This window comes from Canis lupus, chromosome 1 (genome assembly GCF_048164855.1).
Source record: "Canis lupus baileyi chromosome 1, mCanLup2.hap1, whole genome shotgun sequence".
Taxonomy (NCBI): domain Eukaryota; kingdom Metazoa; phylum Chordata; class Mammalia; order Carnivora; family Canidae; genus Canis; species Canis lupus.
This window is the reverse complement of record NC_132838.1, coordinates 3,230,357-3,302,445: the sequence shown is the minus strand read 5'-3', so window position 1 is coordinate 3,302,445 and position 72,089 is coordinate 3,230,357. Positions and strand designations below refer to the sequence as shown.

Here is a 72,089-nt window from a genome sequence, read left to right as displayed (position 1 = left end):
AATGGGGCAAAGTAGGTAGGAAAGGCCCATGATTGATGTCCTGGGTCAGGCTGGGTCCAGAGATTGATTATTATCCTGCAGGGTAAAACTTTGCATTCACTGGAGCCGGGCAATCACAGGCAACGGGGAGTCCAAAGGAGGGTGACCAGATGTACCATAATCACACGGAAGGTTCTGGCCAGGAATCCCGAGTAGGACTGGACATAACACTGCAGGCGGGGTGCTCGGGCCTCCTGGTGGGCCGGCAGGGACACGGTTTTCAGGCCCTGCCCCAGTGTCCCAGGGGCTCTCCATCCTCAGGAGGCTCCCCAGACATGCACGGATGGGTCATGCTCATCTCAGGGCGGAGAAGGAGCCAGATGGGCCTGGTAGGGACACTGAGAGCATCTCAGGAGAGTCCCACGTGTCCTTCCGGGGCTGCTCTTATTCGGGCCTCAGAGCTGGGATGGGGCCTCGCCCTTCCTGCTCCTGCTGCGTCTGTGCCTGGGCCTGGCCAGGGAGTCAGAGACGCAAGCCTGCACACCGTTCCTGCCTTCTGGGGGGCCCACATCAGGGTGCAGGCTGCACACTGGTCCCGGCTTTCGTCTGCTCAGGCCTGGGTGTAATCCTCACTTTCAGGTGACCTTGAATGCAAACAGAGGTCACTTGGCTGAGATCCTCACTGGGCACCTCTTCCTCTGATTTGACTTCCCTGATTTCTGCTGGCAACACCTGACCTCATGAACTGGAGGCAGGAGGTGGACGGTAGCATGAGGGCAGAGCAGGGGCCATGCCTGAATTAATTTTGAAATGTGCTAACTTTATGAACTATTGTCAATTTATTTGACAGGTGCTCACACTTGTAGGCACGTTGTGCAGTTAACCACAGAGCTACGGGGACAGCATAAGTCTTACTCAGGACACACATGCTTTAAGTTTGAGCCCTATAAATGCAGACAAATGAACTTCGTTTCCTGAGTGATGTTAAATTGTATAAAATGCACCAAACTATTGATTCAAAGTGAGGCGAACTATGGTGTCTGTGCATTTTGGGCCTTCATATTCTAGAAAGCCAAGCACTGGCTGATATGGTAGGTGTAGTTAAGTATAAAAACGTCAGGGAGAAAGACCAGGTGGTTTCTCAGTAACCCAGATACAAAAGGTAAATTTTTGGTTGCTTTCTCCTCTGTTGCTGAGGATATTGATAATAGAAGTATCTCTCAGATGCAATCATCACCCATTTCCAAGGGCCCAGCATATTTTGAAAGGACGATAAAGTGGAAGTTTTGGCTGAGACTGAGATAAACACCAGATGCCAGAGAGAGAGAGAGAGTCTACATAAGCACCATGCAGGACTGCAAAGCCTGGTACCTTAGGACCAGCTGGACGACGCCTAACCCCTCCACCTAAGCAAGTGTGATGCTAGGAGTTCCAGAGAGTACTGAGAACACATGTTTTCCATGTAATTATTCACTTACTGTAAATTTTAAAGTGTTGAGAACATAAAACATTTGTAGACTCTGAGTAAGGAATAAAGCATGGGATACATATGCACCACGCACTTAAAGGATATGGTAATTCAAACAAAAGAAAAAAAAAAAAAAGGATATGGTAATTCATTGTGAGGCCTTCTTACACTCCCTGTTCCTATATAACCACAATCCTAAATTGCTTTTCATTCACTTTTCTTTATGGTATATATATATATATTTTTTTTTCAACGAAGCTAATTGTTAATATAACTTAGTTCATTTTCCGCATGGCATCCCATTCCATAGGTAGAGTACAGCTACACGCTACACTTGAGGTAACTTTTGTTCTCACATTTGACTCTTAAGGACATTATCCTGCCTGTCTCTTGGTGCCTTGAGTGAGAGTTTCTGTGATTCATACCTGGAAAGAGAATCTCCACATCACCGGCTGTGAACATCTCCATTTGTACTGCATCAACATGCTAATGTCCATAGTGGTTTACAAATTCGTATACATCAGAAACGAGCTGTTTTTTGTCATATTTCCCCATCTTTTAATTGCTGCCAATCTTCTGGCAAAATGAGTTTTAAAATATTTATTAAATCTTAAAAAATCATAGTATATTGATGACAGATTTTTATGGCTCTTAGGTCAAAATGGCATTCTGGTTTATGAAAAATGATTGTTTTTCTGGAGTTAAATTTAACTAGACATCTTGCACTTTACCTGGCAATGAAGTTGCAGCCTTCATCTTATACTAAATTTCTGAATATGTTTCTGAACATGTCTGATCTACTTCAGGTGTTCGCCTTTGGTCATTGGTCTACTCACTGAGTACTGGAGCCCAGGGTTCTTCTCATTGATGGGGCTTTTTATAATCTATGTCAATGTCCGACAGAGGTAGCCTCAGCTTTAGCACTCCCTCCAGCCCTGTGTTTGCTTGCTGGTTTTCCCGCATAGACTCTGGAATGGAAATGAAAATAATAACCTATAGGTTTTTTGTTTTTGTTGTTAGGATTCTTCAAGGTCCTTTTTTCATTTCCTTCCTTGGTATTTTTGTTGGTAGCATCTTTTCTCCTGTCGCACCTGTAGCTGGCTCTCTCTCAGGTTATGTCCTCACTGGTATGCAGGCTGCTGATTTCTGAAAACTCCTTTTGCCTTGTTGCCTTATCAATTCTGTCATTCTTTGTGGTTGTTTTTCAGTGGATTCTTTTGGATCATTTACGTATCATTGTTGTACACAAATAAGGACAGATTTACCTCTTATTTCCTGATGTTTGTACATCTGCGTGGCTTTTTACCTAAATGCTTTAGTAAATACTTGGAGTAAATGTTAATGGTAGTGGTGGCCATCCTCAGCTTCCCAAGGGAAATGGAAATATTTGATATTATAATAGGTATCTGGCTTTTTTATCTGATTGTATAGATAAAAGTGAAATTCAGTGAAATTTGATATTTAATTTTTTAATCTAGCACTGTGTTTTGTCAAAAGCCTTTTCCACCTCTTCCAAGATTGTCATACCTTTATTTTTTGTTCTTAGATTTAGTATAAATACTACTGCAGGGTCCCCAGAGCTCCCCTGACATCCTAGAATAAACTTTTTGATCATGACACGCTTTTCTTTGGTGCACAGAGCGGATCACAGTTTCACATTCAAGGGTCCTGACCCATCACCTCAAAATTGTGCAGCCCACCTGCTCTGCCCTAGGACTTAACTGACTCCCGGAGGCCCCTGTCCAGGTAATAAAGACAGCAGCTCCTGTGCTGTGGGTTTCTTATATTTCCCATAAAATGTGGACAGGTTCCCAGCTTATAAAGCCAAGAGGGGTGACACAGGTCCTTTTCTTGCTACTTTATTTCAATGACCCAAAGTCATATGAGCTTTACTCTGTACTACCTTTTAAATCTGACTTGGTGAGCAAACAAGTGTCCAGCTTAAAAATGTACATAAATTCTTTTTTCATTCTTTTTGCTGGGTTTCTTTTCAATATTAGGAAATGCTTGCAACAAAACAGAAACGAAAATTGGGGTTCCAAGTGTTGTGCCCAAGATCGCGAATCCAAGAAACCACCAAGGAGCCGACACCGATGCAAGCACACAAAGGTTTATTTACAAGCTTGAGCTTGGGTCCAAGTATACCCAACACAGTGGAGCGGGGACTTGGAACCCGAGGTAGGTTTCAGCTTAGTTTTAAGGACTGGTCTAGGGGACCTCCAGAAGGGCTGGAGCAATTCCTCAAGTTCTGTTTACATTCTGATATGGGGCCTTCAAGGGCATTGAGCTCTGTTCTTATTCTAATAGGTGCTTCCTGCCCTAGGCCTGGGCTCTGTTTTTATTCTAATATGGGGCTTTCTAGGACGTTAAGCTGTAAGCTGTTTTCTTCCTGTAACTGAAGTAAGGTAAAGTTCAGCTCTTATTCACAGGGGCCTGGGGTGGCTGTACTTGTGCTAACGCTGAACTTAAAGTGGAATGGCCTTAATTTTCTTGGCCTCCACACCAAGGACAATCCAAGTCTCTGCTGAGCGTTTTTGAGTATTTCTTAGCTGGGGAGACAGTCTCTCACATCACACATTCTTGCCACAGTGGCTTTGAACACTCCCAGGGCCTCGAGGTCAGAGGGCAAATCTGCCATGAGCTGGTGTGTCAGTCTCTTTGGAAACCTTCAGAAATGATTCCGACGTGCAGCCAGAGTTGGGAACCATGAAAACGGAAATCCAGTTACGTCTGTACCTGGACTCTGAGGATGTAAGTTACCAACGTCTCTGGGTACCACAGTGCCCGGCATTGTCTTTTATAAAAATATTTTATTTATTTATTGATCACACACACACACACACACACACACACACACACAGTGGGGGGGGGGCGGGCAGAGACACAGGCAGAGGGAGAAGCATGCTCCATGCAGAGAGCCCGAAGCAGGACTCGATCCCGGATCTCCAGGATCATGCCCTGGGCTGAAGGTGATGCTAAACCGCTGAGCCACTGGGGCCGCCCATCCCAGCATTGTCTTAAATAGGATTTCTGCCCAAGTTTTTCCTACTCTGATTACAGCATGAAGCTAAGATACATATGTTTTCCCCACACGAATATCTTTTTTTTTTTGTAAGGACTTTTTATTTATTCATTCATGAGAGACAGAGAGAGAGAGAGAGAGAGAGAAAGAGAGGCAGAGACAGAGGGAGAAGCAGGTTCCATGCAGGGGACCCGATGTGGGACCTGATTCCGGGACTCCAGGATCACATCCTGGGCTGAAGGCAGGCTCTAAACTGCTGAGCCACCCAGGCGTCCCCCCACAGAGATATCTTAATTGGGATGTTCTCAAACTGAGGCCACGTTGCCTGTCTTCTGGCCTGTCTTCTGTTCAGAAGCAGAGCATGGGCAGGAGTGTCAGGTGAAGGGCACACAAAAGGTAGGTTACAGGGACAAGAAGGCACATTGGGGGGCGTATTTCCCAGACAGAGGGTCCCAGGATTTGTCTGCCCGGGAGACAGGAAAGGATGACCTTCCATGTTCAGGAGACAACACACAGTGGACCAGGCGCCAGAGGAGGACCAGGATGTGACCGACCAGAGGTGACAGGTGGCACCGCCTCGCTGCTTCAGCTGGGGATAGGGGCTTATTTCTTTTTTCAGTGAACCTTGCCTTATCCTGTAACCCCAAGCCCTCCAGTAATGGCTTCCGTGTGTCCAGGTGAAGGTGGATTTCCCATGCTTCCTGTCACACTGGCGGGCTGAGAGCAGGCCTGTGGGTGCTCAGCGGAGGGCCCTGCGCAGCCCTGCTCTGGAGGCTGATGAGCATGCCTTTCATGGAAAGGATAACTAGCAGTGATGCCCCCAGCTTGGAGGCCAAGACAGAAGTGCTGAGAGACCTATTGGGAGTTTCTCCCCTTGACATGAAGAGGTGAGACCAGAGCATCCAGATGAAGAGAGAAGGCATGCTTTTTCCACTTTCTGGATGCTCAGTTTACAGACCAGCACCACCTGGTTGTTCTAAAGCAGCATCTATATTTGAAACAATGAGAGACACTTGGCTTAGTTCATTCCTGAACAAATCCTCAGTTCTGTCAATGGCTGGAGTGGAACATCTATCATTAACTCAACTGACTTGGGGCTAGTGGTAGAAGGATAAATTCCACAGGGATTTTGGAAGGGCGACAACTAATCACATGACTTTGGCTGTCCTGATAATTATTTCCATCTCCAGGAGGACCGAGGCTCAGTCTCCTCCAGTGGGCAAGCGGGTCCTGCTGCACCTGCCTTCTTCCAGCCTCGCTCGGGACTCAGACACACCAGCTCGAATCCCAAACCTGAGAGTCTGCCTCTGGGCAATCACTTCTTACTTCGTGTTTCAACCTCTACATCAGTAAATGGACAGATAAATCTCAGTGGATAAGGCTGTCCTGAGGATGAAACGGGATTGGGTGAGTTGAGTGATGAGGACTCTGCCCGGCAACGATTCAACAGAAAATGTAGCTTCTGTAGTGCTTCTGTGTGCTAGTCAGACCACATATGGGATCTGGTTTAATCTCGGGATGATCTAATGACATAAGTCATATTGATGAGGGAGCAGGGCTAGCTGAGGACAAAGCACAACAGATATCCTGCAAAGGCCCCCCACCCAGGCTGGGATAGGTGTGACATTCTTAATGTTAATGCCTTGCTAGAAGGAAAAGCAGTCTTTAACTTAACAATGGCAAGGCCTCCAGTATCTTGTTGGCCCTCCTTAGCATATGAAGATCCTTTTGAAATCTCCCTTTTTGTTTGCTTCCCCCAACCCCTGGGTGTATAATCAGTCTCCCCTCAGAGGCCCAGGGCAGCCGCTCTCCCTGCCCATGGGTCCAGTCCCTGTACTTTAATAAAACCACCATTTTGCACCATAGACATGTGAAGAATTCTTTCCTGGTTGTTGGCTCTGGACCTCATCTATATTCCAAAACTTCATCGATATCTTCCTTCAGCAGAGGAAGAGTTTGAAGGTCAGAGATGAAATGATTGGCCCACAGTCTTGTGCTTTTCATTACTTTGTACTTTTTATCCCTTCAGACTTTCTCCTTGAGCATGCAACCTGGCGTTTGCTGTTTGTCTCATTTTACCTTGATTTTAGGTGATTTTAATGCCATGGTAGCACCCGTTGCAGATGGAGTTGGGAGAAATCCCACACGTGGGTCTCTGGCTCCCGGGTCAGCACTGGGCCAGCTGCTTCTGGAACAGCCACGGCCACTGGATCTCTGAGATTTACAAGGATCAAGAGAGCCTGTGCAGTTCAGAAAGATTCACATAAGGGCTCTTTCCTGACAAAATTCTCATTCTGTTACTGCTACTGAAGTACTTTAATAACAGCTACATAACTAGGGTACTTGAGAAAAAGACAATACCTTAATAACGGAAAAACCTAAGGGAGCACTTGCTAATCATCATGGTAATGAATATTTCAGGCAAGAAACACTGAAGCAGGCTCGCCAAAGGGTTGAGCATTTGGAGGATGATGGGATATAAACACAGCCTAAAGCCATCTCCCATGAGATACTTCTAAATCGTAATAGAGAAAAGTAACTGCTGTACGAGAGACACCTGGAAGACCATCTGAGGGAGATGGCCCACGTGAACGTTGCTGCTCCTCCTGCCCCTGCACCTCCTGAGAGGTCACTGAGAAAAACGTGCATCACCTGCACAGCCTCACCACGAGTCAGCAGGCACCTGCAAAATGTTACGGTGAAACAGGAAGGCCAAAGAACAGCTCTGAGGTATAGGACACAGGAGAGACCTGACCACCGCATGCAACTCACGATCTTGGAGTTTATTTTGCCAGAAAGTGTATTTGGGGCCAATTGGGAAATTTTTTTTAAAAAGCCAATACTAAACCCGTTTCACTGTAAATTTTCTAATCTTTATAACTGCGTGTTATGTACAGTTGTTTGTTGGAAGTACACGGTGAGCTCTAAGTATTCACAGAGGAAGAGAAAATAATACAGCTGGTGTGTCAAAATGTTAGCTATGAGGAGTATGTCTGAAGGTCATGGGACATAGTTGTATCGCTCTGGCAACTAACTCTTTACATGTCTGAAATTGTGCCCCCCCCCCAAAAAAATCCCAAACATCTCTGCACAGTAGAGGGCAATGAAGAATCTGAACCTTTAGTAGAACTCACTTCTGCTGTTTGTATTCCCTTTTTCTGAGGATAAATAGTAAACAGTTCATGAACAGTGAATTGAACAACGTTATTAATGAGAAAATTTTAAAGACCTTTTGATTGAATGACTCCAGAATTAAAAATGTTTAAATAAAATTATTTTTAAAAACAAATTAATTGTTGGCAGCAGAAGACTGTAGTTGTTTTAAAATTGTAATGGTTTTGGGGCGCTCGGCTGGCTCAGTTGGAAGAGCATGGGACCCTTGATCTTAGGGCTGTGAGTTCAAGTCCTACCCTGGGTGAAGAGATTGTAAAATAAATCAATAAAATTAAAAACACACACACACACACACACACACAAAGTAATAAAATTGTAGTGGCTTCAAGTAATCCAAACTCTTCAAACATCAAGAATTGAAGAAATACACTACCGAAATTAAGATAATCAGTGTTTTCTAACAGTGGTCTTAAAAAGAGTAAAGAGGTGACTTTTATGACCCACCAGAGACGATGCAAGTTTTAAGATGTAAATTGCAGTGATAACACAAGGTGGCCAAAGCATTTTGCATCCTGGTGGAGAAATGCATGGCACTGCTCCCTACCCAAGTACTGAAGGTCCTCTGTATAACCGCCTCAAGACAGATAACTTGCCTCAGCTTATAGTCACCAACTAATGTTGGTATGCTTTTGCATAGTATTGTCATATTTAAGAACAATATTCATATTTTAATGTTTTGGTCAAGTTTTTCATTTGCTTTCAGGATCCAAGAAAACTAGAGTTGATCCAAGGTTGAAAGCCAATGTCTGCGTTTCCCCAGGAGAGTCAGATAAGGTTAGTGTGTTTATGTTGATTGCAGTTGAACTTATAGATGGTTGGCATTCACGCAGTTCGCTGTGGGCACAAGTTGATGATGACAAAGTGTTTGGTGACTCGTATTTCCTGTGAGTCTTGCTTTCTTCCCCCTTCTGATGCTCTCACGCCCACACTTCAGAGGGCTCAGGGAGGCCCACGGCAAGTCTTACCTCTTCAGGGTTCATTCCTGGCTCATGGGGAAATAGGCTTCATAAGCCAAGCCCTAAAATGTGCATTGCAGACACACGGAGAGGTCTTGGTGGGAGGACACCTTAAACCCCCAGAGAAATTCTCCCAGTGGAATGTGGCCAGCACAGCAGGCTGGCATGGTAGGCAAGATTTCTGGGACATTTAAGTCCCAACAATAAACTAATATAAGATGACTGACATGAATTTATTCCCTCCCTGGTTTTTTAATTGAATCCCTTTCAAGTTAGGATATCAGAGCACAAAACTATACAAGACTCAATTTTCAAACTGTCATCATCTATACTCCTGCTGTGGGGACAAAAGAAAAACTGCTGTTTGCATTCTATATTTCATTACTTTCCACACGTGTCTACATCTTTTTAAACATGAGATCCTGACATGCCTTTGCAGACTTGGTGCTGTGAACACATCATGAAACCAGCAGGTACAGACACAGCTGTGAAAAAGACTGGCTCATCTGCCTGAAAAATGTTGCCTGCTCATAGATTGCCAGCTCCCCAGGCGGTCACTTGTCCTGCCGTATTTGAATAATAGCAAAAGGGTAATATCTCTAATCAGTATGTGAAGAATAAGAACGTGAGCCTGCTTAAAGCACATGTTTATCAGCTGTGCTGACCTCCCCCTCACCCCTGACTCATGTTAGGAAAATAATCTTCAAGCTCAACAGAGGTGTTAAGCATCTCTGAATGTGAATCTTCATAATGGATGCAGGTGACCATGTTTTAGACTGTGCAGATATTCTGGGATCACATGTTTATTGTGACCCCTTTAAATTCTTTAAATTCTCAGCTCAACTCAGATGATCTATAAAATGAAGAAAGTGAAGTTAACTCCTTGAGTGTCCACTGTGTTTGGTATCCTGCGTTTGGGCCTCGTTTTACGGCTCTGTCTTGCAGGCATGGAGAAAGACAGAAGGGTGGGGTCTTTTACTCAAGGTTCTTGTAGTATAATTACTACAAGTAAGGGATAACTCATGACCCTCTGAAATGAAGAACCCCATAAAGGAATATGCAGTGATGAAGACCATGCACTTGAAATCCAAGCTTGGCTGGATTGTGAACATTTTCTTCCGTCATGGGCCAGCACAGGACCGAGGTGTCTTGCAGGATGATGTAGGACTGGCACAGTCAGACAGGTCAAAGGCCAGACAGTTCTGCTTACCTGGCATAGGGCCTATCCCTCGTTGTCTGGGCAAAGGGGGAAATGTCTGAAATCCTTCACAGGTGATTCTCCATCGATATGTCTGTATCTGTTACAAAATGCAATCATGCTTGTAAACGCTTCTGAGAGATGGACCCACTTCATCCGACAGTGTAAGTTCTGTCATCGTCAACTGTTTCTAGCATAATTATAAAATCTGATCTACCACAATGATTCAGCTTCTATGTGGCAGATAGGATGGGAAAAGCTATTCCCTCCAGCTCTGTGTGCAGATGGAGAGTCATGTTCCAACTTCTCGAGGGGGACAATCTGCATAAACCTGGGCATGTAATTCGTCTCTTCTCTCCCATTTATTTATTTATTCAATAATTTGGTTACATTGCTATGGATGCATGGATGTTTGTGTTATTCTTTGGATTACTTTCTGATATGGCTATATTCCAGCACTACTTTACATTTTCCTTGTTCAAATTGTACCTGATTTGGTCATTGGGAGCTCTCAGTTTGCTCCTGTGTTCCTTTGATACATCTTTTTCATGTATGGATCTCTTTGTTTTGTTTTGTTTTTGTGGGTTTTTTCTTTCTTCTTCTTTTTTTAATTTCCAGTTTTGTGTTTTCTCTTGGTTAGCATTTCCCTATGTCCCAGCATTACTAGATAGCTCTGTCTCTTCTGGTCTCTTACTGGCCCCAGTCCTAAAGATTGTTGTTTCCCCCAGAAACCTTGGTTCCATTTATTGGAAAGTGGTGTTAGAAACCAAGGTCTGGGTGCCAGGTGTGCTCACTGTTTCAGAGGTGTTGTTGCTTGTAGTTCTCAGCTGGCGGAGCTGGGAATGCATGTAAGTAAACTAATCAGTATGTGTGCTTATCTATGACTATTTCAATTTGCACACATCTGCATCTGCATCAAGGCAAATGTCTTTAATTCAGAGCCATCACCACTGGAGTCACCTTTATTCACCTGTAACCTCCTCTCCAACAGCAAGGAGCCTGGCTCCTCTCCTGCCACCCACCACCCATTCACAGGACTGTGCAGTTCCAGTATGCATGTGTGCTGGTTTCAGAACTGTTAACCTGCACCCCATGGGAAATCAGCTGTCATTAGAAGCTGTGTCTACGTGTAGAACATTTATCTGTAGTCTTCCAGGTCTTGGCTGTTCTGCTCTGTGTTGTTCATTCTATTTGAGTGTGTGACTCAATCTGAAGTAGCTACTGACCTATCTGCAATCTCACTAATTCGACCTCCACTGTGTTGAGTCTACTCATTAGCCTCCCACCACCGCCCCCCCACCAAAGATTTCTGCATCTCTTTCACTGAGTTTGGTTTCTCAAATTTAATTGTGATTCCTTCTTGGACTTCCACTCTCTGTGCTGACAGCACCCATCTGCTCTCACATATTTTCTCTCTTCCTATTAGAGTCCTTAACATATTAATCACAGTTCTTGTATGGTGATGACTCCAGCATCTGTTCCATATCTGAGTCTGGTTCTGGGGACTGTTCATCCCTTGCCTTTGTCATGCCTTGTATTTTTTGTGTTGAAGCCAGACATGTGGTATTGTGTAATAAGAAGGGACCTCGGGCTTGGTGTGAGGATTTATGTCAGTCTGGCCAGGACATGTGCATGCTTAATGTTTGCTGTTCCCCTGGTGCCCTCGTCTTTGCCTAACCCTTGACCCCAGGCTTCCCTGAACACTCCCCAGAGAGAGAGGGTCTGTGTTGCCACATAGAAGCCCTGCTCGTGTGCAGTGAGGTTGGAGGAAGGCAGGCATGTTTTATTCAAGCTACATCTTGTGTTGGTGCTGACCTGCATCTGGGGCTGTGGCTTTCACATAACTTCCCAGTGCTGCAACCCATTCTGTCCTGGGCCCCACATGCTTGCTCTGAACCCAGGCTCCTTCCTGATCCCCTCATTGTGTTGACTATGATGGTAGGAAACATGTATCTTCTTTGAGTGAGATGGGAAGATGAGGGGACTCTAGAGTGGGAGAAATCTTTCCCCAGCTGCTATGACAGCCTCCTCCCCATGGGATGGGCTTCTGTTGTGGAGAAGGTTCTGAGCATGCTTCAGCATGTTGTTCTTCCCCTCCTATGGCCAGAGCCAGAAAAGATCTTGACTGTGAAAACCTGGTGGAAAAACAAAACAAAACAAAACAAACAAACAAACAAAACAAAACAAAACAAAAAACGGTGGGCTTCTTAGCCTCCTGCAATTCATCAGAACGAATGTGTTCCTACCAGTGGAAGCTTAAGTAGCTGCTATTTGGGGCCAGCTCAACCTGTCTGTCATTCTCCGGATGAACCTCTCTCTGGACTTCTGGGTACGATTTGTCCTAACCCTCCTTCTCCTAGTTTCCAGGAAAAGTCTTCAGCTTGTCATTTGTTCAGTTTGATCTTATTGTAAGGATGGGAGTGATGATTTATAGGTTCCTTACGTGTCAGAGTGCCAGAATTGTGTTGTAAGTGGTGTTGAAGTTTTGCTTTCAGGATACATTAGCTTCTTCAAAGGAGGAGAGAATGTTCTCAATATTTCCAAACCATAAATCCAACTTTGCTTTTGAAGTTAATAAAGTTGAATTTATGAAGTTATGACCTTAGGAATAATAATGAAAGCTTTGGTTATTATTTGTTTTAATAAAACATTCTGATTTGATGATATGACCTCTAAAATCACCCCAGAGTAAATTTAATTAATGTTTTCCAGTCTATCCTGGTTCTTACTTTGTTATTCTAAGTATATTTTTTTCCAATAAACTTTTAAATTTTAAAATATTTTGGTCTAAATTTTAAATTGGATTACCCAACAGACTGTAGGAAAAACTCCAGGGTAATTTTGATAATTGTGCAGAGGAATGAAGTTTAACTTCCTGGAGGAACATGTTTCTGTTCATTCATTTCAATGCAATTCAATTCAAAAAATACACTGATCTCTACCTTTGAATCATTAATTGGTTGAGTCATTTTTTTTTCATGTATCCACTATGTGCTCCCACTGGAGACACAAACATAATTAATATTGTTTCTCTGATCCAAAGGAAGGGTAAGAAGTGAGGGAGAAAGTGATTTGCATTAGAGGAATTTAGTTGAATCTATCATTCAAGGACATGCTCATTTGAAGAGAGGTGAAGACAGATTTTGGGGTAGCCAGCTTAGTACTTAGGGTCAGGAATGGAGTATTTGCCATAATTCACCTGACATGACTGATGAAGGGGTGAGTGAGATTCTCACAATACATAGGATGGGGAAAGAAACAGGAACAGAGGAAATAATTTTTGTGGTCAGGCACGAAATGGTGCAACAAATCCAGGGTCTTTAAGTACAGCAGAAAGGCTGAACTAGGATTCGTGGGAGAAATGACAGGGGATGATGCTGGCAGAGATGGAGAGGGGTGGTACAAACATGGGACTTCTCTGTCCTGCTAAGTAATTTGAGTTTTATCTTGCAGGCAACAGGAAATTGTGAATGTGTTTCAAGCCTGAATAACCTAAGCAGACTTGGATGTTAGAGAATCTTCCTGTAGTGGTGGTCATGAGGGACAGTTCATGGTGGGAGGGGTGCTTAACTCTGTGCTGATGCATAGAAATAATGAACAGAAGATTTTCAAATAGTATGAGGAGTCCTAATAATGTTGACAAATAATTAGACCACTAGACAATCTGCAACAAATGTTAGAGGAATAGAATAGGAGAACATGGACATGAGAAGGTGTCCGTTCAGTTGGATGATAGGGTGTCATGCAGAGATATAGCTCAATGATATAAACAAGTAAAAGGATCCAAATGGGAGAGAAGAGGAAGCCCATTCTTATGGTGGTAGGAATCTAATGAAAGCAGAAGAGATGATTGACCTAAAATATCATCATCTGGCAACCGTCAGTGAAGATTCTTTAGATAAGAAACATCAATGGTTGTCAAAATTATTAATAAAGAAGAAGAAGAAAAATATGATATCTATTTAATCTCAAAGTATCTTCCTCCAGTGATTTGTTAGTTACCAAGGGCAACATAGTAACATTATAGCAGAGAGCGTCTTGATCAAGGGGTCACTTGATCAAATGCACGTCACCTTAAGGGACAAGTTGAGACCAAATGCCTTCATATACTACACATGGGCAAGACTCCAACTTGATGTCTGTGATATCTCCTCCAAAAATGCACAACCGGAATCTAACCAGGAGGAAAGATCCCATAAACCAAAATGGGAGGGTTCTTCACAGTAACTGGCCTGTGTTCTGTAAAATGTCTTGGTCATGAAACGGTTGCAGACTGTGGGGAACAAAAAAGACACGATTCAATGTGAAGAGGACCTTAGGTTGAATCTTGCATCAGATAAGAAGCATTATGGGATAATTGCCCAAATGAATAAAGTCTGTAGGTTAGACCACAGGGTTAGATCAATATTAACTTCTTGATTTTGATAGTCACACTGTGGTTAGGAAATAGAAAGTCATTATTGTTTTAGAGATTACATGCTGACATTTGAACAAGTAAAGAGTAATCATGTCTGCAACTTAGGCTCACGCTTTCCTCAAATACGTACGTACAAGCACATACACACCCCTGATGGTAGAGTGAGTATAGTAACACGCTATCATGTGGCGATTCTTTTTTGGCAACATTTTTTGTAAGATTGAAAGAAGTGTGTGTGTGTGTGTGTGTGTGTGTAGATCTTTGCAATTGTATCCCCTGTAGTTTCGCGTGACTGTCACCAACCCAAGATTCAGAACAGTTCCACCTCAGGGATCTTCATGCTCCCCTCTAGAGCAGGGTCCTCCCACCCTCCTCCTCCCTCACACCTGGCAACCACAATCTGTTTTTCATCTCCATAAAATTATCATTTTAAGAGCACATGGGTGGCTCAGTGGTTGAGCGTCTTCCTTTGGCTCAGGGTGTGATCCTGGGGTCGTGGGATCGAGTCCTATACATTGGGCTCCCTGAGGGGAGCCTGCTTCTCCCTCTGCCTGTATCTCTGCCTCTCTCTCTGTGTCTCTCATGAATAAGTAAATAAAATCTTTAAAAAAAATGATAATTTCAGGGAGTGCTATATGGATGGAATGGGACAACGGGTAACTTCTGTGATTGTCTTTGTCCCTGACGTTAGTCCCTGTGACATCCATCCATGTTGTTGCTTACACTGATTGCTCTATTTTACTGCTCAGTGTTGTTCCAGGCATGGTATGGAACCTCAGCTTGTTTAATTGTTCACCCTTGGAAGGGTGTTTGGATTGTTTCTAGTTTTGAGCTGTTATGAATAAAACTGCTATAAATGCTAGTGTGCCGCTTGTTGTGTGAACATATTTTCCTTTCTCTGGGATAAATGCCCAAGAATGCAACGTTGAATGCATTGTCATATGGGAAGTGCGTCTGTAATTTTGAAAGGAGCTGTCACACCACTTCCAGAGAGGCCTCACTGCTACATTCCCCTGAGCAGTGTGCAAGTGAGCAGTTCTCCACCTCCTCAGCACCTCCTGGTTTGGAGGCTGTTTTCACTCAAGCCAATTCTGATAGGTGTGCACTGATACCTCATTGTGGTTTTATTTTGCATTTTCCCAATGCTCCACTGCTGAACATCTTTTCATGAACTTGTCACCTGAGTATCATCTTCAGTGAAATTTATTTTTATATACTTTGCTTATTTTCTAATTGGATATTTGCTTTCTTACTGTTTAATTTTGAGATTTATTTATATATTCTTGGTATCAGTCCCTTGTCAGATCTGTGGCTTACAAATATAATGTCCTGGTTTGTATGTTGTCTCTTTATCTTAACAGGGTACTTCACAGATCCAAACTGTTTGATTTTGATGAGGCCCCATTTATCAAAATTTCTTTTTATACATCATTCTTGATGTAAAGACTCAAAAATCTTTGCCAGGCTCTAGATTCCAAAGATTATCTTTTGTTTCTCTTTCCCCTAAAGTTGTATATTTATATTAGGTTGGTGATCAATATCAATTGAGTTAATTTTTGCATAAAGTATGAAGTTTATTTAGAGTTCCCTTTTTCTTCTTTTTCTTTCTCTTCCTCTCCTTCCTTCCTTCTTTTCTTTCCTTCCTTCTTTTCTTTCTTTCTTTCTTTCTTTCTTTCTTTCTTTCTTTCTTTCTTTCTTTCTTTCTTTCTTTCTTTCTTTCTTTCTTTTCTTTCTGATTCCAGTTAATCCAGTACTATTTGTTGAAATCTACCCTTTTTTATTTTATAGAATTACTCTGTCCACTGTTAAAGATCAGTTGGGCATATTTGTGTGGGTCAGTGTCTGTCTGGGTTCTCTGTTCTGTTCCTTCATCTGTGTGTCTGTCCTCTGCCGATACCACACTGGCTTGGTTACTATAGATGTATATAGGTTTTAATATTGGATAACATGATTGCTCTCACATTATTCTTTTTCAAGACTATTTTAACTATTCTAGGCCCTGAATCTTTTTATATAAATTTTAGAATAGGGTTGTTTATGTCTACAAATACCTTACTGGGAATTTGACAGCAATTGCATTAAACCTATAGATCAATTTGGAGAAAATTGATGTCTTTGCTCTACTGAGTCATTATCAATTATTTATTTATTTATTTTGCCTTATTATTCTGGTTAGAACTTCCAGGAGAACATTGAATAAGTGTGGTGAGAACAGACACTCTCCTATTTCAGGAAAAAGCATTCAATGTTTCATCATTAATATGCTAGTTGTGTGGTTCTGTAGACATCTTTACCAACTAAAGTTCTGTTCTCTGTTTCTAGTTTGCTGAGAGAATTTTTCTTTGTATCATGAATGGACATTAGATGTTTATCAGTGCTTTTTCTGTTTCAATTGATACATGTGTATGATTTTTCTTCTTTAGTCTGTGGATCTAATGCATTACAGTGATTGCTGAATGTTGAACTTGCCTTGCATATCTGGGAAAAATCCACTTGTTCATGGCATATAGCTTTTTGCACATTGCTAGATTTGATTATCCGTGGCTTACAACTTGAATTGTTAGATTTAACTACTTCCAGATTAATCGAATCTCTCATTAGAGGATTCCATTACAAAATGGACAACTTGAAACTAAGTGATAGAAATTTTACAAAACAGGGTCCATGTATCAAACAGATGAGCTAGATTAAATAGTTCCTTTCTAGCCCTAAGATGTCTGTCATACTGTTATGTTAGAGGGGAGTACATAACACCCTTAGAATGAGTGCTCTCTTAAAATCTTCTTGAAATAACTTAGACAAGAAATTATGAGTTGAGCTAGGGATCACTGAATTGAGGTCCTACATGATCCCTGGAAGAAAGTTGTTGGGAGCAGTGGTATTTTTTCCTGTGAGACACTGTAGCATATGAGTGAGTTAGATGCAAACAGTTTCATGGGAATTCACAGTGGAATCAGAATATCTGATGTCCAGAAATGCAGATATGGAAGGGTTTGGCAAAGAGAAATCTGTGGGCCCGTTGGAGGAGAACAGGTATCATATCTGTATCATATACTCATACTATTCATCCATGGGGGTAGCAGCAATGGTGTATGTATTTTGACCTTAACAACTTTATCTTCACATAAAGTATTTAATGAAGACATCTGGATTCTTTAACATGAAATTGAAAAACTCGAACTTTATCAGACTGTTCAGGAGGCCCATAGGATGATCTATGTCTCTATCGAGGATGGTTTTTGTTTTCTTAAAACAGCACCCAAAGGGTTTTTGACTCTCATTCAATTAAGACAGAAGCATAACTGAGATGAAGTTTTTTATTTTATACATTTTTCAGAAGAAACATCCTTACCATCACCTGTTTGAATGACTCATTCTCTGCATCATCAGGGAACCAAAGGAACCCCACTTGCTTTGGTCCCTGGAACACACTGGAAACACTCTCCCCTCTAATGTCCACATGGGTCACTTTCAAGATTTTTCTCATCACCTTCTGGTAAACTCCTTTTTGATTGTGTAACTTTAAAGCTATAATACTTTTAGTGTGACTGACTGTCTGACACACTATATTTTAATTATTTATCTACTTATTTCTTATATCCTTCCCTTCCCAATTTAGAGTTAAGATCCACAAAGGTAGGATTTTTGTCTGTTTTGTCCACTGATGAGCTCTCAGGATTGAGAACAGGCTGGCAGCAAGGAAGGGTGTCAATAAGCATGTTTTGAACTAATGACCAAACAAACGAATTACCAGAAATACAATAAGCCAAAGTATGAATAATTTTTTGATGGGAAGTAGGATTTATTGGAGGGCATGAATAAGGAGGGGGTAGCACAGAGGTTCTCATGAATGCAGAGCCCACCACTTGTTCAAGGAGCTATGATTAAGAATGTATTGGATCCCGTAGCCATCTGGATGAACCGTTTTTCAGCCACCATGTTGTCAAAGTCATCTGTATTTAACTGAGTAATGCCCCACTTGTTGGAGATGTAGATCTAGGGAGCAATGGAAGGAATGGCATCAGAAAAGGTAGGACCAAAGCACAGCTGACATACTGGGGCCAGGGAACTTGCCTTGGCCCTGTGTAGGGCCTCAGTCACATGCTCCTTGTTCTTCAGCTTGATATGGATGGGCATGATGACTTGGCCAGTGTGGACCCTGGCCACTGTGCCCTGAGGCTTTTCAGAGATACCCTGTATACCTATCTGTAGCCCACTGGGGATGGCATGAGGTCAGACATGAAGGTCCACTCGAAAGGGCTGTCTCCAAGGTCCCTTAGGGCAACCCATACAATCAACTGACTGCAGACACCACCAAGGAGGCCACTGTCTGTAGGCATTACTCGCTGGGCCCCCATGGAGAAAGAGCTCCATTGGTTACAAACAAAGTGTGAGTATCCTTAAAGTGGGCAGTATGATTCTCCTTGCTTCTTCCTCAAAAACTGAGGCAGAGAAACAGATGGTTAATTTTTATCAGTTGTTCAGTTTGCTCCTTGAAAACTGAAAATACCAGTAGTGCTTGGGATATAAAAAAGCCTACATGAATTTGAGCAGGTTTTATACTTTAATGTTGATATTCGGTGACATAATTCTTACCATTACTCTCATGGTTAAGATTTTCCTTCATCAAATAAGTGAAGAAGTAGTGTTAGTTCAGAAAAAGCAATGTATTTCTATGTCATCAAGATCTGTAAAAAGTACTATTAAAAAAAAAAGTGTAAGTTTTTAGCAAAAGCAACCACATGATTTAATGAAATTTATTTTATCAGTTCTTCACTGGATGAGAAGCAATGGCCATTTTGCACAAGTTCATTAAGATAAGTAGAGATTGGGGGCAGCCCTGGTGGCGCAGCAGTTTAGCGCTGCCTGCAGCCTAGGGTGTGATCCTGGAGACCCTGGATCGAGTCCCAAGTCAGGCTCTCTGCATGGTGCCTGCTTCTCCCTCTGCCTGTGTCTCTCCCTCTCTCTCTCTCTCTCTCTCTCTGTGTGTCTCTATGAATAAATAAATAATCTTAAAAAATTATATAAAAAAAAGATAAGTGGAGATTGTACTCAGCCTCAATTCGAGTGGATCTCTGGGGGAACTTACAACAATGTGTCCCCTTTATGGACTTCCAAGTACCAGCCTCACAACAATAATGCATCTCACAATTGGACTTGAACTGGCTTCTTTCTAGAAACTGTGGGAGAAGCTACATTGATGATTTTGCCTGTAGGTAGGGATACATCCCAGTCTGTGCAAAAACAAACACTTCACAACACACTAAAGACTCCTTTTATTGGCCTTATCAGTACTACTTACTGTTGTTGCTGTTGTTTTAGAAATTTTACTTAACTCTTTCGAACCCAGTCTCCACCTCCGAAACAGGGATATTGGTCACAGTGTCCTGCTGCGAAGCGAGAGGGCAGACTCCGGGATTCCTGGAGGTACAACTCTGTGCTGGGATTCCTCCCAGCGCTTTCGGGTCCCAGGCAGACCTCCTTCCTTCCCTGTTGTCTTCTTATTTGTGCCAGGACCCAAGTAAAAGATCAGTAAGAGTAAGTGGCTGTGCCCAGGTCAGGAGTTCTCATCCATGTAATTGGCTTTTGGATTATTTGAGGTTGTAGAGAGCCAGATGGAGTCACAGGATCAAGCAGTGATGTAAGCAGCCAAGACCAGATATCACAGAAACCAGAACAGGCTGGAGGTACCAGGAACTGATAACCAGCAAAGCCAAGAGAGCCTGGAGGAACTGGGGACTGCTACTCTCTGGAACCAGAGGAGTCTAGCAAGACCCAAGGCTGGTTAAGCCCCTTTAGAAGGGAAGAGTTCTGCAACAAACTCTCAGACTCCCCAGACGCTATCCCTTCTGTTGGGCTGGCGAGACTCGGGACCTCAAAACGGCTGACCCCAGGCCAGCAACCTCCCAACAACGCTGCCTTGCTGCCCTACCTTAACTTATTATTATTTTTTATTTTATTTTTTATTTTTTTAGTTTTTATTTATTTTTATTTATTTTTTTAATAAATTTATTTTTTTATTGGTGTTCAATTTACCAACATACAGAATAACACCCAGTGCTCATCCCGTCAAGTGCCCCCCTCAGTGCCCGTCACCCATTCATCCCCACCCCCTGCCCTCCTCCCTTTCCACCACCCTAACTTAGCTTACAAGACCTGTAACCCTTGCCCTAATTGGAATGCTGCCCTGCCCCCATCTTCCCACCACTGAAAACTCATTATAGACCCCCCTGCGGTTTGCCTGGGCATGACTTCCCTGGCCTGAGACTTGCCTGTTCTCTCCCTCCCCTGCGGGTCGTGGAGCCTAGAACCTCGCCGAGAGTGCGTCCCATTAAAAGCTTGTTTCGACCAACTTTTGCCTGGCCTCTCTATTCCATTTCACGACCGATCAGATTAAACCTGACACCTTCCACATCTGACCTCATGTGCAAGGCAGCTGCCCCCACAGCTCTGCCCCGAGACCTCTGCACAGACATCCTGCACAGCCCAAGTGTAGCAAACAGTAGGCAGGGAATGCTGAGGCCTCACCTCAACTGTGCGCTCAGGGACTGACTTCATGTCTGGCTTGCTACTTTCCTACCTCTTGGTATATCCTGTTTGTTGCATGACTTTGTCTTGTGCTTTGCTTTGTGTGATGGGTAGGAACCCAAATCACATGCCTAGTGAAATGCCATTGAATTTGGGATCCTGAACCTGCTTTATAACTGTGTTAAGTTTGTTTTATGTCTGAATAAGGCAGACATCATCGAAAGACACAACTCAAATCTTTGCCTTCATAGTGGGCTTGCAACCCAGGCAGACCTCTTGCTCCTTTCCCTCCTGCAGCCTATAAGCCTGTGCCAGGGGGCAGTCCCTTAGAACACCGAGCTCTTGGGCACATGGGTGGCTCAGCAGTTGAGGGTCTCCCTTTAGCTCAGGGCATGATCCCAGGGTCCTGGGATTAAGTCCCGCATTGGGCTCCCCTAAGATTACAAAGATATTGCTCTGTTTTCTTCTATAAGTCACAGGGCTATAGGGGATCCCTGGATGGCTCAGCAGTTTAATGTCTGCCTTTGGCCCAGGGCATGATCCTGGTGTCCTGGGATTGAGTCCCATGTCAGGCTCCCTGCATGGAGCCTGCTTCTCCCTCTGCCTGTGTCTCTGCCTCTGTCTCTATGTGTCTCCCATGAATAAATAAATAAAATCATAAAAAAAAGAACACTGAGTTCTCAACAGAGTGACCTTTTGAAACTAAAAGTATTAAATACATTAAATTTTATTATGTAAATTATTTCATCATCTATATCTTGAAGCATAGTAATAAGATTTATTTGTTGAAAGGATAAAGGAATGAATTCTAGTGAACACAGTACAACATTTTTAAAGGCATGTTTCTGAGGAAATCAATTTTTTTTTAACATGAATGAAATATGCTATTAAATCCCATCTTTTTGGAGCATTAGTCATTATTTATGTATGTATGTCTCGTTTTACTTAAAATATATGCTCCTAATTATTTTTCTTTTTAAATAGTGAGTTCTTAAATTATCAAGTTTCCTTTTTCTGTGAATTTACCACCTTGAATCTGTTGTTACAGCATTTCTCTGAATGAGAAATTATCCATGTCGATGTTATCATGGGAAAAAATGATACATATAAAAATTAATCAATACACTCCTTTTAAGTTTGTTTTGATTTAACCAAAGACACTTTTCTGTAATAAATACTAACTTCCTACAAAACTGATCCCCCAAAATAATTAAATGTGGTGAGATTGTGTGTGCCAGGGCACCTAGTATGGTCGCTGGTACTCGTGCAGATTCCAACTGAGAACACACTTCCTGCACTGGGGCTGCTAGCTCCCTGAGGCTGGGCTGGCCACGCACCACTGTCCCCTCCTGATCTGCAGAGCTTGCCACCTTGCAGCTCCAGGGAGGATGAAATAGGCTGACGTGGGAAAAGCACTTGGAATAGTTGTTGGAGCATAACAAGGACTCAAAAAATGCTAATCAGGTGATAGTGATGATGATGATGATGGTGGTGATGACAGTGATGATGATGAAGATGATGATGGTGATGAAGATAATAAAGATGATGATGGTGACAACAATAATTATGACAGTGATGATGGTGATGATACAATAATGAAGACAATGATGATGATGAAGTTGAAGATAATGATGATGATGATGGTGACATTCCAGGCCCCTGAGACAAGTTGCCAGAAATTATTACTTGTAGTACTTTCTAAAGATCACTGATCTCTATTCTTGATAATGCCTGAAACCCATCAATCTGAAAAAATGCATTTGTGACTTCCCACATGGACATCGGGTATCATAATAAAGGTAATGAACAGGGCAGGTGGAGATAGGACATTTTCTGAAGTCTCCAAGGGGCACAGGGGGACTGTCACACTAAACAGATCCTCTCACTACATTCTGCTGTGCTCTAAATACTATTTCATCTTTTATTTGTTTTATAATGGATGTGAATGGCCACTGCTCTTTGGTCCTGCATCATGGCGTGAGGCCCGGTGCACCCTCACCCACGAGGCTGGTTAACACTGTGCCCCATCTCCCGCTTTCTCCCCATCTTCTGAGGAAGACCGATTCTCTCCGGCTCAGGCCTTCTTCTGCACCATCTCCTCTCCTCTCCGATCTCCTCTCAGGTCTATTTGTTTCCTTTCTCTCACTTTCCCTGCATCCTTTCCCTCACTTAAGAAACATGCCTGAGTGTACCTCACCACTCCTGCCCTATGTCAGCTACCTCTCTTTCCTGGTTCCCTTTCTTTATGAGAAAGCTTCTTGATGGACAAGATGACAGTGAGCACCTCTTCTTTATAAATCATTCATCTTTTGGCTTCATGCCCTTGGCCTTGGTCTTCTTCACACCAGCATTTCTACTGAGACATCATTCAAGGGTGCCCTTCTGTTGACCCAATCCAAAGGACTTGCTTACTGTCCTTCCTGGAACACTTAGCCCATGCTACCAGCTATTCTGCATTTCTTCTCATGTTTCTGATTATCTTGTGTGTTTTCTCGTGCTGGTTTGTCTTTGTGTGAATATCCCTTAGATAGTGATACTGCCTAAGGTAATCTGTGCTCTTTTTCTGTCTAAATGTCCTCCTGGAGTGATATCAGTCACTATAATCTCTATGTTGGTTACAGTCAAATATATGTCTAGCATCCATCAGTCCTCTGTGCTCTGTATTTGCATATGAGAATGGGTTTAATGGCATGCCTGCAAAGTCTGGTTTGAAGGCCATGCATTGCAGTCTTGATATTGTCATACCGTCTTTCTTCTGAGGTCACTATGCTCTCTCTTCATTAGTTCCCAGTGTGAGAACTTCTTTAAATAGATATATCATTGTTCACATTTGTGATCTTTATCAGCTTAGATTATTGCATTTAGGTAGCTTTTGTTTACTTAAATCAGACTATATTGAGTTCAGTTTTCTTTGTATAAATAGTTAAAGCTTTTTCCCAAATATTTTTATTAGAGCATGCATTTTTTAATTAATTTTCCAAAAGACACAAATGAGTGTGGATCCACTGAAAGTACCTCATAATCCTAAATTAAACACCATTCACAGTAAAGAAAACTAGCCAGGATTAAGGATAGTCTTGAGTAAGACAGAGTGGTCTATTGGGAGACCCAACAGGCAAATATCACTTCATTATATTACACAAAACTTCAGAAACACACTGAAAATTCTATAAAAGATTTAGAAGTTTGACATTATGCAAAAAATAGCATATTCTCTTGCATAAGCATATATATTTATGCATTTTACATGTCAGTGCTGCATCTTTAGGATTATTTTTATGCTTATGTTTTAGTTCTGTTTACTTCGTAATTTCTAATGTCCTTATAGACTGTACCAAAAAATCTCTGTACTAACCTTATAAATAATGGTTATTTATGCTGAAAATCCTTGGGTTTATCTATGAATTCTTGTTCATTAAAAACTCTATTAACTTTGTTCTATTGTCGCATTTATTTCTGTGACTTTAAGACAATATTTTATTTTCCTGTGTCATGCAGGAACAGCAAGTGTGATGACAGGTGCTATGTTTGGAGAGGGGTGGTGGAGGTAATTGGCAGATTCTGGGACTGAGGCTAAATATTATACTCTGACATTTCCATCCTCCCCTTCAGAGTGGAAAACAGTGACTAACCAGTAGGGAGGAAATTGAGAGATGCAAGAGGCAAGGGTGACGCTGCATGTAGAAGTCTGTCCTGAGAAGCTGCTCCTTAATCAGTAAATGTGCTTATACTTCTCTTGACTTCATATGTGATAAATGCTATCATTTCTTCCTTGAGAATTCATTTATTCAACATGCAGTGCATCACACATGGGAAGAATCAGTAAAAACAATGATGATGGTGATATGGAGAAAGCACCTGCTTATCTCAAAACTTTACATCGGAATCCTAGAGGCATAGCCCATTATTAGCTGGTGAAGGAGAGCTGTTGGCTTACTATTGCAGTGCCTGCAATCTTCAACCCTCTCCTCTCAGATTCCTTAGTCTGGTTCCCTTGGGCCACTGAGGGGCCTGGGATAGGACTAGGTCTGTGAACTTGGGCAGCAATAATGTCATGTCTTATTTTCACCTTCCCTGAAACTCATCTCCTCCACTTATGACTGTGGAGGTTTCGACACCACCCAGGTGTCTTTCCCAATCAGTGTTTATGGACATTTCCTACCACATTGTAGCGCACAGATGTGTACTGACTTAATGTTTATGCTTATCATCACTTCCAAATTCTTCCACCACTAGATCTTACTATGTAATATGTTGATAAGGAGACACATATGTTGCTTTAATTCAGATTTGTTTCTGCAAAAATGCCATTGAGATTTTGATGAGGATCCCCTTGCATCTGCAGGTCCACCACCTTGGGTAGTATGAACGTCCTAACACCATTGTATCTTTTGATCCCAGAGCACAAGGTGTCCTTCCATTTATGTGCATTTCTTTTAGCAATGTTTTGTGGTTTTTAGTCATAAAAGTCTTCCTCCTCCTTTGTTACATTTATTACTAAGCATGTAATTCTTTTTCATATAATAAATAAACTTGCTTTCTTAATTTCCTCTTAACTTGGTTATCCTTAGTGTATAGAAACACAATTGGGTTTTGCATATTGCTTTTGTATCTTGCCACTTTGTGGATCTTGTTCAATGGTTTTAACAGATCTATGTGTGTGGTTTTATACATGAAAGATCATGCCATCTGTGAACAGAAATGATTTTACTTCTTTTCTGATTTGGATAGTTTTTATTTTTTTCTCTTGTGTCACCACTCTGGTCAGAATTTCTAGTACTCTGCTATTATTAAGACTGGGATGTATGAAACTCATAAACATAAATACCATGAGGATCATGTTCATTCAGGGGTATGTTATTCAATCCTATGGATGCCACACTCCATGCGGTCTCATCTCAGATGGGTTTCAAAATCGAGAAATTTTTGTGCATTCTTTTTAATGGAAAACCACAATTTATTTATTCACTTTAAACTTATGGCCTCAGATTGAATAAAGTCATTTTGCCTTAATGACTTTCAAAAGAATGAGATCACCAACAGTTTCCTAAAAGTCAGAGAGCTTCCTGTGTATCTCTTTGTTGGAGCCTTTAGTGCAGGCTGAGGGTAGAGGCCGTGGAGGGTCACAGTGCAAGAGGGGTCAGCAGCATCAGCACAGGGATGGTGACAACTATGTACATTCACAGGAGCGTGGCCTTCAGAACTCAGTCAATGAAAAGTCGCAAAAGTTTTCAATCTGATCGGAGCTATGTTTTAGGAAGATGTCTCATTCAGCACTGAAGAGAATGAATCCATGGAAGCCAAACAAAGAAAGGTGACTGGGCTCATCTGAATGTGGTTTTCCCAACATTCACTCCTCTATGGAGTTCCTACCTTTTCCTTCCCTTTCCACCTTTCTTCTTCCTTTACTTTTTCATGCCATTTTATACTAGTTGCTTTCTTCCTTCCCTCTTGCCACTACTTTAATCCACCAAAAACACCACCCATTGTCAATGACAGCTGATGCCATGGAAGCTGGGCTGGTTCTCCATTCCTACGTGAGGACCACCACTCTTAAAGGACCTAAGAACTCTTCCAGAATGGTACTGAAAGTAGGAAGGTGTGGCCACTTTACATAAAAGTAAAGCCCAAGGACAAATGTGAGAATTAAAAGTGTAATAATCTTTCTTAAAAAAGGAATGTCTTTACATTTAATTTAAAGGAAGGGATGCCTGGGTGGCTCAGTGGTTGAGTGTCTACCTTCGGCTCAGGATATGATCCCAGGGTACTGGAATCGAGTCCCATACCAGGCTCCCTATAGGGAGCCTGCTTTTTTTCTTCCTGTGTCTCTGCCTCTCTCTGTGTCTCTTGTGAATAAATAAATAAACTCTTAAAAAATATCATTGGAAAAACATGGTTGAATTACTTCATGAAAACTCTCAGCTAAAATAAAGTAAAGCCCATTGATTTTAATCTTAAACCCCAAAACAATAAATACTAGGCAAATAAAATAACTATGAAATGCCAAATTGTCTTGAGGATAATAAACATTTAGCTTGAACCACATTGAGTTACTCTCTACCCTGTCTGGTTGTAGGTCAACAACTTGAAAGCAAACACTTCCTATTCATTTCCTATCATCTATAAATGAATGTTTTTGCTTAATGGCTTTATCCCTATTCAATGTGGAAAACACACACCTATTGATTCACACACCCAGATTTCCATTAGAAAGCAAAATGAGCATGGATTTCATGTTCAGTCTTTGTGGGGTGACAAGTGGGGGATGAATTGGCACCAAGCTGGCCATGTGGTCCCAGGCACCGTAGACAGTGCATGGAGAGGACACAAGCAAGGCACTGACTCCCCTATTTTGGCAACAGTCCCCACTGTTTGAGATGGATTGTAGCACAAGGAATAATGCCCACTTGGAAAAAGTAGTTCCAAACAGTCAATATGGAAAACATAACACAAAACTGTGGTTTTAGCTGCAAAGAGCTTGGCCCTGAGGCCAGACAGATGTGTGTATTATTTTTCACCTCTCACTTTCTCATAACCTGGAAGGTTTTACTTAACTTCTTGCCCTGTCAATGGGCTCATCTATAGAAAGTGGCTAGCAATACCAGCTCTGCCAGGCTGCTCTGTGGACCACCAGTAACATATGTAAAGCATCTGGCACATGGAAGGTTCTGTATATACTCCTGTAAAAATATACCATGTGTTAAATATGCTTAAAATATGTGGGCTGTTCCCTGTATCCTGGAAGGGAAGTGGGGTATTACAAGGAAGTGTGAAGGAGCACTTTGCTCTAGCATGAGATAGTTTTGCCAGATTCTACTAAGTTTGAATTTCCATAAACAATTATTATTTTTTAAATATTGAGCATGTCCGTGCTGTATTTGGGACTTGTACTAAAAATTTTTCATTGCTTTTTTGAGGTCAAATTCAATTGGGTGTTTTGTACCTACTCTGGCAACCCTAGTAGGGGATTATATTAAAAGATAGTATTTATTTATTTATTTATTTATTTATTTATTTATTGTACTATTCTGAGATCTAATTCTTTTCTCAACAATATCATGCTGTGTTGGCACAAGAGGGACAGCGCTGCAAAAAATGAACTAGATTGATGGCCTGGTTATTTGGATATTCCTTATTCCTCATTTATAAGATAGAGATAAGGATATAGTTTGCTATACAGGGCTGTATATTATTATGTTTAAATAAATTAATAACTATAACAGACTTGAAAAAGTGCCTGGTGTGTAATAAGTGTTCAAAACCAATATATTAGCGTTTTGATATATTCACTTTTTTGACATTTTAAGATTCTTAAAATTTGGAAGTTTCTTTCAACTATTAGCAATTTGCTATCACTTGGCCTGGTTGGCCTGCCAATCATAGCTGTTCAAGGAGCCATGACTTCAACTGAGGTATGTGCATTATTTAAAAAAAAAAAATGCTTCATTCCTTAGGAGCAGAGAATTCACAGGTATAGCAGAGAATCTAAAAGAAACGTCTTTCTCATAGGAAGAAATTCTGGGCTCAAGATAGGGTGAGGCTTTCACAGATAAAAGTCATCAGGACACCTGAGTAAGGTGTGTTAGTTCTTACTGAACATGAACACAAACTTGGACAGCTGAATAGGTCGTTTAAAAGTGGAGTTCTCAAAAATGGGATTTTGACAAGATATATGCAGACCCATGTTTATCTCAGCAATATACACAACAGCCAAGATATGGAAACAACCCAAAAGCCCATCAATGGATAAGTGGATAAAAAAAATATGGTCCGTATACACAACAGAGTATTATTATTTTTTTTTACAACAGAGTATTATTTGGCCATGAAAAAGAAGTATATCTTGCCATTTGTGGCAATGTGGATGGACTCTGAGCACATTGTGCCTAGAAGGTTAAGTCAAACAGAGAAAGACAAGTACTGCTTGATATCACTTATTTGGAATCTAAAGTTAAGCCTATAACAATATATATATAGAGAGAAACAGTGATATCACCAGCTGTTGGAGCATGAGGGGACAAGACGGATGGTGTTAAGGGTATAAACTTGTAATGAGTGGTAAATAAGCCATGGAGATCTAATGCACAGAGTAATGAATATTGACAATAATATTGGACTACAATGATGTGATGTGATAAATATCGACCCAATGGTGACCACAACACAATACGTAAATAGAACAAAGTAGCATACTGGACACCTTAAATTTACAAAATGAAATATGTCTAATTTACCAAGTAAAAAAAAATTGGAGTCTTCCATCATAACTAGACACAGCTACCTCTTGAGGCAACAAAGCATTTATATCTTCTATGTTTATATTATATTTATATGAAATATATGTATAATATATATATTTACATTCCACATTTGAGGGTTTGCAATATTTCTCTTGTTTGACTATTGCACTTAGCATAATGCCTTTGAGATCTATTCATATTGTTGCAAATGGCAAGATCTCATTCTTATTTATGTGTGTATGTAAAGGTATATGTATACCACAATTTATGTATCCATTCACCCACTGATGGACACTTAGGTTTGTTCGGGTCTTGGCTATTGTAAATAATGCTGCATGAACATGAGGGTGCAGGTATCTTTTTGGATTAACATGCTTGCTTTCCTTAGATAAATACCCAGAAGTGGAATTGCTGGAATTCCTCATATGGTAGTTTTATTTTTAATTTTTTGAGGACACTCCATACTTTGTACCATAGTAGCTACATCAATTTACATTCTCATTTACAGTTCACAGGAGTTCCCTTTCTTCACATCCAGGCCAACATTTGTTATTTCCTGTCTTTTTGACAATTGCCATTCTAACAGATGTGAGGTGATTGTGGTTTTGATTTGCATTTCCTTCATGGGGAGTGTGGTTGAGATCTTTCCATGTACTGGTTGGCCATCTATATATATTCTTTGGAAAGAGATCTATTTGGATCTTCTGTCAGTTTTTTTTTTTTTTTTCTGTTTTTAAATTGGATTCTTTTTGTTATCAACTTGTATGAGTTCTTTAAATATTTTGGATATTAACCCCTTGTCAGATATATGATTTACATATATTATTTCCCATTTAGTGGATTGGTTTTTCATTTTGTTGATGGTTTCCTTTATTGTATGGAAGCTTTTTAGTTTTGTGTCATCCCACTTTTTTGTTCTTGATTTTGTTGATTTGCTGTTGGTGTCAGATTCAAAAATCACCTCCAAGACCCATATTGGAGCTTACCATCTGTTTTCTTTTAGGAGTTTAAAGTTTCAAGTTCTCTGTTCAAGTCTTTTTTAAAATTATTTTTTATTGGAGTTCAATTTGCCAACATATAGCATATCATCCAGTGCTCATCCCGTCAAGTGCCACACTCAGTGCCCATCACCCAGTCACCCCACTCCCCACGCCCAACTTCCCTTCCACTACCCCTTGTTTGTTTCCCAGAGTTAGATGTCTCTCATGTTCCATCACCCTCTCTGATATTTCCCACTCATTTTCTCTCCTTTCCCTTTAATCCCTTTCACTATTTTTTATATTCCCCAAATGAATGAGACCATATAATGTTTGTCCTTCTCCGATTGACTTACTTTACTCAGCATAATACCCTCCAGTTCCATCCACATCAAAGCAAATGGTGGGTATTTGTCGTTTCTAATGGCTGAGGAATATTCCATTGTATACATAGACCACATCTTCTTTATCCATTCATCTTGCGATGGACACCGAGGCTCCTTCCACAGTTTGGCTATTGTGGACATTGCTGCTAGAAACATTAGGGCGCAGGTGTCTCAGTTTTCCACTGCATCTATATCTTTGGGGTAAATCCCCAGCAGTGCAATTGCTGGGTCGTAGGGCAGATCTATTTTTAACTCTTTGAGGAACCTCCACACAGTTTTCCAGAGTGGCTGCACCAGTTCACATTCCCACCAACAATGCAAGAGGCTTCCCCTTTCTCCACATCCTGTCCATTATTTGTTGTTTTCTCTCTTGTTAATTTTCCCATTCTCACTGGAGTGAGGTGGTATCTCATTGTGGTTTTGATTTGTATTTCCCTGATGGCCAGTGATGCGGAGCATTTTCTCATATGCTTGTTGGCCATGTCTATGTCTTCTTTGGTGAAATTTCTGTTCATGTCTTTGGCCCATTTCATGAAGGATTGTTTGTTTCTTTGCTGTTGAGTTCAATAAGTTTTTTATAGATCTTGGATATTAGCCCTTTATCTGATAGGTCATTTGCAAATATCTTCTCCCATTCTGTAGGTTGTCTTTTACTTTTGTTGACTGTTTCTTTTGCTGTGCAGAAACTTTTTATCTTGATGAAGTCCCAAGAGTTCATTTTTGCTTTTGTTTCCCTTGCCTTCATAGATGCATGTTGCAAGAAGTTGCTGTGGCCAAGTTCAAAAAGGGTGTTGCCTGTGTTCTTATCTAGGATTTGGATGGATTCTTGTCTCCCATTTAGATCTTTCATCCATTTTGAGTTTATCTTTGTGTCTGGTGTAAGAGAATGGTCTAGTTTCATTCTTCTGCACGTGGCTGTCCAATTTTCCCAGCACCATTTATTGAAGAGACTGTCTTTTTTTCCAGGGGATAGTCTTTCCTGCTTTTTCGAATATTAGTTGACCATAGAGTTGAGGGTCCACTTCTGCATTCTATTCTGTTCCATTGATCTATGCATCTGTTTTTGTGCCAGTACCGCAGTGTCGTGATGATCACAGCTTTGTAGTACAACCTGAAATCTGTCATTGTAATGCCCCTAGCTCTGGTTTTCTTTTTCAACATTCCCCTGGCTATTCGGGGTCTTTTCTGACTCCATACAAATCTTAAGATGATTTGTTCCAACTCTCTGAAGAAAGTCCACGGTATTTTGATAGGGATTGCATTAAATGTGTAAATTGCCCTGGGTAGCATTGACATTTTCACAATATTAATTCTTCCAATCCATGAGCATGGAATATTTTTCCATCTCTTTGTGTCTTCCGCAATTGCTTTAGAAGCGTTCTGTAGTTTTTAGGGTATAGATCCTTTACCTCATTGGTTAAATTTATTCCTAGGTCTCTAATGCTTTTGGGTGCAACTATAAATAGAGTTGACTCCTTAATTTCTCTTTCTTCAATCTCATGGTTATTGTATAGAAATGCCACTGATTTCTGGGCATTGGTTTTGTATCTTGCCATGTTGCCAAATTGCTGTATGAGTTCTAGCAATCTAGGGGTGGAGTATTTTGGGTTTTCTATGGACAGTATCATGTCATCTGTGAAGAGAGAGAGTTTGACTTCTTTGCCAATTTGAATGCCTTTTATTTCTTTTTGTTGTTTGATTGCTGAGGCTAGGACTTCTAGTACTGTGTTGAATAGCAGTGGTGAGAGGGGACATTCCTGTCATGTTCCTGATCTTAGGGGAAAGGCTCCCAGTGCTTCCCCATTGAGAATGATATTTGCTGTGGGCTTTTCATAGATGGCTTTTAAGATGCTGAGGAATGTTCCCTTTATCCCTACACTTTTGATCAGGAATGGGTGCTGTATTTTGTCAAATGCTTTCTCTGCGTCTATTGAGAGGATCATATGTTTTGTGTTTTTTCCCTCCCCAAGTTAGGGAGTTCTCAGCTATCATTTGTTCAAATACACTTTCTGGTCCTCTGTCCCTTTTGGCACCCTCTGGAACCCCAATGAAACATAGATTTTTTTCCTTCTGAGGCTGTCATTTATTTCCCTTAACCTTTCCTCATGGTCTTTTAATTGTTTTTCTCTATTTTCCCTCAGCTTCCTTCCTTGCCATCAGCTTGTCTTCTATGTCACTGACTCATTCTTCTACCTCATTAACCCTCATCGTTAGGACTTCCAGTTTGGATTGCATCTCATTTAATTGATTTCTAATTTCGGCCTGATTAGATCTAAATTCTGCAGTCATGAAGTCTCTTGAATCCTTTATGCTTTTTTCCAGAGCCACCAGTAGCTTTATATTTGTGCTTCTGAATTCACTTTCTGACATCGAATTGTAATCCGAATTTTGTAACTCTGTGGGAGAGAGTACTATTTCTGATTCTTTCTTTTGTGGTGAGTTCTTCTTTCTAGTCATTTTGCTCAGTGAAGAGTGGCTAAAAAGTAGTTGTATTGGAAAAAAGGAAGGAAAAAAAGAGAAAAAAGGGAAAAAGCAAACAAACAAAAACAAAGCACAAAAAACAACAACAAGAACAACAAAAGACAAGAAGGGGTATCCTTTAGTTCTATATACTGTAAATCCCTCGACTCTCCCTGGAACTTTCCAGCACTGCTTAGTGTAGAACTTGCTCTTCCGCTGTCCTTCCAGCTGCTCTTCTGGGGGAGAGGCCTGCTGTGCAGACTCTCAGGTGTGTGTACCTGGGGGAGCTGCCCCACCCCTGCCAGGTGCATGGCTCAGTGGGAGCTGTTTATCCTGTGAGGCCCCTGTTCCCTGGCAGCCCGATCCTCCCAGGCACAGGGTAACACCAGGAGGTACAACCACAATGGCGGAGGCCAGTTCTCCAGCCCTGGAGTCAGCTCCTGCAGTAAATACCGCAGTCTCCCAGTCCACACTGGCCTGGATGCTCCGGAGGTGGGGGGTGCTGATCTGCACAGCTTGAGGGTGCCCGGCGGCAGGAGCGTCCTCGCTGTCCTGTGCCCTTCCAGGCTCTACCTTTCCTGGGGGCAGCGCAGGATCCTGGGCTGTATCCCCCGGCACCCTGGGATCTGGGGCCTGCGCTGCTGGAATCGTGCTCTGGGGGCTATGCAGCCCCCTCTGCACAGAGCCGCCACCTGAGCTGCTCCTGAGGCCCCACTGGGTGCGCCGCAGCCCTTTACAGTGCTGGGCCCACGGTGTGTGATGCGCTCTCCCCCGGGTGCACCTCCTTTGTTAGTGCCTCTGGGAACCTGGGGGCTCCACTGCCCCTCCTGGGATCCTGCCCGAGCTCCCTTCAAGCGCCCTTCTAACCGGGAAGACTTTTACAATTCCTGTTTCTTCGGGACTGGGCTTTCCTGTTCCGGAGGCTCTGGCCACTAGGCCTTAGCCCGGCTCCTCGTGGGGGTCCCTCCTCCACTGGATTCTTTTTTATTTATTTATTTTTGTCTTCCTACCTTGTTAGAAGTGCGAACTCCTCTCTGTAGCATTCCAGCTGTTCTCTCTTTGAATCTCAGGCTGAACTTGTAGGTTTTCAGGATGATTTGAAAGTTATCTAGGTAAGTTGGTGGGGAGAGGTGATTTGGGGACCCTACTCTTCTGCCATCTTGCCTCGCCCTCTCTGTTCAACTCTTTAATCCATTTTGAGTTAGTTTTTATGTAATGTATAAGATAGTGGTCCAGTTTCATTCTTTTGCATGTTGCTGCCAGTTTCTCAATACCATTTATTGAAGTGACTGTCCTCTCCCCATTGTGTATTTGGCTCCTTTGTTGTAAGTTAATTCACTGTATATGCATGGGCTTATTTCTGTTGCATCAGTCTGTGTGTCTGCTTTATGCCAATGCCATATTGTTTTAATTGCTCTAGTTTTGTAATGTAATTTGAAAGGGAGCATGATGCCTCCAGCTTTGTTCTCTTTCTCAAGATAGTTTTGGTTATTCAGGATCTTTTACAGTTCTATACAAATTTTTCTTTAAGATTTTATCTATTTTTTCATGAGAGACACAGAGAGAAAGAAAGGCAGAGACACAGACAGAAGGAGAAACAGGCTCCTTGCAGGGAGTCTGATGTGGGACTCAATCCCGGGTCTCCAGGATCATGCCCTGGGCTAAAAGTGGTGCTAAACAGCTAAGCCACCCAGGCTACCCAGGTCCATACAAATTATATGATTGTTTTGTTCTATTTATTTCAAGAATGCCATTGTAATTTTAATAGCACTTGCACTGAACCTGTTTACGGCTTTGGGTAGTATGAACATTTTAACGGTAGTAATTTTCCCAGTCCATGTGCATTAGATATTTTTCCATTTATTCACACCTTTTTCAGTTTCTTCCATTATCACCTTATAGTTTTAATACATAGAACTTTCACCTTCTTGAGTAAGTTTATTTCTAAGTATTTGATTTGTTTTGATGCAATTGTAAATGGGATTGTTTTCTTAATTTCTCTTTCTGATAGTTTGTTATCAGTGTATAGAAATGCAACAGATTTTTGTATATTGTTTTGTATCCCGTGACTTTACTAGATTCATTGGTTAGTTCCAACAGTTTTCAATGGAGTATATAAGGTTTTTTATATATAGTATCATGTCATCTGCAAATAGCGACAGTTTTATTTCTTTCCTTCCAATTTGGATTTCTTCTTTTTCTTTCCTTCATTCTTCTCTATTTTTCTTTCTCTTCCTCCTCCTTCTTCTTGTTTTCCTAATCACTCTGGACAGGACTTTTCTTGTTGTTGATCTTAGAGTAAAAGTTTTCTTTTCACTATTGATTATGATGCTGGCTATGGGCTTGCCATTTATAGGCTTTATTATTGAGGTGTGTTCTTTCCCAACCTATTTTTTTGAGATTTTTTTTTAACACAAATTTATGTTGAATTTTTCAAGTGATTTTTCTGCATCTATGGAGCTGATCATTCATTTTGTTAGGGTGGCCTTTAGCAGATATTGAACCATCCTGCCCTCCCTGGAATAAATCCTACTTGAACATGGTGTATGATCTTTTTAATGTATTGTTGAGTTTGGCTTGCTACTATTTTGTTGAGGATTTTTGTATCAATGATATTTCAGAGTCAATAAAAAGGACATTATTTATTTTATTCTGTAGTATTGGTGCTGTGTGGAGAATAATAACAACATCTCCAATGCTCTGAAGACACAGTCTTCATGCAGCTTGCATTTATTGAGCACTCATGCTGTACTAGGCACAGAAGTATGAAAAGTGATACAAAAGCAAAAAAGGTAGATGTGAGCCAGCTGTATTCTAGGTCAGAGGCTGGCAGATGTTTTCTGTAAAGGGCCAGATGTTAATATTCTAGACTTTGTGGCCATACAATGTCTGTAGCTACTACTCAGCCCTGTGTCTGTAGTGTGAAGGCAGCAGTAAATAGTACTTGGATGAGAATGATTGTGTTGCCAAAACTTTATGGACTGGAATGTGAATGACCTATGATATTTAAGTGTCAAAAAGTATTATTTTTATTGGGCTATTTTTCATCCGTTTAAAAACATAAAACCCATTCTTAGCACTCAGGCTGTACAAAAACAAGTGGTTGACTGGATTTGGCTCACAGGCTGAATTTGTCCAGCCCATGATCTGGAAGGTGAAAAAAGCCAAACACAAACAAACAGGCCAATGAAAGATGTCATACGCATTGAGAGGAAGCACACAGGAGGGGCTGTGACAGAGACTGAGAGACAAGGTCTTTCACATGAGAAAGAGACAGGAAGGCTTCTCCAAAGGTGAAATTGGCAGGAATGATGAGAAGTGGCCAGTATACAGATAGCAGGGAAGAGCTTGTATGCAGAGCTCAAGGCAGAAAGCTGCTGGGGATGCTGGGGCAGTGTGGGAAGATTATGACAGAAACGATGCTGTCCAAGATCAGGAAAGCAGGCTGAGCCCAGGGAGAGAGAGAGAGAGACAGGTGCAGGTGCCAGGTGTGTGTGTGCGGGGGGAGCTGTTGGGAGAAAGGGAGTGGCAGACACCTTCTGCAGACAGGGGTCCTCGTGTTGACCTCAGATGTGGAATTAGGTCAATTTGCATCCACAAATAGATACTTGCTGGAGTTACTGACCTAGAAACAGGAGGAGTGAGCATGGGGGCAGGTGATGATTCAGCACTTGCTGTGGGCCAGGACGGCACTTTTCATGTCACTGCAGATGAGGGCTCAGACAGGGGGAACTAGACCCAGAGGAACCCAGTGACTGACTGCAGTTTATTCAGCTCCCAAAGCAAGTTCATTGGACTCTAAAGCCCGCACTGTTCCTTCAGTTGCCGAAAGGAATGAAAAAGGAAATAATTGTCTACAATAGTGATCGTATCTCCTATTGTGCGTGAGAAAAAAATAAGAACAAAGGAATAGATTTGAGGTGGGAGTGGAACAAAGTTTAATTATGAGCTACTTTTATGTCTTTATTTTTAAAATGTGTTCTTGTATATACTATTCACACTCTGAGATGACAGGCAAGGGAGTGATCTCAGGAAGACATTTTGGAGCTCATGCAAGGCTTACAGCTTACTCATTCTTCTAGAAGATGACAGTGCTTCTCTAGTGGATGTGTTCCCCACAGTTTCAAATGCTTTAGAACAAAAGATCAACCTCTCCCTTCCCTGATTATTTTCATCTAATTTATTTTTCTTTCCCTAACAGATTTCCAACATGGCTCTGAACTCGGATTTCTGTGCAGAAACTCATGGTTTTAGCGAAGATCTAAGTCTTTTTTTCTAAGATCTGGTTACAGACTAAAATTTTTTGCCACTCCTAGAAATGTAAGGCCCTAGCAATGTTTAGGGCTTTGGAGCACCTAATTTATTTCTCCAAGCAGTCCTATTGAACAGCTGGAGGCTGTGGCCATGGAGGATGGGTGTCCCAGAGTAGAGAGCTACACGAACCCGACTATGGCCACCCACCCATGGCGATCAAACGTTTCACTAAGCAGAGTTTTGAGAAGATCATGGCCTGTGTCTTATCTGCGTAAATATTTCTCTGTTACACTGATACTGATGAAGAGCATCTAGAGCCTGCTCACTAAAAAGCACAAAAATAAACTGTCACCAGGGGGTGGTGATTTGGGAAAACACAGCAGGTCCTCATCTGTGGATTCCCTATTTGTGGATTTGCTTACTCACTAAATTCTATTCGTAATCTCAAAATCCATGCTCGATGCTCATTCACAGCCATTCAGATACCCCCAGAGCTTCCAGACTGCCCGGCTCCACCTGCTGCTGCACAGGACAGTGCTCAGCTCTCTTGTCTCAGATCTCAGACCGCAGACAAGGGTCCTACATCATCTTTTACGTGACACATGTTTTCATTTTGCATTTTTGTGCTTTTTTTGTTGGTGATGTCACTGTTGACAATATCCCCCAAGCAGAGGACTGAAGCGCTGTCTGTGCTTCCAAGGGCAAGAGGGCTGTGATGAGCCCATGGAGGAGATACTCTGTGTAGATGAGTGTTGTTTGTTCCTGAGTTACAGAGCTGCTGGCTGTGGGGTCAACGTTAATGAGTCAACAATTTAAGTTAAATAAAGTTTCTTTAAACAGAAACACACATAAAACAAAGTTGTGTATTCATTGATTTATTAAAATGTTGTGACCAGAGGCTCCCAGGAACCTAACCTCATGCTTCCCTTGGGAATAATTGTTCAGTATTTGCAATTTCAGTGTTCATGGAGATTTTATAGAAAGTAGCCACCATGGATAATGGGAACTGACTGCAGCTCTTCCCACAAAGAAAGGGGGTCAATGTGCTCTCTCTTGATGCCCTGTGACTTCTGAGGTTGGGTCAGGTTGAGCCTGGTTCCTTGGAGAAACTTTCTGGAGGAAGCCAGCCACTGGGCAAGAACTCTAGTGACCCTAATATTGCCACATAGGAGAGGCCACATGTAGATTTCCCATCTAGGGGCCAGCTGAGCCCAACCTTCCTGGACATAGCACCAGATGTGTGAGTGAAGAAGCCATCTCAAAAGGGGGTCCCTGGCCCAGCAGTTTCAGCTTAGCCTTTCATGTCCTCCTCAGCTGGTCTCAACTTCCTGTCTGAGTCCCTAGAAATCATGGAGTATTAGGGCATCCTCTTCTGTGCCTTGCTCAGATTTCTGATCTATGGATCAGTGGTTGTTGGTTTATGCTGCTAAGTTTGGAGTGGTTTGTCACCCAGCAAGAAATGACAGGAACAGATGGTAATGGTCCTAATTTAAACACATCAAAACATATAGTGATATAATGATAAAAGCAGGCATATCTAGCAAGAAGTGCCAATTGAATTTGACTAAACATGCAAGAATAATCTTAGAGTGATTTTTAAGTCACTTGTGGGATTCAAAGAACAGGTAATTCAATAAATAAAAGGTGCACAGGGGAGGGAAGTGTGGGCCTTTCTTTGGTCTCACAGCTGGTTGCCCCATGACACATCGCTGTCCCTGAAGACATGTACCTACTGGTGCGGCCACGAGGGGCATTCCCTCCTTATCCTGAAACCAATAGCTCACCTCTGTGTACAGAGGAAGAACCTGACATACAGAGGGGTAGGCAATTTGCACAAAAAGACACAGTCATTGGGTGGGTCTTCTCAACCTGGAGGATTTTTGATGGATCAGGATTTTTGATGTGACTTGAGCCCGTAACTTTCTGTTTGGTCTGTTCAGCCAGTGATTGTGCACGAAGGTGACCCTACATGAGCCACATGAGGCTGAGCCTCGGGTGTGCTGAACAGATGTGTGGTGGGGTCTTTGAAGGTCAGAAGTGAGGTTGGGGCTGGAGATGAACATTCGGTAACGTGATGTAGATACTATCAAAGTGGAATTAGCCACCTCGTTGAGAAAGGGTGACGGGACTGCGTTGGGCTGAAGACCAGCTTGAGCAAAACCAGAGGCCAGTGATGGAGGTGTGGGCTTCCAGCTGTGATTTCAAGCAGCAGGTAAAGGGGGGCCCCAGGGTCAAGTGTCTCTGGCAGCACGGATTTCTAGTGGTTACTAGAAACTGCTCTTTCAATCCATGAGCTCAGGAAGGCTGGCAGCTTCCCTGTGCTTGGGTTTAGGATGATCACCTGCCCTGAGCTCCATCCGTGTGGAAGCAGCGCATCGTCAGGACAATAACAGCCAACTTCCCAGTTAGAAACAGAAACATGGTGGGAGCAGCGTGAATAGTGGAAAGCATCGCAGGAGTAGGAATGATTTTCAAAGACAAAACATCAGCTCCGAAACAGAAGGGAAGGCCTGGTCTGTGCAAGTGAGAGACACAGGATGGAAAGGAAATGACAATGTGGGGGCAGCTGGGTGGCTCAGCAGTGGAGTGTCTGCCTTTGGCTCAGGGTGTGATCCTGGGATCGAGTCCTGCATCAGGCTCCTCATAGGGAAACTGCTTCTCCCTCTGCCTCTCTCATTGTGTCTCTCATGAATAAATAAATAAAATCTTAAAAAAAAAAAAGGAGAGAGAGAGACGAAAGACAAGGTGAATAAGTGACTGGAAGAAGGGCAACCACACTGTGAGTGTCTCAGCCTCACACTAGCTGGGTGTGCTGCTGGGCTTGGGGGACGTAGGGACCAGAAAGCAGGTGGGGTGACAAGTGCTCCTTGCCCCAGGGTCAGGCTTGCCCAGGCTCTGCAGCTTGACCTGGGGTGCAAGGCTTCACCCTCTGGCCTGCTGAGCAATCGAGTGGCAAGTAATACTGCCTCAAAAGATTGCTGAGGTAAATAAAATGAGAATAAATAATCCAAGAGAGTGCACACCAGCAGGAAGTTTTTAAAGGACCAACGAACATTTATATTTTAAAAAAACTGAGGCATAAGCCCATGGCCTCCCCAGTGCCCTTTGGGGATCTGTTTGTGGGTTGAAGATGCTCTGTACCCTGACTCCTCTTGTCCTGCAGTCCAGGTGGCCACACGTGGCCCTGTTTCTACAACCGCCTTTGGACTTAGAAGATCTGCAAAGGATTTCCTTCTCTCTGTCATTTAGAAACTTTTCTTTCTAGAGAGGGAAATAAAATAATAAATTTGCTCTTAGGAATTGAGAAAGATATGTATAAATATATTTTTGCTTATTTTATGTGCCATATCTCTGTTAGGCACTTGACATGTATTTTCTCCTTTTATTTGCAAAAAAACTCTGCAAACACAGTTATCATCCCACTCTAGATATCAGAACACGAGAGTTTAAAAAGATAAATTATTTGCACTTCTCAAATGTTGTGGAAGGTGGAGCTGAAATTGGAAGCTGGTTAAGTCTCTGAAACCCCGGGTCTCTTCCCACTGCCTCATGCCACCTTCCAGAGTGGCCACAAGACATGAAAACAGGCATCATGTGGACTGGCTCTCACCCCTGCAACACTCCCCCCCCCCCCTCCCGGCTAATTGTTGTTCTTGTGGGCATGTCTGCTCTCAGGCCCAAATCATGAGAAGCCCAGAGTCTCCAAGTCAACTCTCCATTATGTCAGTATGTCAGGGTTCGAAGGTGCAGAAAACTCCGGCTTCAGAGAAAAGTTTCCTAGAGGGTTTTGGTGGTAAGACTGTGCCGGGTGGGCAAGGTGCTTTGTCCAGCGAGGTTCAGTGTTATTACATCACAACCATCTGTGTTTTGTGTATACTTCCTTCACCCAAAGGATTAATACGAAAACTTCAGTTTAAGCTATTTCCCCTGGTTTCTTCCCTGCTTCCTCTGCAAATTAAATTGTGAATAATCACACAAGGCCAAAGAACATAGACTTTGACATCCAATTAAAATTGATATGTAGCCTACTGAAAAAAAGCTTATCATCAAAATGAGTGCCTTTCATCAGCCCCGAATTACACATTTTGATTAAGATAAATGCAAATTATTTAAACAAGAAAAACAGAGAACCTCAAGCTGTAGAGGTAAGAGTCACCTCTCGCCTGAAGATAAAACCTATCTGTGAATCCCAATTACATCACACCGAGTTAGGATTTATGCTACCTTGAGGATGAAATATGCACATCGCCCCATTTCTCCTAACTTCTCAGTATCATCCCTCAGAAACGACCAGCAAGGCGCTGGCTTAGAGAGTCCCCGAGTTAATGTCTGTACTTATTAGCAGCTCAGGACCACTCTGGTCTCAGCTCCGAAGATTAGAAATGATTAACCTGCAGGCATGTGATGCTGACCAGCCGCTGACAGAATGAAGGCAGAGTGAGTTGGACCACAGTGATTTCCTTTTTTTTTTTTTTCGTTTTTTGTTTTTGACAATTTAGCTTTGAAAATAATCCTTCTGAAAACAAAAAAATCCAGATGCTTTCATCATTCTAATTCCTTAAGGACACAAGGATAATAAGGTACACATGCACTAGTTCTTGTCAAAGTCTCCTCCGATCTAACAGAAGATAATCACACCGTGAAAAATACTCTCTATATCTTTACAGAGAGTAAGCATGGAATAAATAATTGTCGGAAGGCTGAATTAAGAAACTAATGAAATAAGGATCAAAATTTCTGTTTCACTAAGAAATAGAACTTTGAAAAAAATATTTGAGTCTAATATCAAGAATAGTCTTCCTTTGGATGGTTTTTCTAAAATTATTTTTTTTGGTATTATGGATAGTAATAGGTATGTATTTATGGACATTGTAGGGATGAAACAGTGTAAAACCAAAAGACACTCTTTATATACTATCATTTTTTCTCATGTACTGCTCTTAGGGCAAAGTGGTATCATTACTGTTTCCATAGGAACAGTAATTTTTTGAAAGTCAAAATGAATGCTGAGAAGGAAAAAGCACATAAGGAAGACATAGTCATTCAAAACATTGATCTGTGCCCCGCCCCCATAATACTGTGTGGAATATTTGTTGCATTATTCATTTGTATAAGAAATAATAAATAACATGAGACTGTTCAAAAGAAAAACTGCCCAAAGCTTTTTCAGCTAAATTGATTTTATAGTTTTGCAGCTTCTGTACATCCCCAAAATGTCCCCTCCAGGGTTGGGTGAGTCAGAACTTGGTGCAAATTGCAATTGAACAATGGAACCGACAGTGCGGTCTGTGACAACAGGACTAAGGTCCCCACCTCTATCATCTGCCTTCCTCCCATGCGGCATGGTGACGCCCACTGCTTTCTCTGAATCAGCGCCCCCCTGCTCCCTGAGAAGGAGCTCTTGGCCATTTCCCCAGCGGCCCGATGCTATGGCTGCACTATTTGTTTGCTGTGGATGGCATGCCTTCCCGGGTGTGCAGCGAACGGCGCTGCCCCTGGTTATACATGTGCACCTTTGAGGCTCAAGCATGTGAGCAGGCAAAACATGTGCATGCAAATCTCCGGGTTACGCCACCAAAATGGAGTTTGTTGGGTTCACTTAGAGCTTTCACAGTTGTTGAAATAAGAAGGATTGGCGTCTTCCTACAGAACTTCTAGAAAGAGAGTACACTCTTCTGAGATTACGGCCTGGGACCCAAAGTCCTGTGAGAGGTGGCGTCGGGTCCTGTGGCTGCTGTTAACCTGTCACTGCCCACCGGGAGGCTCACAGCAATGATATTCATCCTCCCAGTGGGGCCATGTCCCCTCTAAGGACTCTAGGGAAGAACCGTCTCCTGCTTCATCCTGCATCTGGAGGCTCCTTGACATCCTTGAGTAGCTGTGGGCATTCATTTCTGCGAGTTCTGCCTCCTGGTCCCCTGGCTTCCTTCCCCGCCTGGTCTCTGTGCCCCTCCGTCCCCTCCTAAGGACACTGGCCATATCTGCTAGGACCTCATTTTAACGTGATTACAAGTGCCAAGCCCTTCTTTCTAAATAAGGCCACCTTCACCTGTACCGGGCGTGGGGGTATACTTGAACATATGTCTTTGAGGACACATGTCAGGGCTCCCTGTGGTGGTTCTGAGACGCTGGCAGGAGTGTGAAGGGAGAGCCGAGCTTTAGAGAGGTTTGGAAGAGGGAGACCTAATGGTGACCTGAGGCCTGGGCTACCCCATGGGTGAGGATGGGGTGCACACTGGGAGTCAGCACCGGGGAACACCGGTGTCTGTCATCCCCCTAAAGGGCTGACTTCTCTTCGTTCCAGACAGCCACAGGGGAAGACAAGAAACCGTGTGGTCCTTGGGGTGAGCGATGGAGTGAATAGAAGAACAAATAAGTCAGCAGTTGCAGAGCTCTGGACATTCTTGTGATGGACATCTACCCAAGTGGAATGCGGGCAAGAGCATATCCAGGACACGGTCTTGTCTGCTGCTGTCTCTGACATACCTGAATCAAAATAGTGGGAGCCAGTGTGCAGCCCAGCCAGCCTGCCAGGGCTCGCTGTCCTGTGGGAACTCAGGGTCACGCACTTAGGGTGCTGTCCTCTACCTGCCAGCGGTCCTCCTTCACAGCCTAGAGGCTTCTCCTTGTGGAGTGTGGCAGAAAGTGTTGAAAAGCAGCTCTCTGGGGGTGCCCGGGTGCTCAGATCCTGATCTCAGGGTCGTGGGTCTAGCCCCACGTCAGACTGTGCTTAGTGCAGAGTCTGCTTAAGATCCTCTCTCTCCCTCTGCCAGCTGCCCCCCCCACACACAAATAAATAAATCCATTAAAAAACAATAGCCTTCCAAAGTGCCCACAAGCTTGAGCCTCCATAAGGAGTGGGAGCGAATTCATCTTTCCCCACATCATCCAGCCAACGTGTGTGTGCTTTGCAACAGTCAACAGTGCCAGTCAAATTTCAAATTTTAATTCATTTTTTTTTCTGATTCCTTCGGAAATCAAACATAAAAATTAACTGCCTTAAGTCTGCCAAATGGTCATTGGTATGGCTTTCTTAGTACAGTCTATGTGTGAGAGTATACTACTAACATTTCCTATTGAGAGCCTGTTCAGTATCCTTTTTATCTTATTTTCATTCCCTTTTATGAGTTTCAATTTTTAAAAATGAGACTTGAAAGTGTTGAAGTTTAGAGAATGCCTTAGTTATTACAACAAATTTGTACATGTCTACGTGGACATGGAGCTTGACCTTGACACACATGTCTATTGTCTATTGTCGCTTTATTTTAAATGTTCCCAGGAGGGAAGTTCTGTGGAAACCCCATGTAGCTGTGACAACTGGTGAGGGGGGTGTGCCAGCGACACGAAGGTCAGTGATGAGCCTAACCCAGTACCTCCCTCCCCGAGGTAGTGCCTCGGGTGCTCCCCACCCATCCCTGCAAATTCACCCTCTTCCCTCGTTTCCACTTGGGAATCTTTCCGTGCAGCCCACAGTTACCAAGTGTCCATCACGCGCCACCTCCTGGAGGGAGCAACATCTGCAAAATCTATCTGGAATTGTTTTTCATGAGAAAATCGACCTCTTACTATTGATCTTCTAATTCATGCATGTGGACTATATTCAGTATCTGATTTCTTTCCTCAGAGTTTTAGAGTTTCTATCTATGTGTATATTTTATTAGCTTTACATCTCGTTTCTCGGTGCTCCTGAAGACGGCGTTTCTGAAATTTTAAATTCCAACTTTTATTAGATAAATATCTGAATTTCTGCTATTAAATGCATTAGGCATTTTCTTTTCTTTTCAAAAAATTGTTTTGCTTGCTGTTTTGGGGGCACCTGGGTGGCTCAGCGGTTGAGTGTCTGCCTTTGGCTCAGGTCGTGATCCCAGGATCCTGGGATCAAGTCCTACATCGGGCTCCCTGCAGGGAGCCTGTTCTCCCTCTGCCTGTGTCTCTGCCTGTCTCTGGGTCTCTCATGAATAAATAAATAAAATCTTAAAAAATAATAAAATGGTTTTGCTGTTTTTAATGTAGATGCCTCTCTAGCTAGATCTTCTAACCTGCTTTCTGTCTGTATACACGAAGGCTATTTATTTCCTTACATTGATTTTAAAATCTGCTCCTGTACCAAATTCTCTTATTTTGCATATGCTGTTTCTGTCAGGCAGTCGACTTACTTTATTTCTTTCCTCCTAATTGCTATGTCTCTGATCACTTTTTCTTTTTTAATGCCTTGTCTCTAATGTGGGTGGAAGTTCTTTCCTGTTAAGGCAGGTGCTGTCTTTGGGTGAAGCACATAAAGAAAGAATAATCATCAGTTTCTATTTATTGAATATTTTTAAGAAAAATGAGTGATGGAAAAAAAAAAAAAAGAAAAATGAGTGATGGGTTTTGTCAAATATCTTCTATATATCTAGGAAAATCATATGACTTTTCTTTACCTCTGTTGCGATGATGCATTTTGTCAGTAGACTTTCTAATACTGAGCCACTCATATTTCTGGAATAAACCTCCTTGCTCATGAATCACTTCTTTTTAATACGTTCTAACATTGTGATTGTTAATATTTTATTTCAGACTTTTGCATTAACATCTCCTGTGTGAGACTGGTCTGTGTTTTCCTGTTTTGTGGAAAAGTCTTCCTGGCATGCTTTTATTTTCGGAAGAGACATTATTCTGTACTTAATTCTTTTTCTTAGAGTAATTTGTATAAGAATGGATTGGGATTTTTTTCTTTTGATTATTTGATTATTTTTAAGTGAAATGAGTTTCTTTCTTCCTTTTTTTTTTAAGAATTGTACCAGGATATATATATTTTTCTAATTTTTAAAATTTATTTATGATAGTCACACAGAGAGAGAGAGAGAGGCAGAGACACAGGCAGAGGGAGAAGCAGGCTCCATGCACCGGGAGCCTGACGTGGGATTCGATCCCCGGTCTCCAGGATCGCGCCCTGGGCCAAAGGCAGACGCTAAACCGCTGCGCCACCCAGGGATCCCCCAGGATATATTTTTGATGGTTTCTGGCTTCACAGCTTTTGAGTCCCTTTTTTGTTGCTGGTATGTTGTGTTTTTTTTTTTTTTTTTTTTTTTTTTTACCTTTTTTATATGGCTTCAAAATGTGGTATATGATATGGACTCATAATTTCTGAGAACCTTTTCTCTGGACTTTTCCTTCCTTTTATCTACACCTTCCCTATTGTCTCTGATCTGCTCAGTAGAGATTTTAAGTTTTGCTCTAGAAACTGTGTCTGGTGGGGGTTGGGGTGGGGTTGGGGGTGAAGGTGGTGCCAGGCAGGCGGTGTCTGATAATTTAAGAGGCTAGTGGGAATGCAATCTACTTTCATAACAATCTAAGATAGTCGTATTTTCCAACATGTTCAAGAGGGCATATCTTGCTACAGGAATTATTTGAAATAAAGTCTTAAAAATACTATATCAGGTCTTACCAAAGGAAGCAAATACGAAAAGACTACACCTCAGGATGCCTGGATGGTTTAGCGGTGGAGCGTCTGCCTTCTGCTCAGGGCATGATCCCAGGGTTCCAGGATCAAGTCCCACATCAGGTTCCCTACAGGGAGCCTGCTTCTCCCTCTTCCTGTGTCTCTGCCTCTCTCTGTGTCTCTCATGAATAAATAAATAAAATATTTTTAAAAAGAGGATCCCTGGGTGGCTCAGTGGTTTGGCGCCTGCCTTTGGCCCAGGGCGCGATCCTGGAGTCCCGGGATCGAGTCCCACGTCAGGCTCCCAGCATGGAACCTGCTTCTCCCTCCTCCTGTGTCTCTGCCTCTCTCTCTCTCTATGTTTATCATAAATAAATAAATCTTTAAAAAATATATTAAAAAAGAAAAGAAAAAGAAAAAGCCTCCATCTGAAAATATACCTGAATATGAAAAGTTAACTGTCTTCACCCCAAGGATCCGTCCCCGTGAGTGATGGATTCCTGTCCCAGTCCTGGTCCCAGGACGACGTGCAGCCCCCACTCTATGACTGTGAAGTTCTCCTTCCCCGGTTACTGTGGTTCCACAACGTTCTGATTTTCTGTCTCCTTTTCCCTCCTTTTCTTCTCTCTCCATATGGGTCTCTTCCCTCCTCTGCTCTCAGTGTGCCAGACATTTAGTTTATTGCAGTCCTGGCGTTCTCCTTTTCTGGTGACTGTATGAGCTCTTCTGGTTTCAGCAGTCTATACCTGGATCCTGGATATACACCTGCCCAGACTCTGCTTCCTGTCTTCCCGCTGTCAGCTGAACAGACCATCCTATTCTTGGACTTAAAATCCAAGTGTATTTTTGTCTTCAAACCTGTCCTTTGTCAAGACATCTCTGTCTTGAGACATAAAATCTTTGGAAGCTGCCTGGGTATCCTCCTCTCTCCCACAGTGGGTCCCTGCAAGCCATCACAGAGTTACCTGAACGTTTAGTCACATTCAGTGTTATGTATTCTCCAGTTGCCTCATCTAGTCTAACCCTCCATTTCTTCAAACTCAGACTAATATATCTATTATTTCTCCACTGTGTTCTTATTCTGCTTCTACAATTGCACATTGTGATCTCATTCATTTTCCTAAGCTTCGCTCTTCAGGATCCTGCACCTCTAACCAGTGTTTGTTCCTCATAGAATAATTTCCAGACTCCTCATTGTGGCGTGCAGGGTGCCCCACAGTCTGGCCACAATCCATTCTAACCTTTACCTTTTCCCTCATCCTTTCAAAAGGAAGACCTCTTGACCTCAACTTCCTTCTGAACATTCCAGGCCATGTGCCCATGGGATATTTCATGCTGGCTCTTTGTTCCTCCTTCCTTTCCCTGGGACAGTAGCCACCGCAACCTTCATGAAGAAGGACCCTGGATGTAAGAGGGACTCGAGGAGTGGGAGATGGCCAGGTGTCCAGAGCTCATGCTCCTCAGTATCTTCCAAACCCAAACGGGCCAGCAGCCTGGTGGACCCTCCTCACTCTACCTTCAAGTCAAATTTTCACAGTCAAACAAAACTTCAGTGAGGCTTTGGGGCTATGGTTCCTATAGTAACAGGGCCAGTTTCAGGTCTGATTTATGATGTCAGATGAGACTTCTTGACACCAGCAATCTCAAACTTACCCTTTTCAAAAAACTCAAATCAAGTACTAACATTTAAATAAACAATAACTTTATTAACACTATGTGCTGTCATCTTTTCTTCTCTAACCAGCATCCATGACTCCAGTCTCCTTCACAGTTGACATGAGATCCCCTTCCATGTCCTGTTGCTCTTGGAGGACATGCTTTGTGGTCCATGCTCTGCTATCTCATGACCCAGCATTGTTCCCATTAAATTCCCAAATACTGCTGGCTGATTAAATAATTATGAGTTCATGGGTGGTAGTCATCCTCACCAACTGTGTTCCCTTAGTACTCATTAGGGATCCCATTCTCTAGTTTTCACCATCAATGTCAGTGTATAAACTGAATCATCTGGTGTTTGGCTGAGTTTGCCACCTGCCATTACATTCTATTATTTTGTTCATCTGCAGGGGGAACTTATCTTGTCCTTCCTGGAAGTAAAGGTTATAGTCCTAGGTAAAAAAAACATGAATAAAATTAGTTCTGACAAAGGCGGAGTGGAAAGATGGGTGAATTGCAGAGGACAGGCATTCCTTGCTGCTAATACTGCAGATCAGGGCAGGGCCCCTCCTCAGCCAAACTAATGGAGACGCTTCCATCAAAATCCAAACAAAGACTTTATCATGCTTACACCGAATGTTCTTTTGGAAACTGCTCTAGCATTTCATCCCTGTAGCTATTGCTGCATAAATACATGTATTTGGTTGTTTCAAAGGAGAAAATGCCTTTGGTCAATGCGTCTTACCTTTACTTCACCATAGTAGACACTTCAGTTGAAAGGGAACATGAGGGCTCAGGGTAAGGTGCACCAAATATGTTCTGTGGCGATTCTACTGTGGAGGCAATGTGTGTGAGTGTCATTCTATGGGCTAGGTAGAGCTCCACAACGTCCCCAGAACAGCTACAAAACCCACAGGGCACTGGGAAATGAAGTTTCTGTGAATCTCTTACAGTGAAATCTGTTCTAAACTAATGTGAAGCTATGTCGAAACTACATCCCATGTGTAGAGCCGCTGATGATGAGATGCTGTCCCAGACCCTACTGGGAAGAGATGTGGTACGAAAAACATGTTAATTCCAAAACACATCTATCCCCAGGTAGTTGAGCAAAGGGACTATAGGCCTGTCACACAGAAATGTGGTTGAGTAACTCAAAACTTACAGAAGGGTATCAAATAGAAAATACAATATTCTGGTGCTCAACTCAATCACTTGTCAGATAAAACTATCTCTGGGCACCTGGGTGGCTCAGTCAATGAAGTGTCTGCCTTCAGCTCAGGTCATGATCTCAGGGCCCTGGAATCAAGTCCTGCATCAGGCTCCCTGCTCAGGGGGAGCCTGCTTCTCCCTCTGCCTCTGCTGCTCCCCCTCTTGTGCTCTCTCTCTTTCTCAAATAAATAAATAAATAAAATATTAAAAAAAAAAAACCTATCTCTAATACTGGTCTTCTGGTGAGTTATCACTGTGATTGTGACTGGTGTGTTTATACACTTTATTTCTTGGCTTAACCTCTTATATGATGACTTAAAAGGTGGGGAACGGAGTGTGTGTAAATCAGCATCCACTTACTGCTTTAAGTATTTATCTATATTTCGGACTTTGTCGAAAGTACCCAGTAACTCTTAACATCCACCAATTAGAATGAAGACATCAGCTCCCTTCCACCTTATTTTTCATCTCTTTGGTCCCACCTACTCCTGTTTAACTTCTATCATTTGTGTCCTTTTAAAAAGGTATCAGTACCTTAACATCTTAATTATTTTGGTAATTTTGAATATAAATTCTAAACTAGAAAATTGATACTGTCATAAACACTTATGAACATGTGGAAGTCTTCCACTACTGAACCATGTACTATCATGGTAATATTGGGGAATAATACATAATTACCCTGTAAATTAGTGTCATTCCCGACTAGTTCATGTGTCAATGCCAGATCCTTTCCCTTCTCCCACTGACTCTCTCCTTATCTACCTAGCCTTCCATTGGTTGCCCCAGATTATAACGTTCTACGCTATTTTATTTGTCTATGGGCCATCATTTTCTTATAAAAAAGACACTGGGCATTTTCCTATCATTTTCCAGTTACTTTTGTGTAATAATGGAAAAAATAAATGTAAATAAGATCACTGTTAAAAAAAATCATTTTATTGTTTTAAAGGTTTAGTTTGGAATAATTACTCAGAAAGGGAGGTTTTTTGGTGTGTTTGTTTGTTTGTTTTTTTCCTTTAGTTGTTTTTTAATGCATTTTTTGTTTGTTTAAGATCTCCGTGTCTTGGGTCTCATGGCTACTTACTTAGGTTTTTGGACAAGTCTTGAGCCTGCACTAATTTTTTTTTTCCCAAATGGAACAGACAAATGATCTAGGATAACACATGTCTGAAATTGACTTTATTTGTGCTGAGTAATCCGTTATCTGGGCACTAAATTGTAGTTTCCAAATCCCTTTTCCCTATAACCTTAAAGACACCCACCTCATTTTTAAATGTCTACAGCACAGGCTTTTCCCCCTGTATTTGTTGTTGTCTTTTTAGAAAAAAACAATGCTGTCAGCAAATGTGTGTCTTGAACAAGTCAGTGGTCAGGGAGTGAAGGGCACTTGCTCCAAGGGGAGCCCATCCCGGAGAGTCTGGGCTTTATGATTTCCCCTCAATGAATCCACACCCCTGTTTCTCTAACGACCAAACACACATCACCATGTCTAAACTCAACGTCAATTATTTGAGTTACTTTAAGGGAAACGTTATTTTTAAACTTTTTTTTTCTCTATAAGCTTTATATGATTATATTTTAGTTACTGCAGTGAAACCAACAATTTACAGAAGTAAAGTTATTTGTTTTGGCTTCTCCAGAGATGAGACAGGGAAAGGAATCTAACAAGAAAAACCGCGAAAATCCCATGTACCTTACATTATAACATGATTTTAAACTATTTACTAATTTTAAAGGTGGATACATTCTGTATTTCTATGGTTTCTGATTTTGTATCAGTTACATACATCTAGATATAAATATCTTTGTCCCCTTGAAATTAATCATTTCAAAAAATGATTAATTAGTATATTGAGGGCTGATGGCAATCTTTGGGAAGAAACTGTAGGCTGCAAATTGTTACTTTCAAACCACAATTTCCTAGATATATATTTGCTTTTAGTTTTTATTTTATTTTTTAAAGATTTTATTTATTTACTTGAGAGAGAGAGAGAGGGAGAGAGTGCACAGCAGGGGGAGCAGTGGAGGAAGAGGGGGGATCAGAGTCCCTGCTGAGCAGGGAGCCAACGTCAGGACTCCATCCCAGAACCCTGAGATCATGACCTGAGCTCAAGCAGACAGTTGCCCATGTGAGTCACCCAGGGGCCCTGTATGTATTTGCTTTTAGATGAACTTTTTAAGAAGGGATTTCCATATTTAAAATTTACTCTTCTGCTAATGAGGAGTTTGAATGAAGTGAGAATCCACTTTTTTACATAAAGCCTTATGCAATTGCATTGATCCTTCAGGTTAGTACAGATTTAGTGAATTGTGTGCTATTTTCACAGTGTACCCACATCATGGGTGCTCTTATGGCCTGTTTTCTAGATGAAAACACAGAAGTACAGACTGGTCAAGTGATTCCAGAGTCCCAGCTGACAAAATGCCAGAGTGGCTCTAGACGCCATCCTCTTGCCGCTCTAGACCTCATGCCTCATCCCACCTTCCGGCGAAAGTGAAGTTTGGGGTCTTCCCAAATTACACGGTGAAGTTAATCAGCTTCTAACAGCAATCATAGGCAATTTTAGATTTCCCTTTTGTAATGCAGGACAATCCATATCCTTCGTATCACAATCCCAGGTGGGCTGACTCGCTGTAAAATGGCCTTAATGGAACCGTCTTCATGTCCATTAAGAATAACCTGTCATCACTGCACACATACATTTGCAATATTTCCAGAATCCATTTTGTACTTTGAGATTTCAGTTCTATTTTGCCAGGATGCTAGAATCTCACACTCGAGGGCAGACTTCACAGAGAACAGGTGGGACACATCATGATTTTAGCCCAAGTGACTTATTGTTGATGAAATCAACCCAAAGAGGATCACAAGGTTCTTTCAGGATGTTTGCTTCTCGGCTTCTCCACCTTGACATGGTCCTGAACTTGTAACACTGTATTTTTTTTAGCATATTTATTCTTTTCATTCTTTTATTCTGTTGGGTGTTCTCAGGCTGGTCTGGAGGCCATTCTGCTACTTCTCATCCTCATTCTTTTTTTCAAAATAATCATTTAATTATAGATTAAACATTTATACCATGAATGAGAAGCTATTTTATTTACTTTATGTGAACAAGCCCGTTTAAATCTCACAAGAATGTGGTAAGCTCGGACAGAGAAGTCCAAAGCACAGGGAGGTTGAGTCACCTCCAGCCACCTCCAGCTGAAGCAGGATAAGGTGCTAACCAATCCCGAAGGAGGTGAATTTCCTTCACAAGGACAAGGGGGGATTGGCTCTGGGAACTATGGGAGAGACATTTATTGCTGAGAACAAAGGTACTAAAACAGCAAGCAGCCAGTTAGATGCAAACCTAACCCAACCCATATCCACCCCCTGGTGTTGGGAGGCAGAAGGATTGGTCACCCCTGCTCCAGCGGGAAGGAATGTAGCTCCTGGGTTGGAGGAAAGAGAGTAGGGAGTGGTGTCAGAAGAATCCACACAGCCTCCTTCCTGCTGCACCTCAAGGGTGCAGGACACCCAAGCAAACACCCCTGCAGGTGGAGAACAGGCCTCATCTCAGTTGAAGTGCCTGTGACTGTCCAGATTCTGTGGGCCAAGGGCAGAGCCCAGAGACCAGCACCTGGTTGAGGCAGAGCTGGGAGGGCAGGGCCAGGAGGGCAGAGTGGGGCAGCCTCATCTCTGCGGGGAGGATGTTGGCCTGGACTCCCTCAGCCCTGCGTCCTTGAGGCCTGGCCGGAGCTGAGCCCTGAGCCTGAGTGCAGGCTGCCATTTGGGAGTGGAAGGGAGGTGAACAGCCCTCATGCCAAGTGGTGTGCAGAAGACAGAGGCGGGGGAGCCCCTCCATGTTCCCGCCTCCAGGTCACTGAGGGCCCAGTGGAGGGAAGGGCAGGCTGGAGCCCCGAGGGCTGACTGGTGACCTTGCCATCACCACAACATGAAGGAATCCTCATTGTAAAGACACCGGGACCCACATGCAACCAGAGCACTTGACAAGGCAAGACTTCGTTTCTCTTGTCAAGTCGGGATGAGGACTCATTGAGGCAACTGAGTCCCATTAGCACAGCCAAGATAGGATCTTGCTTTTGACCAGATTTGATTGAATATGCTACCTAACATGTATTTGTAGGCTCCTGGAGGGTTACGGCATGAATGAACCCATCATCCTTCATCATGCCTCCGGCACTGAGGGTTAAGGCTGCAGGGGGACACGTAGTCTGATTCATGGAGTTGAAGTCTAGTTCCTGTACCCTGCGGTTAGCGAGCCGGGGGTGTCGGGGGGCGGCTCTCTGTGCTGTCTTCCTGCTGAGCTTCTCCGAGGGGTCCACCGGCTGCTCTGGACTCCACACCCTTATTCTGGGGGGTGTTACTGATAAGTCAGAAAACGAAGTTTGACTTAAAATGCTTCCAGAAATACCCATGTCTTGTTTCCCGAGGACACTGAATGCACACTGGTGGGCAGGTCTGGGAAGTGAAGTTGTGTGAAGTTATGCTCTCTGCCTTCTTCTTCTGTCTCCACTTTGGACCACATTTATTGATTTGTTTTAAATCTGCAGTATTGAGATGGAGTCTTCCACTCAGCAGGTCTCTGAGAGGTGCTGGATATGAATGTTGCAGTAAATCCACTTGTTCCCACGGTGCCATGTGTGTAAATGAAAGGCACTTTCCATCCCAAGCAAACATTGATGACACGGTGGCTCCAAGGTAGGATACTTCGGGTTACAGCATAACCCCTTTTTCCATGCTCTCAGAATTTTCTGATGGCCTTTTATGTAGTCACCTTTGTTCCTTTGGACAGATGTTTGCTAAACATTCACTATATTTGAGTATTAATTTGAAATTGAGAGAATGTGTAAGGAAAATGCTTACCTTTATGTCAACCCTCACAACCTCTTAGACTCTCATTGGGGAAGAAACAACTTGTTCGTGTGAATTGCATAAGATACAGAAAGGTAAATGCTTAATGTCAAAAGGAGCAGGCTGGACATGGTCCACAAGCTTGAGGGAACTGTGGCTTTCACCCCCCTGGTGTGCTCTGTGGACCCGGTTCTCCTGGATGAATCCAAGTCCAGCCTTTAATTTCTCACAAATCTGGCCTTTCTAGTTGACATTGAAGTTGAGAGTCAATACATAAAATTGGAGTTGGAGAAGGGAGTGGTCAGTGCAGGCTGCAACGACTCTCCATGAGCTCTGATGAGGGAGCCCCGGGAGCTGCGGCCTTGAGGGAGAAGCAGGCAGAGGGGGCACATCATGTAGGACTAAGCCATCGGAGGTGCTTTCTACAGCTTCTTAAAGACGCAGTTGAGGGTGTGATGCATGTGCTTCCAACATGGATCCACTGTCTGTGCGATGTGACGGGCAGTCATGCCCTCGCTATGTACCAGAAGGCGTTTCCATCTGCTCTTCCCCTTCTTCCTCCTCCCATCTGTGGGAGCACCCAGTAGGGGTGTCTGCACCAAAATCCAGTTTCGCCTCCATAATCCTGGTCTCCTTTTATTGAACACACTGTGTTAAAGCCTCAAAAAGAGGTAGTTCAAAGGATTAGGCAACTGGACCCAATTTAAATATTTAGAAAATGGGGCCTCATGTGCTCCGTCAGTGGAGCATCTGCTTTCAGCTCAGGATCCTGGGGTCCTGGAGTTGAGCCCCACACCCGGCTCCCTGCTCAGCCAGGCGTCTGCTTCTCCCTCTGCCTCTGTCCATCCCCAGCCCCTGCTGGTGCTCTCTCTTTCCTTGTCTCTCTCTCTTTCTAATAGATAAATAAAAATATTTTTAAAAAAAATTTAAAAATGAGTATACTCGTTCTCTGGAGTTCTTTGTGTGCTATGTCCTCAATTATCCCCAACTCCAACCATCACTGATGGGAAACGACACTCCTCCTACTGCACGTACTTCTTGCAGTTGGATAAAAACATCGCAGAGGTTAGCAATTAGAAGCACCTTAGTCCAAACGACACACTACTTTTATTTTTTCACAAGGAGAGAAAATCCACAGATCAATGTAATCCTGTTGCCCTCAACCTGTCCCTTTATTCTGCAAATACATTACTTGCAATTTTCATTCAAAATCTTTTTTTTCTAACAATCTTTTTCATCTTGGGCCCTAATTACTTAGGTGTGGGGTGTTTAAACAAAGGGAGCAGGGTAAGTCCCTGCGTTCATGACAAACCGGTCTTTTGGAACCAGCGCCTGAGTGCAGGTCGCGGCAGAGGTGCCCCGTGTTGGGGGCCGCCCCGGGGCGCAGGAGCCTTGTGGAGGACACCGCTGAGCTTAGGGAAAGGCCACAAAGGCCGCTGGTATGTACTCAGGAATAGCGCTGACACGTGAGTGCACTTCTTTGTTGCTCCTTCATTCTCAACTCCATTTCTAACAGAAAATAGTAGCATAAATATTTGTCAGCACCTCCACTTGTCTCCCATTTCTTTGTAAACTTGGATGACCCAGGCTTGGAGAAGGTCTGGACGTCATGATACTTGAGACTGAATTCTGTCCATGTGTGGAAGGTGCACCTCTGTTATCGTGGTCACGTTCCGCTCAACATCCTTTCAGATTGAGTTGAATTACACGGAGCGTTCAAATCCATAGGATAAAATCTCTGAAATGTCAAGTAATCACAACCACGTGGCCCACATCTCTAAAGCACAGATTTCCAAAGATAATTAGATGAGAGCCTTTGGTCTGCTGTTATTTTGCTCTCAAGTTTTTTGGTTTACCCACATTTTGTCCTAAAAAGTCAAGCATTTGTGCAGAGCAAACTATGTCAGGAAAACCTCCTCCACTTTCTCCCCTGGAGGTTGGGAACTTAACTGCCATGGCCACTTTGCTCACACTCTTTCTTGGGGTCTGCACAGTTAATCCTTGACTTAATCAGCCCTCCCTAGCATACCAGGGGGCCTATTTTCTTGAGAATCTCCTTTAGAACTAGGCAGAGCGCTGAAAACTACACGCAGATCATTTCCACGCTGGCAAAAAGCGCTCACTATATTTTGTAGGTGAGATTACAACGCAGCAGACACCGTGTGGTTTGTTCCTGCTCCTGCTCCTGGGTTCCTTTAGTCTTGGTCTTAATTATTATACTAAAAAGGGGTAAAAATTTTAAAGGCCCTCTGTTAGATGTCTATGTGGCTCGGAGAAGATTCTCCAGTGAACTCAGTGCTTCACAGTCTGGGATTTGAAGACATTAGAATTTTATAAGGGGCAGGGAATCCTCCTTCCTGTCTCCTCTGCGGCGTCTCTCACACACCCAGCTGCATGCAGCCATGTGCTCGAAGCTCCCACACCCAGACACACACGCACACACACAGACATGCAGCATTTAGGCTTACTCTCCCGTTGTCTTGTAAATAGTCCCACCATCAAAATACTTGATGCATTCATTTTCCAGAATAACAGTTGACACATCTTTTTCTCTAAACTAATTATTTTGACCCCCTACAGAAATAACAATTAGCTAATCAAGTTACATACAATTTCTAAGTTTCAACTTAAAGTTTCATTTTTATTTTTCTGTTGTCGTTACTGTTAGAGTCAATTAAAAAAAATAATGCATAGTGTGTCCAAGCCACGGCATGATCTCTGTCTGTATCATGTGATTGGAGTGATAACACAATGGTAACTGAACGTGTATTAGAAATCTCATAGCTGGAAAGTCAGGCAGCAGCCACATGTGATTATGGCTTTTCCTTTTTGTAGGCTTCTCCCCGCATTATGTGATACATCCCACAGGGAAGTTTCTTAAAATAAAATGGCATTCTAGGATGTAAGACCATTGAGCAAATCACCTGCAAAGGGCAATTATAATATCTGTTTGTACAGTTTTCTAGCGAGAACTCAATGGAGTAAAATGACCTATTCCTGTCCTCAACACACAGAAGGTGCTTGAAAAATATTTGCTGCTTTCACAGCAGTTTCTTAAACTAATGCATATTTTGGGTATAGGTTATAAGACCTATAACATAGGTTATAAGATACTTTATACAAAAATAATGAGGCTCCTTTGGTAAAACACATTTTAATGTTTGGAATAAAATTTGTTTAATTCATATGAGCCATAAAAGAAGATCTGAATAAGCCTGATCATAGCAGTGCCATTACTGGAAACAGGTGGATCTTTTAGTGATTTGCTGAGCATGTGGAACTGTGTCAGGCTCCCAGGAACGGGTGAGGCTGGGGTGGGGACGCCCCCTCCTCAAAGGTAAGCAGTCCCCAGGCCTGGCCTGCAAAGGGCCTCACCACCCCCCAACTCCCTTTCTGCTACTGTGGCTGCTGTTCAGTACTCTCCCCTTGTTCCCAGCATTAGCATGAATGTGAACATGCCCCTCTTCATAGAAAGATTGCCACTGTGAGAACCCACTGCAAGAAATACAAACACATAACCTCTTAGGACCTCTGTGTGTGTCCTGATTTTTCTGATTTCCCTTTCATTTTCCCTTGTATTACCTGCACTAACTCTGGGTTGCTAGAATCCGCTCGTCCTTTTTCACCTGCGATGGCACCATGTCTGATTCCGGAGGAGCATGGTTCAGGCAGCTGACCCCACTGGGGCCTTCAGGTGGGCTAGTCACTCATAAAAAGCCTTCACTTTCACACATCCAGACATGGACTTTCCATCCATTTATGTGATCACCTGCAGAAGAAGGTAATTCCCACTGAAATTATTTTTTAAGAGGGCAGTGCCTTCATTGGTTGTTGAACAAAATAGGAGAAGCCTACCTTTGGGGGGGCGAGGTCTCCTTGCTTTCCCTGGCTCTGTGTCAGTGTCCTCTGTCCACCTTCTCTGTTCTTGCCTGTGAAAGCAGGGACTGTGTTGCCATATGCGCACTGCCCTTGTGAACAGATTTAAGGAAACATATGATTGACACCAGTGCTTTCATGTGCCCCACTCTCCTCTGAATGTGTGTGTGGCTGGGCCAGGTCTCTTTCAGTGGATATTTTATGGTGTCATCGAGGGAGTCAAAGGGCAAATAATGCATTACACGAGCCGTATGAGCTCATCAGCAAATGATGAGCTCTGCAGCAAGGGCTTGGATCCGGCACCTCTGGGACTCTGAGCCTCTCTATCTACTCAACAGCAACAGGTCCTTGCACAGAGAGGGCAAATCTGCTCCACGTTCAAACCAGCATGGGTCCCCTGTGGGCCAACTAAACTTGTTTTTCAAAGGTGCCACAACTCTTCAGAATTATTTAAAATTTAGATTCAAGATAACAGATATCCAGAAGTTTCCCAGTGATGGGCTTGCTTTCCACAGCTCATGTCCGCAGACCCACAGGGGTCTTCCGTGTGTCCTGGCAGTTAGTTCTGAAGCTCTGTCCATGAAGGGGGGCTCTAACCACCTCAGAGGTGAGTGTGTTCAGCTGTGCCTGGTTTCCCTGGCAACAGACATCTATAGCTATCTTGAGTGACCTACATGTCTAAGCCGTCTATGTCATCCAAAGGAAGAAGCTTGCTGAGAAGAAGAGATACATATGGCCATTAAATCATTAATTCTATTTCAGCCACTAGCAACTGAGTGTTTGCTCCCCACTTGGTTGTGAGAGAAAAGTGAAGTGAGTTTCTGCCTCAGAAACAGTGACTGTAAGAAGCCATCCTTACCGGCTGCCCTTGAGATGAACTTCCTAGGATATCACCATAGCTTTCATTTTGAAGATTGGCCAATAATGAAATGAGTAAGAAAAAAAATCTGAGTAAACCGAAAACAATAGCTTTTTTCCTCTTTGTGGAGAAATTAAGTACTTGTGGGCTTAGAATGGCCATAAGAACATTCCACACTCCTCTAATGGAACGTTTTTTTCAGAAAGAACCAGAACCAAGCTGAGTCATAGCAACCTGAGAAGTCAGTGCCTCTTTAGAATTTTCTAAAAGGTTTATGTTCCTTGCCTTAAACCTTTGGACCTTAGTTATTTTCCATCACAAAAGATGAAAGTAGGACTAATTCTATTAGAGGCAATTTTCCCAAACATTAACTCTTATAAGTGGTGGGCAACCCACCATCATAATTAAAAGTGTTTACCAAGTGTTTAAATGCACATTCAACCACTGGCTATTCCAGCCATAACCAAAGATAGGTCTCCAGTCTTAGGACACCACTGAATGTAGGGATGACACGGAACTTGGAAACCTCCGGCAGAGATCAGAAGGAGACTTTGTCAATACAGAATTTATTGTTTGTAGCCTGTTTGTCAATGGACCAAGTCTTGAATCTGGCTTTACTCTGTGCCAGACAAAATCCCAAATATTGTAGGGTGAAGAAAACACTGTGTTGTCATCTTTGCTGTCAAGAAGGATGCCGCAGACCCTTCTGGAAAGATTTCGGGAGCAAGGCCACATAGAGAGCCTTGGTGGGGGTGACAGGGCTGAAAGAAAATCACAACCTCTTGAAGTGGCGGGTGATTCTGAGACATCCACGCACAGGGCTGTTTTCTTGTTAGGCAGATACTTGGTTCTTCAACCACTGGGTTATCAGCACTTTTTGATCTATGCCCTCAGGACCACGTGTTAATTGATAAGCTTATGAAGGGCTCACTTTTTAAATAAGTTGAATTTATTGAGACAATGTAGGAGGAGAATCAAAAGTGATGTTGAAATTCAGGAAGTAAAGATCCCTGGGTTTGGGGACACTTAATGGATGAACACAATGTTTAGCGTACTTTTTAAGGAATGGGTAGGGCTGGACTAGACCAAGCAGGGCACAGGGTGAGCCAGGATCCAAACAGCATTAGTGAGTTAATGCAGAGGAATTACCATGGCATTTCCAGGGAGCAAAGGGCTCCATGTGCCCCAACAGCGGGAGACAGAAGCAGAAGACATAGGGAAGGAAAAGGAGTCTTGCCACATTTGGGAGAGCATTCCAGGATCCGCCAGGTTACAGTAACTCAAACCAGGGAACCGTAGAAGTAGTAAAAGTAGACAAAGTCACGTGTGGATTTAAGTTCCAGTCTGGCCCCCCAAGAGGTGCTGGGCTGATGCCTGAGGATGTGGGGGCACAAAGGGAGACGCCCCGTGTGAGCCTGCTCACAAAGACATCTGCCTTTAAAAAGTAACAATCGGTTTGGGAATACTTGTGGGAAATTGGGATTATCTGCACAATGAAATAAAATCAATCCTGATAGGTCATCCAGTTGGCTTTCTCTCCCCTCCTTCTAGAAGTAACAGATGGGTGCATGTGGCTCACCTGGGGTGAGCTATGCTGCAGACCCTGGATGCCACCTCTGCGTGGCCCTTACCGGGGGGGGGGGGGGGGGGGGGGCGGCAGCTGCCCTGCTGACAGAGCAGAAGGTCCCAGGGCTGGATCCCTGGTGGCAGTGTTGTGGGAGGCAGAGGCAGAGGCAGAGGCAGAGGGAGGCCTTGGGCTAATCCTGGTCTCTGGCGTGGGCACCAAACATGAGGAGATGGAGACCTCCTGAGAAGTGGGATCACAGGGGATGCCCCCAGAGTCCAGTGTCCTCGCTTTGGAAAGAGAGAGAGTATGCTGGATGATCTGTGCCCCACCCACACCATCTGGGACTTGAGGTCAGTCCCACACGTGGGAGGGGGGAGGCCTGGGGAAGCAGAAATAAGCAGCACACCTGTGAAAACCATCTCGGCCTCTCATCCCACACTGAAGTGTTCTGCCAGGACCAGCGCACTTGCCCGTCTCCCCTCCACCCCCTGTGTCCAACCATCCGTCTCCCCACTGCCCCTCTGGCACTTCCAGCTGTCCTGTCCCTTGCTGGCTCCTTCCAGCTTAGAGGGGGTCAAAGTCATCCTCCCTGCGATTCCCACCACCCACCACAGCCACAACCATAGTGCTGTGCTCCACGCCCTTTGCCAGGCGCCCACTGAGCTCCTGGACGAGGCTGTGCCCAGTTGTCACAGCTTCTCTGGCCACAGACTTGTGTTCACGACACACCTTTCCTGGGGCTTCCCTTCTCCCCTCCTCTCAAGACCCCCACATTGCTCTCCTGAGGAAAGCCCCCACCAGAATCAGGCTGTGGTTCACCTCCTGCCCTCTCGTGAGCCCCCCACCTCCCATCGTTCAGGTGGAAGCAGGTACACCGTTCCCTACCCCTTGATAAGATCATTAACCCAATGATACATTCAGAAGACTTTTATTAAATGCACACGGGAAGCTTGATCATAATATTTCCCAGTTTTTATTGTTATTTATTTCTCTCCCTTCTAGACAATGTGAACCTCTCCTGGGAAGAAAAAACTCAACTTCTATGTAGTCATAGTAATGCTTACAGCCACTATTATTTTACTAGCAGTATAATTCCACAGTGTAGAGCCCAGACATCTGACAAGATGCATTTGCAGCTTGGTTTACGTCCCTGGAAAAATGAGCGAGCCACACTCAGCCTGTGTGCTGAGCCTTGGTCTGTGGTGTGGGGTTGACCCCATCATTCGCCTTGTGAACTTCGCTGAGGCTCACATGGGTCCGTCTATAAATGATGTGCTGCCAAGTAAGGCTCAGTAGTACCAATTAACTGTGATGATCCCCAGGATCCCTGGGTGACTTTTGGAAGCCCACACAAGGTTTCCTCAAATGGGTTCCGTGAAACAAGAGCCATTGCATGTTGTAGGCACAGACCCCTGGGTGTGATGGTAGCGTTGCAAGATGTCTTTGCCTTTAGTGCTGCTGTTCTTGGTCGTAGAGCTTCAGAGAATGAAGAGGTAGACCAGACGAAGAGTGGTGGGCAGCAAAGCAATGTTTATTAACAAGAGTATAAAGCTCCTGGAGAGCAAGGGGGTCCAGAAGGGCTGCCTTCAGAGTACCTAAGTTGAGGGGTTTTTATGAGATCTTTTGTGGAACTCTCTTAAGCAACCAGGGTGCACGGGGTCGTGCCAATCAGGGCTTTGGTCATGTCTCTATCGACCTAATAGGTTCATGTCCATGTGCAGACAGTCTTTTTGGCTGACATCTGAGTGAGTAAGGGACAGACAAGGCTAGGTGGGGAGAGGTAGATAGGGGGCTATGTGATCAGGCTCACAGAAGTCCCAAAAATGCTGAGATATAAGGAAACCGGAGATAAGGGAGCAAACCAGGTCACCCTGCCCTAGGTGTGGGTGGAAAAGATATTTTTTTAATGACAGTTGCCTGTGACTTAACAAAGAATATCCAGACCCCAGAGGAAGCCATTAAAGATGTTCTCACCAGTCCTTACTCAAACCAGAATGTCACAAGAAGGATAAGGCCACTGGTTCCTGGGTCAGTCCTAAATAAAAGATTGTCAGTGGAGGCCCACGTGGGCAACCTCTGTTGGGACCTCTTCACTCCTGAGAGCTTCTCTGTATCCTCGATTAATGAACTTCTATCGCTTTACTCTCCTCTGTCTGTAAGATTCATTCTTGGACTCTTGAATGAAACAAGAACCCAGCTCTTGGGTGAGACAAGAACCCAGCTCTCCCACTTCATGGGGGCCTAGGCCTTAAGAGCCCCTTGCCTGTGATATTGTCAAATGCTTTTGTGGTTAATTGTCTTATTTTAGGACTTTTTGCTGAAGTCATTTCTTCAAAGACCACAAAGCAGGATGTCAGTGCTCTATCCTTTTAGCTGTTCTGACTCCATGTCTTCTTGTTGGGGACCCTGGCCCTGACTCCCTGACTGTCCAATTAACTCCTAACAGTAGGTCATTGTAGATGATGGAGCAGCTGCTCACAGCATCTTTTATAAGCAGGTACATCTGTTTTTTTTTTCTTTTTCTTTCTCATTTTCATAGTCAAAATGGAAGGAACTGGGGCACCCAGGCTCAGTCAGTGAAGTGTCTGCCTTTGGCTCAGGTCATGATCTCAGGGTCCTGGGATCAAGTTCCACATCTGGGAACTCCATCCTCAGCAAAGAGTCTGCTTCTCCCTCTTCCTCTATGTACCTTCTCTTTCTCTCTCTCAAGTAAATAAATAAAATCCTAAAAAAAAAAAAAAAAAAAAAAATGGAAGTAACTTAAAAATAAGAAATTAATGATTTGGGACACCTGGGTGGCTCAGTGGTTAAGTGCCTGACTTCGGCCCAGATGTGATCCTGGAGTTCCAGGATCGGGTTCCATATTGTGCTCCCTGAAGGGAGCCTGCTTCTCCCTCTGCCTGTCTCTGCCTGTCTCTCTCTCTGTGTCTCTCATGAATAAATAAAACAAAATCTTAAAAAAAAAATAAAAAAGAAATTAATGATGTAAGGAATATTCTGGTAAACTAGTTTAGCTTTGAAGCTAAAAGGCAGAGCTCTCATGAACTAGCTGTAGAAGCTGGTATAGACACAAGTAAACACTGAGAAAGACTCAGTGAAGTTTTTTTTGCTAAACTTCCACACAGAATTAATAATCATCCAAGATGATTATTGATACATCGATAGCAATTGTATATTCCGGTACTTGAGGGGAATACCTAACCTATTGCTTCAACATGAGAGAATGTTTCAGGATGTGATTTGAATTGATGTGTTAATACTGTGCCTTGCTTCTTAAGAAGACAAATGCTATGAAATTAGGTGATAATCCAGAACAATGGTTCTCAAACTTGTTGGTCTGAGGACCTCCTTTCATTCTTAAAAACCATTGAGGATCTCAAAGTAATTTTGTTTATGTGAGTTATATCAAATGTGAGAGAGGCCCTCTAGGTAAATATCATATCCAGAACAGAAGAGACTAAGTAAGATAATTTTTTTTGCTCCAAATAGAACAAAAATGTACAAGTTTACATTAAGCAAAAAGGAACTTTGCAAATTGTAAGATTACCTTTGGGAAAAAGAAATGTATTCCCTTAAAATAAAAATTCTGCATTTAACCTACTTTTTCTTATTATTTCTTTACTTATGTGTTGAGGCATTTTGACATTTAAGTAGGCATTAAAATATGCTTTGGAGAATGAGAAATGAGAAAGTGTCCGCTAACATGGGCATGACCTTCCCATAGACCCCCGTGATGGACACATCCTCACCGGACCACTTCCTGTGATGACTCCAGCCAGCAGACCACGCACACCTCTAACTGTGTTACTATGGAGGCTGACTGTGTATCAGAGCTTCCCCTTTGGATGTAATTCTCTTTCATTTACTAAGGCAATGTGACTTCCTCCACCGAACTGGTCATGCCATAAAAATAAACTATATTTGATTCATTTATCACCAAGGAAGTAAAGTCCAGTTGCTAGGCATGGCTTTGTTGCCATGGGAGCCACATGGAGAGGCTGCTTTAGTTATTAAGTTACTTCCATCCACAATTAACACTGCGCAGCCAGGTCTGACGTTCACTGAACACAGCTTTGCTTTTGATGAGGATCTCTGACCGTCGCATGCTGTTTCCACTTTCTTCCTCTCTCTTTTCAATCTGAGACTCCTCATTGAGTAAAAATAACCATAGTTTGGGGGCACCTGGCTGGCTTGGTCAGTGGAGTGCGAGGCTCTTGATCTTAGAGTTGTGAGTTCTAGCCCCAGTTGGATGTAGAAATTATTCTTTTTTTAATTTTTATTTTAAAAAATATTTTAGTTATTTATTTGAGAGAGAGAGAGCACAAGCGGAGTGAGGGGCAAAGGGGCAGAGGGAGTGGGAAAAGAAGACTCCCCACTGAGCAGGGAGCCTGATGGGGGCCCTGGGATCATGACCTGAGCCAAAGCAGATGTTTCACTGACTGAGCCACCCAGGTGCCTCTAGAGGTTACTTTAAAAAACAAAACCTTGGGGATCCTGGGTGGCTCAGTTGGTTAAGCATCCAACTCTTGATGTCAGCTCAGGTTGTGATCTCGGGTCATGGGATTGTGCTCAGCATGGAGATTCAGCTTGGGACTCTCCCTCTGTCCCTTCCCTTCCCTGAACTCCTGTGCACACATGGGCTCTCTCTCTCAAAATAAAATAAAATAAAATAAAATCTTAAAAAAAAAAAAAAAACCTCCATCATTTGACCAAACTGCTAAGTTATTTCCCTATATCATGGTCGATGCCCTTCCGCCCCCGCCCTTATCCGTGGAAGGTGATGTGGGAAACCAAGGCAGGAAATGTAGATCAAATTAAATGTCCATAAAACCTGCAGCCCATTGACAAATACTTGAGGCAAGCAGCGAGTAATGTTCCTTCTGGAAACTCCCAACTGTCTTAATGTGAATGCTTTGCTGGAAGGAAAAACAACCTTAGCTTGACAATAGCCAGGCCTCCAGGATCCTTTGTAGTCCCTCAGCATCTTCAAGTCCTTTTAGAAATCTCCCTTTGTCTTTTCCTCTCTCCCAGCTCCCCAGGAGGGAATCAGTCTCCCCTCACAGCCCTACTCTTCTTGCTCATGGGTCCTGTTCCTTGGTTTTCATAAAACCACCTTTTTTGCACCAAAGACGTCTCAAGAATTCTTTCTTGGCTGGTGACTCTAGACCCCAGCACTTCAAACCACACCATGACAATGTCTTAGCACAGTCTTCCTGACCCATTATCCTAAACATTTAGAACTTGTTTTCCAAATGAATAAATATTTAGCAGTGCTGAGGATAAACATCCAAGAGACTGCTAGAATTTCCGCCATTCACTGGAAAACCCAGTCTTCAAGGAAGTGATGTGCCTCGTGGAGGCTGGAGGGAATGCACGAAGCTGGGGAGATCTGACTTGGTTTTCCAATAGTCACTGTCCTAGAAACTCAAGTCAGGTCTCCAGGCTTGTCCTCATTTACGACCTCACTCTTGTTAGGATCTCACATACAATTAAGGTTCCCATGGCCTGTTTACCTCATTGTTATAAACTTCTCTCCTGGAGGGATTTCTGGATAACTTTGTCTATCCAAGAAATTAAGAAAAGAGATTATTCAAATCCTCCTTGTCTCACCTTGTAGGAAGTTTGAGACTTGAGCATTTCCCATACTAACAAAGGCTGTTTGTTGGTGTGCAAGTGGGGAGGGGAGGGGAGTGTGTGTAAGAGGGGGAGGAGGAGGCTGCAGGAGGCAGTGAGGCCAGCCCTGGTCCTTCCACTTACCCATGAGTAAAGGACAGGTGAGGCTGGGTAGGGAGGCACAGGTAAGGCCCACGTGACCAGGCTCACAGAAATCCCAGACATGAAGGAATGTTAGCGATGAGATATTAACCAGAGAGAGGGGAACATAACAAATCCACCATGTTGGTTCTAAATATAGACAGGATATTCTCACAATACTTACAAATCCACCAGGTTAGTCTTACATGGTATCAGCAGGTATTTATCAGGGTCCCTGGTGGGTTTTCTTTAAAAGATCAACCCTAAAATCTGTCAGTGGGAACCCACTTGGGACCCCTCTCAGTCTAGAGAGTTCCTCATCTTTCCTTTGTGTTCTCACCTTCACTTAATAAACTTTCACCTCACTTCACCCTTTTGTCAGGACTCCATGAAGCAAGAACCCTGCAATCCTGCAACCCCACCTTGCTCAGCCTCCCCGGACAGTGACCTCTTGCAGGGACACATGAAGTTGGGGTGTGCATAGAATGGCTGGTTAGCGGTCATCCTCATGTTCGCACTGACAGTTATGAACTTGTTGTCAATGTTGGGGGTTCCAGCTGGTGTTTCAGGGGTCCTCTGTCAGGAGAAAGTGCCACCCACTTATGTCCACTTCATGACCAGCACTTGGCCCTTTCTGATTCTCCCGGGACTGTAGCTCCTCAGGAACCATCTTCACAAGATTGTTGTATCCCAAGTTTAAAACCTGTGTGTATGTGCATGCGTGTATTGTGGTCTGGAGACTCACTTGGGGTCCTCCTAATCGAGCACAACGATTATCTGCTCTCCTGCTGCATATTGTCTGAGAAAGCGAAGTTTAGTGTTCAAAGAATTGTTAATAGATTGCTATTGTTTTACTGGCTAATAGAAGATTCTTCTTATTTTTTTTCATAATACTCAAAATTTAAGAAGTGACTCAGATTTCTACATGTCTCCTCACCTTTGAAAGAGGTAATCATCACAGAATTCCTAAGGAACTTTAATCAGAAGGCATTACTTTCATTTCACAGACACAAATTCTAAGACTCTGATAAAAGCAAAGAAACATTTGAAATATCATTATTATCGTGTTACTGATGGAAGCAACTCCAGAATTAAAACCCTTAATGACAAGTGTATGGCTTTCACTATGACACCGTGTAAGGTAAAGGGAAACAAAATGTCATGCTTTGTTTTGAAATTTTTGAAAAATAAGTGAGAGACGCCCGGGTGGCTCCATCGGGGAAGTGTCTGTCTTCAGCTCAGGCCATGATCCTGGGGGCCTGGGATTGAGCCCCGTGTCCCAGGCTCTCTGCTCAGCGGGGTGTCTGCTTCTCCCTCTCCTCTGCCTCTCTCCCTTGCTCACACACTGTCTCTTTCTCAAATGAATAAATAAAATCTTAAAAAAATAATTGAAAAATGTTCCCTTTCCTTCCTTGCTTCCTTGTCCTTTCTTTCGTCAACACAAAAACTCAGATTTGTAAATCTCATATTTTCATCTAGCTACTGACAACATGCTGGACATTTGTTTTCATGTCTAATGTAAAATAAGGACATAAGCAACAAATAGTAGATTGTTCTCAAGTGGCTTCTGTAATTGTGCATCGTTTCCCAGAATCTGAAACACCGCCTGGAGCAACCCCTGGACATCTCCATGTTGCACAGTGCGGGCTGTCCTTTAGTGTCGGGCACCACCCATCTGTCCATCTGCCCATCGGTTCTCAAACTAGCACAGCTGCAAAGGTTGCAGTTTTGAAGTCTTTGCATGCCAGCCAAACAGATCTTTCTTCCCACTAATCTTTTTCTAAAGCTCGTGGTGATTATTGTTATTCAGATCCTTTCAAATTACACATAGAATGATTTTTTTTTGGGGGGGAAGGGCACATCCCTTAAGCTTCTTCAGGGGGAATCGGAATTTATTTCTAATTTAATTGAGAAGAGTCCACATATGTTCACACCAAGTATTGCCCTCATGCATCACTCTTCTTCCCATGGCTTCTTTACATGTTTGCTACTTTTATTCTGAGGTTGGATTAAAGAAAAATCAAACTCAGAGTGTGTGTTGTTGACATTTATTACCAATCGTACTTCCTTATTTCATCTTCACTCTGAGACGGTTTAAAAATGCTTTCTTGCTGTTTCTTCATTTATAAATATAAATAATATACCCATTTCTATTTTTCTCTAGCTTTCAAAAAGGCATAAAAATCACTGAAATTCCTCAATGATATTCATTTTATTTTTTTTAAAGAATTATTTATTTATTTATGATAGACATAGAGTGAGAGAGAGAGAGAGAGGCAGAGTGTGTCACGCAGAGGGAGAAGCAGGCCCCATGCCTGGAGCCCGATGTGGGACTCGATCCCGGGACTCCAGGATCGCGCCCTGGGCCAAAGGCAGGCGCTAAACCGCTGAGCCACCCAGGGATCCCCCCTCAATAATATTCAAAATCATATCTAATTTATTGAGTCAGTTCAATTTATTTCAATCTATATTTATCTTTCCAGCATGAAAAAACAAACATTTTGTCAATGGCATTTCCTAGCTAAGGAAATATGCAAAATTTTTCTTTCTCTTGATGTAGTTTTGGGATAGAGGTGAGGTTTGGTGGGGTGAGATCCAGAGCCAATGACCAAGAAAGAATTCTTGAGACATCTTTGGTGCAAAAGAGTGGTTTTATGAAAGCACGGGGACAGGACTCGTGGGCAGGAAAAGCTGCTGCCCTGAGCTTGTGAGGAGAGTCTGATTCTATGCTGGGGAGCTGGGGGAGGCAAGGAAGAGGGAGGTCTCCAAAAGATTTTCGTATCTAAAGAAGACGCCCAGGATACCTGAGGCCTTGCCATTGTCAATTTAAGGTTGTTTTTCCCTCTAGCCAGGCATTCACACGAAGACAGTTGGGAGCTTCCTGAGGAACAGGACACCCTGCCCACTTCAAGTCTCTGTCAGTGGGCTGCATGTTATGAGGACATTTCATTGTATCTACATTTCCTTCCAGAAGCTAGGTTATTGATAAAAATGCTTTGTTCTCAGAAACTACTAAGACATTTGTAAACTGAGGGAGACTTATGTCTTGTAGGATTGTGATCTCCATAAGTTAACTATTTGTTTTTCCTTTCCTTAGCTTTGGGTGCAGGGGGGTACCTGGGGAATGTCCCACATGTCCTACCTGGGGGTGGAGGGCCACAGGGTGTCAGTGTCAGCTTTGTCCTCAGCTCACCTTCTGCTCCCTCATCACAAGGAAAAGGCATTCTTACCACTAGCCTAGCTTCCAGAGGCCCACAACTCAATTTCCTAGAACCCTAACATCACCCTTCTTTCCATGGTGATGAGGGAAACAGAGGCAGAAGGGGATGTAAACAAAGTTAAATTTCTTTATGACTTGCAGCCTGTTGACATGGACTCTTAATCAGGAGAGTATAACATTTCTCCAGGAAGCTCCAGACTGTCTTAATGCAAATGCTTTGTCAGAGGGAAAAGCAACCTTAGCTTGACAATAGCCAGGCCTTGGGATCTTGTGAGTCTTCTTCAGCACATGCAAGACCTTTTGGAAACTTCCCTTTGTCTTTACCTCCCCCAGCTCTCCAGTATAGAACCAGCCTCCTTTCAGAGCCCCAGGCAGCTGCTCTTCCTGCCCTTGGGTCCTGTCCCTGTGCTTTTATAAAGCCACCTTTATGCACCAAAAACATCTCAAGAATTCTTTCTTGGTCTTAGCTGTGGGCTCCCGGCCTCACCTTCTGAAACCACCTGAATAGGAGGCAGAGGAGGTAATGCTCACAGACAGATCCCACAGACAAGTCACCAACTCTGACTGCAGTGTGGTCCTGTCTCTAGCAGGGCCTAAGGGGACAATTCTGGCTTGTACGACCCAGGAGTGGCGGTACTTGACTCGACTGTGGTTTCTCTCCGGGGGTCACGGTCCACAGAACTTGCACGGATCACCTTAGAGGTTGCAGCTTAATTCGAAGCGTAAACTGCACAGAGCTTTGCCTGGCAACTTGCTCCAGTTGGCTTTGAACAAAAAGGAAAAATCAAGTGACCCTCGACCTATCCTCTCTCTGTCTACCCATTAATAATGTATTAATTACACTTGTGGTGTCAGAAGAAAGTGCTCATGGTGTGCGCTTAAACGATTTAAACACCTTTTTTTTTTTTAAAAAAAAGATTTTATTCATTTATTCATGAGACACACAGAGAGATAGAGGCACAGACACAAGTGTTGTGCCCAAGACTGTGAATCCGAGAAACCACGAAACCACCAAGGAGCCGAAACTGATGCAAACACACGAGGGTTTATTTACAAGCTCGAGCTTGGGTCCAAGTGTACCTGACACAGGGGAGCAGGGACTTGGACCCCGAGGTGGGTTTCAGCTTAGTTTTATGGGCTGGTTTAGGGGACCTCCAGAAGGTGGAGGAGGAATTTCTCAAGTTCTGTTTACATTCTGATATGGGGCTTTCAAGGGCATTGAGCTCTGTTCTCATTCTGATATAGGGCTTTCTAGGACATTAAGCTGTAAGCTGTTTTTTTTTTTTTCTTTCCTGTAACTGAAGTAATGTAAATTCCAGCTCTTATTCACAGGGGTCTGGGATGGCTGTACGTGTGCTAATGCTGAACTTAAAGTGGAATGGCCTTAATTTTCTCGGCCTCCACACCAAGCAGAGAGAGAAGCAGGCGCTACGCAGGGAGCCTGACATGGGACTCAATCCCTGGTCTCCAGGACCACGCCCTGGGCCGAAGGTGGTGCTAAACCGCTGAGCCACCCTGGCTGCCCAATTTGAAGACTTTTATTTAGATTTAATTCTTATCACAAATTTTCATTGTATTTTAATATTTTAATTTCAACCATAGGGCAGCCCGGGTGACTCAGCACCACTTTCAACCCAGGGCCTGATCCTGGAGACCCGGGATCAAGTCCCATGTCAGGCTCCCTGCATGGAGCCTGCTTCTCCCTCTGCCTGTGTCTCTGCCTCTCTCTCTGTGTCTCTCATGAATAAATTATAAAATCTTAAAAAAAAATAATTTCAACGGTAAATTTGGATTAATTGCATCCTGGATAGAAACCTGTTTGCGTTGAATCCCAGAGCAGTTTCTAGATGTGTCTGATCTGCATTGCCCAAGACCTTGGATTCTTCCAGAGGATGTAGATCCTCCCCCCCCCACCTCCCACCCTTCCCTTGGTCAAGTCTCTGTGGGTGGGGCTGGAATCTAAAAGTTTAACTGGTTTTGGTTGGTTCTTATGCAAATCACGGTTTGAGGTGACCTGACCCTGGAATCCTATCTTTTGCTTCTCCCTTTCTCTTCTTGGATCACATCCTGGTTCAGTTCCCCAAGGTCTGGCAGAGGGAGGAACCTGCTTCCTGGAAGTTGTGGTCTTTCCTAAAACCAGCTTATGCATCAGGTCTTAAAAGCCTTTTGTTTTTTTCCCAGGAGATGAATGGACTTTACTGATCATCCTGTTGATGGAATCCCAAGCCTTGTCATTAGGATATTGTTTTTAAGATTTTATTTGTTTATTCATGAGACACAAAGAGAGAGAGAGGCAGAGACACAGGCAGAGGGAGAAGCAGGCTCCTTGTGGGAAGCCCAGTGGGGGACTCGATCCCGCAATCCAGAGATCAGGACCCGAGCCAAAGGCAGACACTCAACCACTGAGCCCCCCAGGCATCCCTGTCATTAGGATTCTGCAGAATTATGGGCCCTTAGCCGAGACTAACCCAGAGCAAAGCCATTCTAAGATTTGTGGTCTGGAGTCCCTGCTTCAAATCCCAACTCCACCAAGTCTGGGTGAGTTTTTAAGCAGGGTACTTTGAGTCTCTGTATTCTCATCTGTAAAATGGGAACAGTAGTACATTTTAA

General features: G+C 43.0%; 1 long non-coding RNA gene and 1 other non-coding gene across 7 annotated transcripts; both read right to left on the bottom strand.

Annotated features, from left to right (window-relative positions):
• Positions 1 to 18,472: 18,472 nt before the first annotated feature.
• LOC140608959 (small nucleolar RNA SNORA70) lies at positions 18,473 to 18,606 on the bottom strand. Its single transcript, XR_012010956.1, has one exon. It is a non-coding gene; the product is annotated as a small nucleolar RNA SNORA70 (small nucleolar RNA).
• A 21,503-nt stretch (positions 18,607 to 40,109) lies between these two features.
• On the bottom strand, positions 40,110 to 59,124 carry LOC140629213 (uncharacterized). 6 transcript variants are annotated; one of them, XR_012027143.1, is made up of 4 exons: positions 58,939 to 59,124; positions 58,059 to 58,171; positions 57,786 to 57,972; positions 40,110 to 40,320 (listed from the first exon to the last, which is right to left on the bottom strand). It is a non-coding gene; the product is annotated as an uncharacterized lncRNA (long non-coding RNA). The 6 variants fall into 6 exon arrangements; XR_012027244.1 differs by lacking the exon at positions 40,110 to 40,320 and adding an exon at positions 48,184 to 48,588; XR_012027270.1 differs by lacking the exon at positions 40,110 to 40,320 and adding an exon at positions 48,600 to 48,969.
• Between the last annotated feature and the right edge of the window lie 12,965 nt (positions 59,125 to 72,089).